The sequence below is a fragment of the Lytechinus variegatus genome, chromosome 12 (genome assembly GCF_018143015.1).
Source record: "Lytechinus variegatus isolate NC3 chromosome 12, Lvar_3.0, whole genome shotgun sequence".
NCBI lineage: Eukaryota > Metazoa > Echinodermata > Echinoidea > Temnopleuroida > Toxopneustidae > Lytechinus > Lytechinus variegatus.
This window is the reverse complement of record NC_054751.1, coordinates 35,199,621-35,271,709: the sequence shown is the minus strand read 5'-3', so window position 1 is coordinate 35,271,709 and position 72,089 is coordinate 35,199,621. Positions and strand designations below refer to the sequence as shown.

Here is a 72,089-nt window from a genome sequence, read left to right as displayed (position 1 = left end):
AACGGGCGCCCGCTGACTGTGGTGTCTGCAGATCGGAGGGATCCTGAACCTCTGACGCCTAATCACCTTTTGATTAGGCCGAATGCTGAGCTACCTCCAGGGGTATTCGACCAGAGTGATCTCTACTCACGCAGAAGGTGGAGACAGGTGCAGTACCTCGCTGATGTATTTTGGAGGAGATGGACGAAGGAGTATCTGCCAACATTACAACACCGCCAGAAGTGGGTCAAAGAAAGAAGAAATCTCGACGTGGATGACGTCGTTCTCGTCGTTGATGACATGCCTCGTAACAAATGGTTGCTGGGCAGAGTGGTTGAAATCTACCCCGGCAAGGATAAGCTTGTGCGGTCAGCAAAGGTGAAAGTGGTCACAGGAGAATTGACAAGACCGATTCACAAATTGTGCTTGTTGGAATCCGTGGAAAGTGATGAAAAGTAATGCCATTTGTTTGAATAATCTATTTGAAATTTCCTGAATTTGAGAGAAGAATATTCAACATATCTTGGGAGCGTTGGAGAATGTGATTTATGCATACAAAATATGTGAAATAATGTTTTGTGATGGAAGAAAATTCATATTGCAAATACATGTAATTCAAATATGAAAGTTTGATCATATGCAAAATTTGTGTTCTAACGATTTGGAGCAAATTGGATGTAGATTCGCGAATTTGAATTTTGGATCATGGAGATATGCATAATTTTGAGCTTGGATCCGCACATTCAGCATATCCGACCCCGGATTGATTCGCGAAATCAGCGAAGGATTCATGAACATTGTTTATATCGCGATTCGCGAAGCTTATGGATGAGACTTCAGCCAAGAGATGAAATCAGAGCGGTTTCAATATATGAAAGAAAGGAAGAACAATGCAGCAAGATTATTTAATGATGAGATGAAAATGATATTCAGACTCTAAAGAAACTTGCAGACTCTAAATAAATCTTGCAAAACTTTAAAATCACAGAAACATTACATTTTCTGAGACTGTGGACATTGACTCTGAACTCAGAACTTTGAAAACAACTTTCAGACACTCAGATGGTTGAAACAACTGAACTTTTGAACTTTCACGATTTAAGGAATGTCTGATATTCTTGAGTTGAATTTATGCCTGTATGCATTTTATGCCTTTATTCATGTGTGAAAATGCATTCAATAAGACAGTTAAAGAAATTTGAAGTGAAATACATAATTTTTCTTTGATTTTCTTAGTAAGTTAGTGTCATACAAAAAAAAAACAAAAAACAAAAAAGCAAAAAAAAATACATGACGCCACTTTTGATATTTTGAACATTGAATATATGCAAGAGGAACAAATTGAATGCCTTTTCACTATTTGACATAATATAGACATGATTTTTGCATGAAATGTCATTTGTGTCATTTTTTATTTGATGAGTATGAATTTTCTGCAATTTTTTTTTTTTTAACCTGAATATTTGTGATACAGAAATCTGTGCAGTTTGACAAATATTTTTTGTTTGATTTATTCTTACAACTCCAGAATGATATGTGGAGTACAGATAAATTTCTTTCAATTGAGGAAATTTGTATTTCAAGTCCAGATAATTTTAGGTTTATTTCTGCAGAATTGAAGATGTCATATTAACAGAGGTTATATATTTTCTTCATTAGTTTGTACACTTCTTTTGAATGACGTGCAATTATTGTCAGGTAGTAGCAAAATGTGTTTCTCTTCAAATTTAAAGGAGTGAATCAAGCAGATTCTCATTCTAGAAATACATTTGTAGCTTAAGAAACTATGTGCAATATTTATATAATGCTTATAATCAAAGGCAATGTAGGTTACACAAGTTGAGGCTCATTTAAGACTAGAGTGATGTTTAAAGGCACTCATGAATATTTATCAAAGGGGATACTATTTTTGATGAGTTTATTTTGGTCTGTCAATTTACTTAAAGAAAATGTGGTAAATGTTCAGTGATTTGAACTTCTCATTTAAGGGGCCGGGATGTAAATTGTCAGAGTATTCATTTATTCAGATTAACTAATTATATGCCAAATCCAGTGCTATGATTTGCTCAGACGTCCAATGACGTCAGAAGCGAGAAATCTTCAGTGACAATTTTGGCCTTGTCGCTTGGAGGCGCTGTGTAATCTGGGCAGCAAGAATTGACACGTGTGTTGATAAACATAATCACGATAATTCCATAGATTCACCGCTATTTTGTCGTATTTTGATGAGCCAATGTTGTTGAACCTTGCTACTTGCATCTTTATATTGGACGCATGGTCTCACAACTCTGGTTTATTGTTGTCACGGTGATCTGTGGGGAAATTGGTTAACGTCACCTACACCCCCCCCCCCCCCTAAAAAGGCACATGAAGAAAAGACAGAAGGGAGAAGTGGGAAGGGAATTCATAAGCAAGGGTCGTAGATATATATAATGTGCCTATTTTTCTTTCATTCAAACATTACACAGTTCCCTTAAAGGACAAGTCCACCCCAACAAAAAGTTGATTTGAATAAATAGACAAAAATTGAACAAGCACAACACTGTAAGTTTCATCAAAGTCGGATGTAAAATAATAAAGTTATGACATATTTAAGTTTCGCTTTATTTCACAAAATAGTTACATGCACATTCCGGTCGGTATGCAGATAATAATAATAATAATAATAAGGCATTTAGGAACGCTATACATAGTACACTATATCATAGCGTTTACATTGTAGATCAAGTTACAAATACTTAAAAAGCTACATCTATCCTGCAGATGAGGAATTGATGACATAACTCACACACTATTTCTTTTGTATAATATGTGAAATATGAAATATTTTAATTTTCTCCCCATTGTCCCCTTTTCGCCCTGAACATGTGGAATTATCATTGTATAACATTTTTTGGTTCAGTCAAGTTAGTTCTTATTGTCAAATTTGTAAAAATTGAAATATTGCATAATTCAAACAATATCAAAGGAAATAGTGAGTGACGAACATCATCGATTATCTGATTTGCATGTGACTAAATTGTGCATATAACTATTTTGTGAAAATTAAGCGAAAAATTAAAATGCCATAACTTTCTTATTTTACATCCGATTTGATGAAATTGTCATTGTTATGCCTGTTTGATTTTTCTCTATACAGTGCGTCCCAGAAAAAACGAAACCGAGATTTAGCGATCATTTATCATAACTTAATCATAAATAAAATAGACAAATGACCTACCAATTTAAAGCTTAGAATCCCCTCTTTCATCTGATATTACTTAGATTATTTCTTATTCACGCATGAGTGAGCAAAAACAATTTGAAGAAAGGATACCAAAAACTCATTTGGCGGGGGTATCTGGGTTTCAAAAAGAAAACCACATTTCTGAAAAGTTCAATATCTGCTCTTTAATTTGGTACCAAAATTACAGAAAATGGTCAAGAAATAACAAAATTCTGGTCATTTGAAATAAGGCTTTAATTTCAATAATTTCATAAAATGAAGAGGTTCTCCAGGCTGGCTTTCTAACTCACTCGACACTCCGTTTTGTTGACGATCAGCCATGCATTAAATCTTTTGTTCACCATGCGAAAGCTGATGTGGGAAACCGGTGAAAACACGTTTATCTCATGAAATTATGGAAATACAAGCCTTATTTCAAATGACCAGAACTTTTTTATTTCTTGACCAAATTCAGTAATTGAGGTACCAAATTAAAGAGCAGATATTGAACTTTTGAGAAATGAGGTTTTCCTTTTGAAACCCAGATACCCCCCACAAAATGAGTTTTTGGTATCCTTTCTTCAAATTGTTTTTGCTCACTCATGCGTGAATAAGAAATAACCTAAGTAATATTAGATGAAAGAGGAGATTCTAAGCTTTAAATTGGTAGGTCATTTGTATATTCTATTTATGATTAAGTTATGATAAATGATCGCTAAATCTCGGTTTCGTTTATTCTGGGACGCACTGTATATTGAAATCAACATTTTTCTGGGGTAGACTTGACCTTTGATTACTACCCCATCTTCTCTACCCTCTACCCTGGTGCTGCTGCTGCTTCGTGGGAAAACAAAAGGCAATTGAATAAAAACAAAAATCGGTAGTCAACATATGTATGTTATGTGAGGCGAGCATTGGCATGTAATTGATAGCGTGGCGTGAAGCTGGGCAGTCCTTGGACCAAATTAAGGATACAAATAAGAAAATAATCGATTTAATTATTGCTGTGGAAAGGGGGGAAAGGTCATAACAAGCGGTTTTAATCGCTCAAATTACTGAATAGGCCTATGCACAGAAAACAAATTTGAGCGGATTATCGAAAGCCGGATCGATCCCATACCCAATATGGGAAGAGCCAATTATTTTTCAAGAGCATTCAATATTGGCATAATTTGTTTGTGAGGAGAATCACGTGAACCTAGCCACAATACAACGTTATACCGTGCTTTATGTGATGCCTCATTTCATCGCTTCAAGATTCTAGTTTACATCAACAGTTTGTCACTTAGCTCATCTTGGAATATCTTGGTTATAATTTGTAAATTCGCTTTGATATCATTCAAAGCATTATCATGGAACTAATCTTGGATATATCATACCGACAAAAAGCGCATTCTCTAATAGAGCTACATGATAATCATATCATATAATAATTGTCTCTTGAATGGTATTTGATCGTTATTTACCTTAGCCTTTTGTGATCAGTCTGGATATGGAGAGGAATTATTGTTCAGAATATCTAAGTTTCAAGAAACTGGCCGTGTGAAAGAAAATGGACAATGCCAAAAACTGTATACTGAGCAGCAGCTGGATAATACTCTGAAAGCAAAGTAGTTTTTTTCCTCTAAGCAGAGAAATACATGAAACCCCACATTAATTTAATTTTTTAAAAATAGATGTCTTGAATTAGGTTTATCAGGAGGGAATTGAAGGATTTGATATGCTCAAGATGACTGGATCTATGAGGGCTTATTTCTTTCTCATTTTATTGTCTTTACTTGATTTGAGCTATGGAATAATGAAAAGATCCTATCGCTTTGCGAGTAGAGAATCAGACAGCATCCTAACGGGTCATGTCGTCGAGGAAAAACTAAGCATTTCTTTGTTAAAATGCGCTTTGATTTGCACAGACAATAGCGAATGTCTGTCAATGAATTATCATAAATTAGAGCGAAAATGTGAAATCAACTCGGCTACATCTGACCAGTATCCACAAGAGCTGGTTAAAAAGGAGAACGTGGTTTATTTGACTCGAATAGGTGGACAGGTAAAAAAAACTATTGATTTCATCTAGTTACTACGTAAAATTAACATCTTTTAAATATAGAATCCACACAGCCTAAAGTACTTCGTCAATCTTTGTTCTTGCGTGTTTGTATTTTGTGCTTGATTGGTCCTTTTTATTTTAAAGTGCACAAACCAAAACATTCACAATAAGTAATGCATCATTAAGAAAATAACAAATTACTTATATATTATACTTGTATGAAAATAAACGTTGGCCTAACATGCAAACTAAATATTCCATGTGTAAATTAACAGAACTTAAGGAGCCTCAAGTGATATTTTTTGTTCCATATATTGCATAGTTTTTATTTAATACATTACTTGCATGTCTGTATATGCAGGATTATTTTTCGTAGGATATTAGGGTGCAAGAATAACCGAAGTAATATATGTATGTATTAATAGAAATGGGAGAGCGAAGCGACTGAGTTAATAACGAGGAAGTTTCTCCATTAAAAAAATCCACACTTCCAGTGTATTTTTTGTGATAATTGAAAAAATTAAACAGTATCTGAAAAAACAAATCGGGCTGGGTCTATCATGTCTGCAATGATGAAGAATTCTCCTTTATAATTGCATGGTAGAAAGCTAACCTTGAAATCATTTTTATAGGCCTAGAACCAATCTTTTAAACATTTAAGCATGTTATATCGAGTCTCTATAGTTACCAACGCAATGGTGTTTTTTTTCTTTCTGAAGTCTGATGACCTAAGATGCTTTAACTAATATTATCAATGGATAAAAATGCTATTCAACCAATTGCAATCAGCGCATTGGTCTTCTTATACGGATATGAATCTATGATAAGTCGTATTATCATTATTATTATTACTATTATTATTATCATTATCATTTTTATCATTATTTTTTTGTTATTATTATTATCATTATTTTTATTATTATTTCATCATGACCATTGTACAGACTTCCACAACAACACAACCTACCACAACAGTTGCTGCGACAACTAAGCCGTCAACAACCACAGTCATTTTAACTACACTAGCTACAACTACGGCCGCTACCACATTACCCACAACGACAACTGCTGCCACAACTACACAGGCACCTACTACAGTCACGACAAAACAGCCTACAACTACTACATTACCCACAACGACAACTGCTGCCACAACTACACAGGCAACAACTACAGTCACTACAACACAACCTACAACTACTACATTACCCACAACGACAACTGCTGCCACAACTACACAGGCAACAACTACAGTCACTACAACACAACCTACAACTACTACATTACCCTCAACGACAACTGCTGCAACAACTACACAGGCAACAACTACAGTCACTACAACACAACCTACAACTACTACATTACCCACAACGACAACTGCTGCCACAACTACACAGGCTCCTACTACAGTCACTACAACCACCCAACCAACGACTACAGCCTCAACAACACAGCCAACAACAACTGCGGTCGAATATCCTACTGATGTGGTATGTTCATAGTCTGCAATTTCTATTTTCCAATTCATGATCATTGTATTAGACCAATAATGGATTTTTATTATCTTGTCATTTATCTCTATATGAATATGATGAGAATGTCCTTGCTAGGCCTTCATTTGTCATTTTATCATTTGGACATCCACAACTGAGAGAGCGGTGTTGGCTCAGTCGGTAACGCGTCTGCCCGTCGAACCAAAGATCGTGGGTTCGAGTCCACCCTGGGCGGATGACTAAAGCCATTGCGTTGTGTGTAAACGTCTCTCCCATGTTTCATAGATGCAGGCTATGTTACAATGGAAAACACTCCGTCCCTCGGATAGGACGTTAAATGGAGGCCCCGTGTAGAGGAGAGCCACCGTTGCACGTTAAGAACCCACTGCACTATTCGTATAAGAGTAGGGGGTAACCCCGGTGTAGTGGTCCACCTGCATTCCCCCCAATCAGTTATATCGGGAGGAGAGACCTGCGGGTCATAGTGATTCAGTTCGCTTTTCGCCTCCCAGGCACAGGTGACGCCAAACAAATAATAATAATAATAACTACATATCATTTGTCATTAAGGGGAGAGAAATGGCAACATGGCAGACTTTTTTTAAGTTGACCTTTATTGAATTGCTTGCAAATTGTGACTTCATTTCATATCTCTGTTGAAGATCTAAATTTATATATAGTGATTTTAATGAAATAAAATGACTATTAGAAAGAATCGTGTTAACCACGATCGATTGGGCAAAATGAATTTGCCCAAAGATTTCTGTTTTGAACAATGAACTATATATTTTTTTTAATCGCATTTCAACCATTCATCCTGTAATGAATCATGGCGAGAGGTTGATAAATAAATTCGTTATTTACAGGTAATGCAATCTCGTAGTAGCGGAAGTCTAGACTTTTCACGATCATGGAAGGAATACGTGGCAGGTTTCTCAGATGAAACAGAATCGTGGATTGGACTAGAGTATGTCCATCAGATGACGTCATCAATCAAATGCGGTCTTCTGATAGAATTAGTTCATCCGAGCGGTTCTTATTATGCTACATTCACTACATTCCAAGTGGGTGGCGATGAAACCAACTATCAGATTGAAATCGGTGGTTATGCTGGAACAGCAGGTGAGAACAAATAACGATAATGTTTAAAATGGTTTATATAGTATTTAAAATAGAAATGAAAATTTTGATTTTGATGATGTAGACCATGTTGATGATGACAATGAGGATAGTGATGAAGAAAATGATGATTATGATCGTGACAATGAAAATGATGATAATGATGATGATAATGATGATGATGAGGAGGAGGAGGAGGAAGAAGATGTCGATGATCAGTGGCGTAACTACGGGGGGCATGGGGCACGTGACCGCCCTCCCCCCATCGGCTGACAAAAAAACGTGAAAAAGGAAAAAGTATAGTCCTTAAAATCTCCCTGTTTTGGGTCAATATATACAACAATTTCAGCTCGCTCTTCGCGCTCGCATTGTTTAGCGAGACAGTTACGTATCATGATTACAAAAAAATGATTATGATGTTGATTATGATGTCTATTGTTAGGTCGGATTGTCACAAATTTTAAGCTCGCGCTTCGCGCTTGCATTATTTGATCAGTGAGGTACATTTCTTTTTAATATTTGGCACTGTCCTTAAAATGTTTTTATTAGTTATACCTGGCGAGCGCGCTCACTAAGTGACTCATTTTTTTTGCTGGTGCCCCCACCCCATGCCGTGACCCAAGGTACGCCACTGTTGATGATAATGATGACGACAACGATCCAACTTTAAAATAACGAAAACTGTATTTCCTTAGATAATATGTCACCCAAATATCTCCAAGACCTTATTTCCCTTCGTTCTTCCTCTTCTGTCAGATCCTTACGTTCCAATAATTTAATTCATGGCCCTCGCACTAAGACCCGATATGGTGATCGTGCATTTTCTGTAATTGCTCCCACCCTCTGGAATAAACTCCCAATTCATATCCAAAATGCTCCCTCAGTAGAAATTTTCAAATCGTCACTCAAAGCTCACCTTTTCTCATAACTTTTTTTTTTACCGATTGGCTGTATATTATTATAATCTGCCAACCTGTGCGCTTTGGAACACCAGTATAAAGCGCCCTACAAATGTTATTATTATTATTATTATTTAGATGTGTATAAATAATGGCTGCGCTGACTGTTAGCTCGAGTCGCCATCAGACTCAGACACAGGAGCTTGGCATGTTGTTACTGTATGGGCGGGTTTGGGTGTGTGTGTGTGTGTGTTGTGTGTGAGGGTAGGGTGTGTGTGTGAGTAAGAGATTTTATTTGGGGTGTGTGCGCGATAGTGCGCGATTCTAGATAGATAGTGCTATATAAATGCCTATTATTACTATTATAACACTTTATTCCACGATTAAAGGCCCACAAACATAATTCATCATAACCAAATGTAACTTTTCTTATCAGGTGACCCAACTATCACGCTCAATGGCCTTCCCTTCTCAACTGAAGACAATGACCTTTCATCGACTAATAATCTAATGGCAACTATGAAAGGTGGTTGGTGGGTCAACGATCAGGGATACACCAATCTCAATGGTGTCTACCAATCTTCGCTGGAATCCCCTGGTATAGGACAGGGTATCTATTGGATATTCAGTCCGGCCGGAACGAAAATTTCCTATGAGAAGAGTAGAATGACCATCAAGCAACTCAGCTCATACCCTACCAATACCGACCTGGCCCCTGCCAGAGAACCAGCAGGAGATTCAGATGCTTTAGCTGTCGATTCAGATGCTTTTGCGAGCTTGACTGGTAGATAATCGCTTCCATATTAATAGGTTGACAGAGTTGTTGATATGCACGCTGGTTTTAAAAACACCCTGTTTTCCTGGCCAACCATTTGTCAAATTTATACCGTATGCATAATCAGGTTCAGGTAGTTTTTTATTTCTAACTCTCACCGTCCAAAGTAGAGTAATCCGTGAAAGGCATATACCCATTTCAAGCATTGGCATAATTACTATTTGGGGGGCCATGCATAGGCCCTAAAAAGTACGAAGGACACCTCTGTTAACTTGATCTTAATAAGCACATAAAACCAAACAAGCATGTATGGAATTTAACAATATCTCATATAAAACTATTGCATATAACTGTCTACTATGGGAGGTATGCTAATGAGCAAGTCGACGATGTCCAAGCACTGTATTACTGTATTTTCTGTACTTGATTCAATTACGTTTTTTTAAAAACAACAATATAGTGCCCTATGTACTTTTAATATAAAAATAACATGTTTAGTCAGTACTGGCTTCCAACTTGGAACTTGTAGCGTTGTGGCCGAGTGGATTAGTCTCCGGACTTTGAAACAGAGGGTCGTGGGTTCGAATCCCAGCCATGGCGTAATTTCCTTCAGCAAGAAACTGATCCACAATGTGCTGCACTCAACCCAGGTGAGGTAAATGGGTACCGGTGGGAAGTAATTCCTGAAGAAGCTGTGTGCGCTCTGGACGCCTTGCTTAGCCGGGTAATATACTAGTAGGAGCGCCTTGAGCACCTAACAAGGTGGATATGTGCGCAATATAAATACCTCATATCATTATTATTATTAAACAATGTACAGAATGGATGAAGAGAGAATGTAAGTGTAAACCTCAAACAAATTACGACAAAAACGATTTTTTTTTTCAGCAGTGAATTATTATTGTAGCCATAATAACAATTAAATGTAGGCTACTAGGTCCAAGGACTGAGAGAGAGATCTGTGTTTAGAACCAAATGTCAATATAAGTCTTAATACTCTTCGAGAGCTCTTATCTTAATATGCCACCAAACGAACAGGCATTTTTAAATATTCTAGTTTCGTCTTTCTTGAGCGATCGAACAGAATGGAAAACAAATCCGTGATCTGCTTTTTCCTCCTCCTCTACCTTTTCGCTTTTTTCTCTCTCTCACTCTCTTTCCATTTAAACTCCCTTTATCTCTCCTCTTGCTTCGCTCTTACCCTTTCTCCTTTCTTACTTCTGTCCGGCTTTACTTTCCCCTCTCTCTTTCTTTCATTTTTTCCATTCCTTTTTTCTTTTGTTTTCTTTCTTCCTTTCTTTTCTTTCTCTTTTTTTTCTTCATTCATTCCCTTCTCTGTCTTTCTTAATTTTTTCTTTCTTTCTCTTTACTCCTTTTTATAAACCTGTAAGCCTGAATTATGTTTTTAAATGTCTTTGTTATTTGTTACTTTTTCATAATGTTTGAACTGTATTTTGATCTTAACGTTCTTTTTATCACCAGCTAATGAGGACTCTATTGAGGAGTGTCTTTTAACAGAAACTTGATTTATTTCAATAATCTCCAGACATAAGCCGGCGTTCTTTCCTTTTTTGTGTGTAGATTATCATTCTCATATTGTATTTTGAATATTGTATGATGATTATTTTTAGTGTACTGATAAACCAAGGAGCAATGTTTAAAGTGAAAATGTAAAAGTTGGCAGAATGGACATGAACTAACATCATGCATACGAGAAAGGCTTTTTCTGCATTTAAAATGATTCGGACAATTTTGTTGGATTACAATTGCCCCCACCCCCCCCCCACAAAAACAACGTAAACGTAAAATGAAATATGATGTCATGAAATTGTCCTCTAAATAGTAATATTAATGATGAATAATGAATTGATTCTTTTCATCTTATTCAGATACATTAAGATTCTTTTGGTTTGATTTTATTGGCATGGATGTCCCATTGCTTAATCAATAACCCCTATAAACAATAAGAAAATATAACATTTTGTACCTGACTTAATGTTAATTGAACTTTGTTTATTTCATAGTAACTAGGTTTTATTAACAACATTATTACAAACTATCATTATATTGTAAAATTAAGATTAAAATTTGGTTATAAATCATCGTCAATTTGTATATTATTTAATTCTATTTAATTCTATTTCAATTACCAATGTAATGCATATGAAATGATATATCAATTGAAATAATAAGCATGCGTTACGTGTACGCCTAACATCTGATTTTTTGCAAAATGACCACTCTAATCAATTGATGTAGGTTACTGCACTGCACAGTTCAGGCCCGGAGATCAGGGTAGACTTGTCTATCAGTCATGTCAGTTGGTATGGCGAGTGAAGTTTACTGGAGACTCATTTTCTAGAATATTTATTGACAGTAGAGTGATGAAGTCAATATAATTATATGTAGGTTGACTGTATTATCGATGTAATTAGAGCACAAAATCTATTCTGGAACGTGTATTTGAGAAATAAAACAATTTCCCCATAGGTTTCATTTGTCCGTGACAATATCCATACTGTTAATCAATATAAGCATGGACCCTAGAAGCATGATAAAGGCATTTTGCACAAGGGCGTCAAAGAACATTGTATTGTGGGTGTGGGAGGGGTACTACCTACAAACTCTCTATCAGCACATATTGTACAAGGTCAAGTGTATACAAATTTCCACTACCCACTGCAAAGTGTTGAATTGAATAAACAGAAAATCAAAATGTATAATCAAAAACTTTCAAACATTTCATGGTTTCGCGAATTTTAGCAAAATAGAACGGTATCACAACGGAGGTGATATGACAATGAAAATCAATGACAAAACGTTTATGTTATTGTATTATATGAATTATACACTATTTCAATTCTGTCATTAGAATTTGCCACCAAACACTTAGGTTTCAAGAAAAATAGAAAAGTTGAAGGGATGAGGAAAAGAAAAGACAAATACATGAGAAAGAAGAAAAGAAATAAAATGCATTCTATCTTTATTCTTCTATTTTCTTTCATCCCAACCTCTCAATTTTTCTCCTGTTCTTGTTTCTTTTTATTTTCAACATGTTCAAGGGCGATAGGTAGTTTGGTACATCAAAATTTCTCTTCCCAAGGAATGCCCCTGATTACGGCCTTGAGTGATCGCTTGATTACATATTTTTCTACGCAATGCAATATTTTTATCAAGATCGTCAAGGACTGGAACCTGTATCTTGCACGTAATACATGTAAAGTTTTCTAACAAAATGTATTTGTCATTGTCGGTTTCCTATTTTCTCCCCATGCCTCTGAAATTGGTTTATATTTCAGAAATGAGACCCATTTCTCTTAAGAAAACTATAAAGAACGACAACGCTATGAAACTGCAAAGACAATAAACATATATCATATCATAGGTTTATTGAACACTCTTAGAAACAGAATTGTAATAATGACGTAACAGAAATATATCCTACAAGAAATGGTGGGTTCAAAAATTAAGAAGATTATTGACATAGCTATACATAACATGCATAAGATACGCATTGTGAATTTAAAAGGGGCGGCACCATTCCAACGAACGTGTGTTGCTGCCTTCTACGTTCGTTGGTATTTTTGATGGGGTGTAAAGACAATCTAGTGGCGACATTTTTTCTTCTCTAAACTATTAAAAGGGAATTTGATAGGGATACATGATTCTCTTTTACATACGCTTCTCCCAATATTATCTTCCTTTTCTTATCTTTGTTTTTTTCTCCATCCTTGAAAATTACATGTATATACAGACAGTCGCCCTTACCCCCCTCCGTGGTGCCGCCTCTGGGACTATATGAAATGGTTTTATTATAACTTCCATTTTTTTAAATCATATTCTTACTAACATGTTGCAGTCTCATCAGCAAAATATTGATAGAATGCACTTTCTCCTGTTACCATTGTGACCATAGCATGCGTAAATTGATCAGCGCGAAAGCACATTATTTAAGTATATTTACAGCGTTTATAACAGATATAGAGCATAATTTTATATACATAATACAGTCATAATAATAGAAGCCTCTGAAGTGTTAGCATTGCTTTTAAGCATTCAATAACACGGTTTTAAAGTATTTTACAAAATCCTTCTCACACAATTCCAAATTCCAGTGTAATACTCTTTTTATGGTATCCCCCCTAGCTTGTGAACTGTTGTAACGACCCAGCTTAGTTTTAAATTGATACTGACACACTCATTTCAATGCATATTTTACATTATAAACATTCAATAGATTAACGAAAGAAAGCACCATGAACAGCGCATTGATGTATGAAATTTCACTTAGTCCTAACTTCTATTTATCGTATTAAATACTAAGTGTAAAATAAACATCATTTAAACATGTGTACACGGTGGATACATATAGACTTTTTGAAATGGTTATCATACTTCGTTTAAACTTTACGCAGTAAATATATAAAAAGATACGCAATAATATATCACAAGTATGATTACAATTATTGGCAATGATGCTTGAACATGTTGAATCTTGTTTTTCTATTCAAGGCTGTTTGGTTTCAAATTTTAATTCATTGTCGGGGGGGGGGGGAATAAAGAGTATATCATAAAAAAAATATGTTATCAAAAATTTATTGTTATTTTTTCATGTCACAAGACAATAATAGTACTATACAATTCACTTTTTTAACCTTTACCAACCCTTCGGCTGGCTTTGTATGCGAAACAGCGGTCAATTTGAGCTACAGAGAATATTTAATCAACAAATCAATTATTTCCATAAATTCACATTTCCAAGAGTAAAACACGAAAGACAATTGGCAGGAAGGGACAACAGTGGTAAAACTGCATTATACAGTTATAGGGGTGCATGGATTGTATCATTTCCTTTACTATAAGTAGGAGTAAAATAAACTAAACATACAAATCACTTATTCAAGACATTAAAATTTCCTTTACAATGATGAAATTGTTCAAAGAGCTAGAAATATTCCATATCAGTGTGATTGATAAAGTAAACAGTAAACAAGTTTTTGTAAAAAGAAACAAGGTGAATGACTCAAGCAAAAAAAAATCTGATATTAAGTATCCTTTATCATCCGCGCTGTTGTTCCTTGATTTCATTGTTCATTCCTCTCTTCAGAATCTTTAAATTACTCTCCAGAACAAACTTTGAAACTATTGATTTAGAACAACCGACATGGTACAGATTTCTGACTATACAATCAAGTAAAAAATGTTTTTTATTATCAGTTTCTCAACCTGTCATGATAATGAACATGCTTTATTATTTCGTCACTATGACAACATGAATAATATTTCATTAAACCACAACAACAATTCAAGGCATCAAGCTTTCATTTCGATAGGTTTTACTTTACAAGATACATTTGTATGATACGTTGAATTTATCAAAATTTTCAAAGATGTAATAATTGTAAGAATCAAACCAAGATATACTAAAACTTCAGTCTTTAGTTAGGACTACCCCCCCCCCCCCTTACTGGCGAAAGCTGGATCCACCCTCGGTGAATCATACATTGGCCTGGAAAGAGCGCTGTTACTTTTCAGCGGTAGATTTGTCACAGTTTGGTGGGGCTGGGCTTACACGGACCTTACGAATCGTCACAGATGAATGTGTCTTCTTACTATTGTCCTACATATAAGAATGATAAAGAAAGAGAAACATAAATAGAAAATGAGTGGTACATAGTTCCGACCTGATAATAAATACTGATAAAATTTATTTTTGACATATCTGATTTTGCATGAATGAAACAATCAAAGATGATGATATGTTTTTTATAATTTATATTACGCCAATTTGCTACAGTACAGAAGATTCTCTTTTCTATTTCATGAAAAAAAACGAATTTCTTGTAAAAACAAGTGGAATGCCTCTGGCCGTCTCACCTGCATCACGCGATTCAACATAGCAGCAGTGCTGACTTTGAAAACTACTATAACTCGCACAAGATGTTCAGTGATACTTGGTTACTCTTATTTCCACCTTTTATGAACTAGACCAATACACTTTACAGAGTTATGATGGTAATTAAACAAATACCCCCAATTCGGCCAAAGTTCATTGACCCTAAATGACCTTTGACCTTGATCATGTGACCTGAAACTTGCACAGGGTGTTCAGTGATACTTGATTACTATGTCCAAGTTTCATGAATAAGATCCAAAAACTTTTAAAGTTTTGATTGTAATTCAACAGATACCCCCAAATCGGCCAAAGTTCATTGACCCTAAATGACCTTTGACCTTGGTCATGTGACGTGAAACTCATGCAGGATGTTTGGTGATACTTGATTAAACTTATGTATGTTCAAGTTTAATCCATATATTTTCTAAGTTATGATGACATTTCAAAAACTTAACCTCAGGTTAAGATTTTGATGTTGATTCCCCAACATGGTCTAAGTTCATTGACCCTAAATGACCTTTGACCTTGGTCATGTGACATGAAACTCTACTAGGATGTTTAGTAATACTTGATTAACTTTATGGCCAAGTTTCATGAACTAGGTCTATTATACTTTCTAAGTTATGATGTCATTTCAAAAACTTAACCTCAGGTTAAGATTTGATGTTGACGCCGCCGCCGTCGGAAAAGCGGCGCCTATAGTCTCACTCTGCTATGCAGGTGAGACAAAAATCATATTTTTTATGAAGAAGTATTATGCCTTCCGGAGTTATTTTATTAATAAGCTAACTTCTTACGTTCCATGTGAAAACAGAATTTAATAAAGAATTAATCTTTCGTCTCAGTTGTATAATCATGATGATACATTTTAGGTACTTTATGAATCCATGTCTACAAACGATATATTAACCCATTCAATACTACATAAAAATTATGATAATTCACCGATCAAATTAGTGAACACTATTGCCAAAACCACAATAACTGGAAAATAGCACAATGTTAGCTAAATATAAATTATGTGTAAAATGGCGGTAGCTTCAATGCGAGCCATCATATATAATTCACAAACCTATTATTAAAAGGCAATTGTTATTTTCCGTTAACCATACAAATCAATATAAATATTGAAGCCTGGTTGCTTGATGTCGCCTTGTCGTCGGTGAAGTGATCTTTCAAAGCCGGGTCTTCATTTTGACCTCATGCAGAATGAATTCAATTCGTCGATATATTTTGTGTTTACTGTAAAATAATATGGATGTTGGTAATGTTTGCTTTTTTAATTGATTTTGGAATTATTAATGGCTCATATCCACTACGCACTGGGTATAATAATAATCATCATCACTGAAAAAAAATATTGACATTTTATAACAAAAATCCAATTTTGTAAAAGATTTTGAAAAAATATTTTAAAAAGTAATATATTTCATCCTTCTCTCTTAACTTTTCTTTCCTTTTTCTTTTTTCTTGGTCGTTAAATTTTGTTTTGGGGTGCAAGACCCCCAAGCCTCCCCCCTCCCCTCCCTCCTGTATGCCACTGTTACTGTACTTCCACTCACAATTTTTTTCCTTCACAAGTAGTAACACATAAAAACGAAAATATTGTTTTCTTGTTTCAAAGGGGCACATAAAAACGAAAATATTGTTTTCTTGTTTCAAAGGGGCACTCGTCGCCATAAAACGGGTCCTTCTCAGGTAAAAGGGGCACATAACACGTTCGTGAGGGGCACACTCCGGGGTGAAATGGGCACTGATACGAGAAAGGGCACAAAATAAGAAGGCAAGGAGGAACTTGCTCGCACATAGAACGGGTGCTTCTAAGGTGAAAGGAGCATAGAAGACGTTTGTAAGGGGGAATGTTTATGTTTTTAAAAAAGATACTTATACGAGAAAGGACACTTGGTAACATCTAAAGCATGTCATCCTCAGGTGAGGGGGCACAATACACGTTTGTGAGGGGACATTTTTTAAAGGGCACTTTTCAGTGCTTCAAAAAGTGGAGGCACTGTGCCCCGGCCCCCAGGATCGGCCCCTGCTATTGTTACTATTATCATTAATTCTTTTTCCCTTTTCATCTATTTATGAGAGATCACTAAGTGCATAGATTACAATGTCCTGTTTAAGATCTAAAGAAACAAAATTTAATAAAAAACATGTATATTGAGATGCATAACTTCTTCTATACGTGCTTTGAATGTCCACTTATGTCAGGTCGGAATATCGAAATTTACAGCTCGTGTTTTGAGCTCTCATCAATTGATTGGTGAGATATCAAAAGTAACTGCATTTCTAAGATTAATCACCAAGAGCCCCCCCCCCCCTCCCTACGCTCACACTTTATAAAATTGTTACACCGCCGCTGATAGGACATGAAACTTACAGAAGAATGGGTAAATGAAGCGTTCTGACTGTCACGTGTTTTGCGCATGCTCGATTGGATTGTTCGTCGAACCTGTCAAGAATAATAGCATATCATTTTTCAGGGATATCAATATTGAGTCTTAGAAAAAAAAGATCGACGATATTATGACTTAAACAGAGATATTCATCACCGATACATTATAAAGAATGCAGCCGTCAAAATATAGAATCTCCTCCTTCGTGTGACAATGTTTGATGTATATTTCAAATACAACACAATTATCTTAACCATGAGTGAGCATTATAATTTCACAAAGGAATGTCATCAATTTATTTATTTGGCATCTTTAATTTCAAAAAGAAAATCACAAGACCATAAAATTGGAATTCTGCCCTTTTATGGACACTGCAATAAAAAATTGATGTACAGAGAAAACCCCTCAATATTTGTTAAAAGTATAGATACTGGTGTTTTCATACATTCAAAAATGAAGACTTTATTAAACCTAAACTGCTTGGCAGAACCAGTCATTTGTATACTACAATAGTACTTGAATTTACCATTGACTGCTGACTAAACGATACAGATACACTCTAAAAAATGAAGTGCTAATTCAGCTCTTAAAGAGCGTGTATAGTAACTGCACTTCGCAGTGCTGATTTTTCTCGTTCAAATTTGAACTAGACAAATCAGCACTCCGAAGTGCAGTCACTATACACGCTCTTTAAGAGCTGAATTAGCACTTCATTTTTTAGAGTGTATCTGTATCGTTCAGTCAGCAGTCAATGGTAAATTCAAGTACTATTTCGAACCAAAGATGACCTGATATTCTGGTAATTTTTCTTGAATGACAAAATTACGACCCATCAATGTCTGAGAAATAGTTTGATTGAAAAAGAAAAATATATATATTTTTTTTTTTTGCTTACCTCTGAATTCAGGAAACAGTAAAATAGAGATATGAAGAATCCCTAGAAATAAAAAAAAAATGATGAAGCGTTAGACTCGTTAAAAACTTTACAATATTTAAAAACATCTTATTAATTATCAAAATTGCAGAACTAAATCTACTCAAACATACTTTTATACAATTTATAGGCCTGGATATTACAAGATAAGTAACATTGGGTTTGGCACTACCTTATGAAATATATAAAGCATGTGCCCTTTACATGCAGCCTTTGCATATCGATATCATTGAATGATTAACTCTTTTAAGGGTGCCTCCTATCAGACTATTGGTCAAAAGTACTAAGCACATGATGTTAAGCTTTTATTGACTGGTTTAAAAATTGGTTGGTTGGTTGATTGATTGATTGATTGATTGATTGATAAGAATAATAGAATAAAAATGATAATGAACAGAGAAAGGATCAAATAGATCAAACATTCAACAGAGGTGAGAGAGGCTTGGGTGGAATGGGAAACAAGGGGCAAGTTATCGTTTTGTTCTATATTTACCTGTAGAGTATTAAGAAAGTCAAATATGTAGGTCAAAGCATAGTTGAAATGAACAAATGGACCAAGGAGCCATGGAATGCCAAGCAGAGGGAGAAGAAGAAAAGAACTACGGACTCCAGCCCTGCATGGAGAAAGAAAAGATGTTATAACACCTTCCATAATGACAGGTCATCCTCATATCACTTTTTTAAATCAAAGTGAATGAAATTGTCACTATCAACCTAATCGTCATTATCACCATCGTCATAATTTTCATAATCATAAACTTTATCATCAACATCAATATTATCACCACAACAAAAAATATCACCATAGTCCATCCGCACAGTCAATAACCCTTTTCCTTTTCACCAATTTCTTCATCCTTTTCTTTCCTTTTCCTTTCTATCTCCCCCCCCCCCCCCTCTCTCCCTCTCTATCTTTCTCAATCTCTCTCTGTCTTTCTTTCTCTTTACCCCTTCCCCACTATCTTCCCCTTCCACATCTCTCTCCTCGTGTACACGATACCCACTAACGTATGAAGGGGGAGGAGGCTTTGGGGCAGTGGTCCCTCCCTCATTTCCACCTTCTTAGAAATGTTGCCCCATACGCCACTCCTGGCTACCCCTCAACACCCATTACACCACTTGGGATACCTACTTTATCAGATCTATTTGTCCGACTTCATTTTGTTTCTTTGAAGCTGTGATGACCGTCTTTACAACCAGAATGAGAATTACAAGATTTATCTGAAAGATATCATCACAAATAGGCTTTCGTTATAACTTCATAGTCATACTATTACTAGTACACAAGTACACTTTCAAATTCGAAACTCCATTAGTGTATAAATTATACGAATGACAAGAATCTCATTGCTTGGTAGGCACGGGTACCCCACACAAAAAATTTATGTGAAAAAATATAAATTACAGAAACATTGCAATATCATATTACATTTGCAATATGAAATTAATTATAATATAGGATTTATATAGCGCATCTATCCACCTTTTTAGGTGCCCAAAGCATATTCCGGTGCGTGGCACAATTACTTCTTGCCGATACCCATTTACCTCACCTGGGTTGCGTGCAGCACAATGTGGGTAAATAGAAGAAAATAGGGGAAGATTTGTTTTTGAATGGGCTTATTATGAATATCCTAACTCAATGCTTACTCGTTCTTCACAAAATCAATGTGGCTTGTATTACACTTAACTTGAAACCATAATTGAAACCATCAAACTAATCGATGGTCTACCATTGGTTTCTGTGTGGAGTCGGTTTCTCTTGTGTAACTCTGACGTTATTACTCACCATCATGATAGGAATAGCAGGTCCAATAAAAAACCAGATTGTGTTATCCATCGTAGACAACCAGCAACTGAGGATGAAAGATATTAGATTTTGGGAATGAGAAGTCAAGTTCACGTATCTGTTCATTAAACCATCTCTTTCTGAATGTACACTCAAGAGAGACAAAATTAATGATGGTGGTGGCAAAATCTTTTAAATTAAAATTTAAAATTTATCTTGTTCGCAATGGTGTGAGACACGTTGTACTGAGATGAAGAAACGAATCGATTCTTTGGGTCAGAATCTTATGAATGGCCTTTTTTAAATATCAAGTATGATTGAATTATGAACTGAAAACAAGTGTAACAACAAGTACATCTGTAATATTAAGGCTCAAAACACGAAAATCAATATTTGTGTTAAACATGTATTTTCTACTTACGCTTTTCCGACGCCATAGCTTGCATGCTTTAGGCCACCAGCTATACCCACGATGACTGCCGGTATTCCTGAAATACGGTAACAGTCAAAATCTTACTCTTGGTTGATTGATTATAGTGTACGATCAAAGGTTTCTACACTGAGATAATGTCTGCATGATATTAGTGCCGAATTACAAACTAATTTTTCTGTGGAATACTGCCCGATATATTTTACCTGTATTTTTGCGACTTACTATTGAGTAAAAGAATGAATAAAGCCGTCATATTTGTCATTAATGATTCACATTATCATAGCTGCCAATGCTAGTGAAGGTTGAATTTTTTTGTTTGTTTCTTTTCATTGCTCAAAATAAAATCATTCCATTGAAATTATGGATAAGAATTTTTCCCATCATTAAACTAATATCATGGTATCATGTCGACTGGTTCCCAAGCACTTTCTGACAGTAAAACCAAAATAAATTGATATTTTATAACAAGAGTTATCCATGATGAGACTTACCCCACCCGACTAAAAAGTAGATCCATGTTCGAGGTCTCTCCGACTCAAACACTCTGATAATCTGACGATAGAGATGTACGCCCTCTACGAGCATCCAACAGATCACTGCTTCATAGAAGAAATGAAGAAGGAACGCCACAGCTTTACAGATGGGCTGATGGATTGATTGATTTAAAAATAGATAAAGAGGAAAGAATATAACGAAAGGAAAAAAGCGATGATCAGTTGCATAACGTTCTTACACTTAAAAGAAGGTATGTTCGTGAAATCACTCTTAGAAATAATGACTTATTTGGTATTTTATAGTTATGTAGAAGTTTTGAAATAAAACAATACTGAAAAAGAAAATAATGCAAACTGCAATTATCTTTTCTGTGACTTTGTAAATGCATCGATAACATACCGGTTTGCTAGTTCTGTCTATTCCTGCTAGGAATGTGACGTCAGCAAGTAAAATGGCGATCATCAGGTTAACATGTACAACCACGCGATCAGCGGTCATAGAGTGTCTAGGAAAGAAAAAAACGTAGGTCTAGAAGTTACATTCATAAGGTGTCAATGACTAACAATTATGTTGAAAATTCACTTTGGATATATACGTACATAAACTGCGCAAGGGTAAAACAATTCGAGGTAAAAGGGGACTTAATGTTAAAGTTATTCGATTTCAATCCGATCCTTTCCTCTCTATTCAATTTGGTTCATTCTTTTCTTTTTTATCTTCTCCTTCTTTCATATCTAATACCTTGAAAATTATAGAGACGGATCTCCATACACCAAGAGTAACTCCCTCCCCCTTTCCCGTAGGCACAGTATTGATGCTTTTTATATGAAACAAAAATCAAGACGATAAAAGCAAAGGGAAGGAGAGGAGAGAAAGAAAGAAAAGGCTGCCTCGATCATAAACAGTGCCAAATCATTATGTTTATTTATTATTTTTATTATTATTATTAAAACACAGAATTTATTCACCTGAGAACAAAGAATATGATGAGACTGATAACAAGAGATGCCACAGAAAGTCCTAAACCAGCGTAGGTCAAGATATCAGAGGCAATGTCGTATTTCTGTTGGTTTTAACAAAAAATAAATAAGTTACTTCAGACAGGATATTATTGCCATTTGCAAAGATACTTGGTTTACTACGAACAATTAAAATGTTTAGCGTCGGACAGTGTATAGTAATTGGCTTCGAAAAAAAAATGGTTCGGTCCATACGCCTACACTTCATAAAAACCAGAGTGACTGTACGAAAGTTAGGCTGGAGCCGTGCGATATCTCAAAACTCGACCTTTCTTGAAAACAGTCCCTTTAAGATAGCTGAGCCAGATCATTCATGCACAATTTGTGGGGGGTCATAAAACACCGGGTTATGAATGTGATTACGCAATAATCATTTCTTTTTTTTTTTTATTAAACCGTATTACTTCTATCAATATCGTGATATGATAACTCAATCCCTGCAGCAAAACTTTCAGTCCCACTTTAGTCCCAAGTCACTTGTTCAGTGTTTTGCTTTTTTTTGTATTCTAAACAGGTTTCTCCGGTTTCTTTCTACATGCGCTTTAAAAAAATATTTCAACATAGATCATAAAGGTCAGATCTGTAGGAAATAGACACGTCATTGTTTATTGCTTAACGTTGAACGAAGAAATTAGTTTTGATATGCAGTGCATTAATATATACAATGAAAAAAAAGTAATAAATAAATTAATTATTGAAAAGCACAATTTATACCATATATAAATTCCACTGTATTAATATGGCGTTTCTATCATTTTACTACATGTGTATGCATACCTGAGGTTCTTTGGATAGGCTCATCAAGATTGAGAAACTAGTGGTGTGATTACAGAAACATGAGATACCAGTCAGAGAACTGTTCTCAATGTTACAACCATAAGAACTCCATCGTCTACAATGAAAGGAGAAAAAGGAAAATCATGTGGCGTTTATTTGAATACTACAAAGGTTAACCAGAGATGCAGTCTCTAGGATCGCAAACGACTAGCTCTCAATCATAAAAATGAAAAATGAAATGAAGATGTCAGGACGGAGAATATAGGCAGTTGAAAAAGTCAGTCTATCGACTGTCATTTTTTTATACGCAGTACTATGTTTATTTGTTTATTTTTATCTGCATTCTCTACAGTGAATTAAAAAAAACATTATATTGAAATGTGTTTTTTATAACACAGAACGGAGAAAAATTGATGTTTTTGATAAAAGACGATAAACCAGATAACAATGGTACGTGATGAGTTGAATTAACATACAGCCAGGTACTTGGTAATAGTACGAAAATCGAATTGCAGTTTTAAGGGAAATTTCATTCTTATAGGTGTAATCCCATTGATAATGAATAAATGAATATACTTACTTTGTTTCTACATCCCAAAATTTGCAGGTCGGAAATCTGTATTCATCAATATCATCCTAGGCGAATGATAAAGAAAGTTAAAATACAGTGACATTCTTGATCTATCCCTACACTATCATGACTATCTCCACTACAAACTACTGAATACTTGAGTCTGTAATTCCAACATCATATCTATTGTAAAGTGATCATGTGATTCCAGTCGTTAGGTGTGTAGTATACATGCGTGTAGCAACACTTTTTCTACAATAGAAAAACAAAACATCACATTTACCTTTTGCCCCTGTCTTACCTAACGCTCCCCTTTTAAACTATCGATTTTATGGTATTGGGATATAAACAACGGATAACAGAAAACAATCACAAATTCTTAAACAGGACTTGTTTTCACAATGATATGACCAGTCATGTTGACTATGTGGTAGAGCACTCACCTAAAAAAAAGATAGTGGATTCAATTCCCAGCCAAGTCATTCGAAAGACATAAAAATGGGATCTTCTGACTTCTTGTCTGATAGTGGAGAACGGTAATGGTATGCAAGCCCTGTTGGAAGAGCAATTCCTAATTGTTCTTAGTTGGATACTCTGATTATCTTATTATTATACTCACTTTGGTATAGCTTAAGGTGAATCGAAAAGGCACAGATTCTTGCGAAGAGTCAAAGTATACCACAGCTGATATGATATCAGCTACGATTACATCCTCCTCGAAGACAACGACGTCGTCTTCTGATGATCCTATCTGAAATTGGTTAAAGATGTCGCCCAAGGTTGAGTAGGTCGTCAATCCGATGATTATGTTTTGATCAGCATCTGTTCGTTCAAAATGATAATCGATTTTCTTGTTTTCGTTATTATTCTACTTATCATTACCACCTTTTTCATTATCATTACATGATCGTTATCAATAAATTTCATGAAAATCATAATTATCAATATTATCATTTATATTTTAAATGTGTAGTACTACTGCTTTTACAACCACTATTACTACTATACTACTACTACTACTTATAATAATGACAATAATAATAATGATAATAATAATAATAATAATAATGATAATGATAATTATAGTAATAATGACCATTATTCTAATAATAATATTATTAGAATTAATATTAGTCATCCTTAATCATCATCATAAAACTCTGTTTATAAATATTACAATCAACGTCTTTTCATTATCATTAGATATTAACTTTATGACTATGATTATCTTTAGTAGATATGAATGTCTTAATGCGTAGTGCTACTGCTTTTACTATTACTATTATTTCTACTACTACTAATAATAATAATATTTTATAATGATAATAATAATAGTAATAATGAAGAAGGAAGTTAATATTAATAATCATGACAATAAAGCTATGCTTATAAATATTGTAATCATCGATACATTGTTATTATCATCATCGTCTTGTTGTCATTATAATTAGATATTAACTTTATGAATAGGATTATCTTTAGTAGATATGAATGTCCTAATGCATGTTGGGTAACAAGTGCATTTGGGATTACTGCTGTTTTTTTTTCTTCTATTCTCATTAGCAAATGAAGTTAAATGAGAGACTGTGTTGATTTTATCGCATGGTGGCGCATTTTCACAATCATAATTTGAGACATCAATTTATGAATAAAAGAGGAAAAATGAAACAAGATGACATAGATGCGCTTGAAAAATTATACCAACGTTGAAAATACTCCTAACCGTTTTTGTTCATTATAAAAACCACCTAAGATCAAACCAATAAGGAATATCAATTTCGTATCATTTCTCATTTATCAAAGAAGTTCTATAACGCTACCGTGTTACTCCTCTATTTACTTCGTCGATGTGGGTCTCTATGAAAGATCAAATGATTGATAACATTTTGTTGTTTTTTGCACGTTAGAGTTATTTCCGCTAAACAGCATTATTATTTCAATGATAAAGATAATAATATATTTTTTTATATTGCGCACAAATCCACATTATTAGGTACTCAAGGGGCCGTTCCACATTATATTACCCGGCTAAAATAGTCTATCGATTCTGGTTTTCGCAGCCTTTTTAGGAATCTCTTCCTCCCGCCAAACATTTATCTCGCGTGGATTGAATGCAGCGCAATGTGTGTCCATTTCTTGCTGAATGAAATTGCGCTTATTTTTTTTGGAAAATTTCCTTGCAAAAAACAAGTTGCAGATAATATTAATTCACTAAAACTATAGAGTTATTACACAGCAAAAAATGTGGTGTTAACCGGTGTACATAGAGGACCACACCAGTTTTTTTACACCGGTGTTAAATTGGTGGTGTCAGTTTTACACCTATAGGTGTTATTACAACACCTTTTGTTGCTACATTTACACTCTTTGGTGTTATGTTTAATCTCTAGGGTTTAATTTTAACACCTCAGGGTGTGGTCCTCTATTAGCACCAATTGGTGTCAGTTTTAACACCGCAGTTTTTACAGTGAACATGGTGTGTTTACCTGAGTTGGAACTGTGCTGTTTACAAAAGAACTTCTTCGGAAAAGAATACTTGTTTCTTTCTGTACCTACAGAGAGGTCATTCATGCACAGTTCTCTAGTTGTAGATCGCTGAATCTCAAGAACTATTGAGAAATGAAAACGAGATTTGCCCGGTCAATCAATATTGAGCTAGATTCGAAATTCGAGACTTTGGAGCGAGGACTTCTATATGACAACCTGTTTCAGCATTTAATCTCGTTTCCTGATAATACCTCGATAACAAATCATAAGTTTTGAAAGTTAGCGTTTTATAACATTATTTGAAATAACCATGTTGCATAATGAAATAACACAGATTTTTTTATATCAAAATAACAATTCGTTATATTTTCAATACACACACGTCTTACAAGCTCTCGTCCCTATCGTCAGACGGCCCAAGATATTCTTAAATATCATTACACTCTTTGTGCTAATCATGCTATGTGTGGAAACTGAATATAATATAAAAAGATCAAATTTGATTTGATTTATAACAAATTATATTGATCATAAATTACTGTTACCATGGTAATTATTCTGTACTTGACACTCACCGAAGGTATCACGAATAATACTAATATTCTCTCCTGGGTTAAGATCATCACCAAGATCCAATACACGTTCATCAATGAGAGTAGGGATGTCAAGAGGTTGAAAATCGTTCTAATTAATTGTAAGATAGGATAATAAAATATGATACATTCACCGTAAGAAACTTGAGGTATTAAAACTAACACTAGTTTGAGTCCCTACAACAGGGGCGGCGATCCACCTTTTGAAGCACTGAAAAAGTGCCCCTTTTTACGCAAGAAAAATGCCCCCTCATCCATGTCATCACGAACCTGTACTGTGCCCCTTTCATCGGAAGAGGACCCGTTTGAGTGTTTTCAAATGCCCTTTCTCGTATATAAGTGCCATTTTTCCAAAAAAAAACGCCTCCTCACGGACGTGTTTTATTTTCACCTGAGAAGGACACGTTTTAGGTGCACTTAGTGATTTCCCACAAATAGTTGAAAAGGGAAAACAGAATTACTTATAATAGTACTAATGATAATAATAATAATAGCAGGGGGGCCATCCTGGGGGCCGGGGGCACGTTGCTCCCCCACTTTTTGAAACACTGAAAAAGTGCCCTTTTTACGCCAGACAACTGCCCCCTCAAGAGAGTCACGAACGCGTACTGTGCCCCTTTCACCGGAGGAGGACATGTTTTAGATGTTACCAAGTGCCCTTTCTCCTATAAGTACCTATTTTTTTTTTTTACAAAACATGCCCCCTTACAATCTTGTTCTCTGCCCATTTCACCTGAGGACCCGTTTTTATGTCAAAAGCAAGATCTCCCTTGCCTTCTTGTAATAGTGCCCTTTCTCGAATCAGTGCCACTTTTTACCAAAGAAGAGTGCCCCTCACGAACATTTCATGTGCCCCTTTTACCTAAAAAGCATCCGTTTTATGCCGTTATCTAGTGCCCCTTTGCCTTCTTATAGGTGCCTTTTCTCGTATCAGTGCAATTTTTTACGTAAGAAAAGTGCCCCCCACGAACGTGTTCTGTGCCCTTTTCACCTGAGAAGGACACGTTTATGTGTTAACGAGTGTCCCTTTGCCTTCTCATAGGTGCCTGTTCTTCATATCAGAACGTCGTTCCTGAAAACACTCTTTTTGTGCCTGATTAGCGCCTGGTTTCTTTATTTAGCGCCATTCTGCTTCCTTCTGCAAGTGCATAATGAATGAAAAAACTTGTAAAAAAAATCCTATGTACGTGCCTTAAGTTTCCTGAGTCATGTGGGGTAGATAATTCATTTTTTTCTTTGTTTTAAGATCATGACCGTACGCAGCGGGGAGAGGGGGCAGGAGGGTAGCCCCACCCCTCCCTGAAATATTGAAAAATCACATTATTACTGCAGATTTTCACACAAACTTCACCAAAAATATGCACAAAATCCAACAATTTTACTTTACAAAATGCAATAGCACGTCAATGATAAGCTCGGTCGCTTCAATCTCTCGCTTTCGATTTTTTTCCCAAATATTTAAGCGTGCGGCCCCCAGCCCGCGAAAAATGTCTGCTTATACGGCCATGTTTAAGATAGTGCTCTTTTCAAATAAATGGTGCCCTTTTTTCCCTGAAACCCCCCCCCCCTAACTTTTAACTTTGCTCCGCCGCCCCTGCCCTACAGGACCACACCCTAAGGTGTTAAAATTACACCCTAGAGATTGAACAAAACACCAAAGAATAACGAACAAAGGTAACAACCCAACGTGCTGTAAGAACACCGATAGGTGTTGAACTAATACTTGAATTGTACACTGGTTTAAAATGATTGGTGTCCCCTTTGCAAACCGATTAACACAACAGTTTACATGTAAAGGCCTATTGATATTATTGGCATGTAAATTCTGTAATCAATTTCGATTAAGTTGAGTTCAGTTGAGATATGAATGGAACAGAGAGATTATTTCATCTTCTTTTTAATCTTATTAAATTATAACTTTGAATTATAGTTGATTGTAGTTTCCTTGAAATCTATTTTTGATAATAATCTCGTATACCTGAAAAATCGCTATTAAAACGGCCACTAATCAAGAAGTTCGCACCTTATATCCTCAATGCCATATGTTCATGTTACATGGATCAGGGTGCTGATTAGAGCCTTTCTTTGTACTTATTAGGAAACTTTTAAGTCAAAGAAGGGGTTCTAAATAGATCTCTTTAACCGTTCTTGGTTCAATAAGGAACCATTTAAAGTTCGTTTTACAACCCGAAGAACACAGTAATTTGTATAGGGTTCTTTACGTCACCAAGATGTCATAGTAAAAAGAACGTATCCTTGAAGAACAAAAACAAATAAACGGTTTAGAAACCTTATTTGCGTTTCTTTGAAGAATCTTAGAAGAATGCAAATACAGGACTAAGAAGGGCTCTGATAGTTATCATACCTGTGAGGATAGTTCCCAGTCATTAGACTTGTTCGGAGATGAAGGTGAAAGAAGTTCATTGGCGGCAAAAGACCAGGTAGGCTGGAGACAAAATAATAAAGAAAAGAAATGGTCAATTGAATGCCATTATAGCAATAAAGCATTTTATTAGATCAAACTGAATTTAATGCCATCGTTAGGTTAAGTAAAAAGACACATCTTTTCGTACGTTAACGTGCAGCCTTTGCATCACATCTCTCCTCTCTCTCTCTCTCTTTCTCTCCCCCTCTCTCTCTCTCTCTCTCTCTCTCTCTCTCTCTCTCTTACTCTACAAACGGGATATTGTCCGAGCACAAACATTATAGACCTGATTGATATTTCATCAACATTTATCTCCTGTCAATAGTTCAGATCAGACAATATTATTTGGTTGTTGAGAGGTACTGTTATCTGACTGGTAATTGTCAGGTTGTCAGTATACTGAATGCTTTAATTAAATGGTTCGCTGTGAGTTTAGAGCTTACTGAATCTGATTGGAGAGTCTTCCAAATATCACTATTCCTCGCAGCAGAATCCGCTGCTTCAATGGCGGAGAATCTTCCACCAATCAAATACAAGCTTTCAGGTTCTGTTACAAGTAGTTTTACGACGGTCGTTACGACTGGTTCAAACAAAGAAACAGTCTCGCTGTAGAACCGGACGCTTGAATTAAAAGTCTGTTGTGTACAAAAAGAGAAGTGGATCGGAAATAACTGAATTAATTTGAATACACAGTAAATGAAATGGTACGTAAATGAACGGATGAATCAATAAATAAAAATAGATGGAAAAGAAAAATAAAAAAAGCAAGAAAGAAAGTAAAAAGAAAAAAGCATAGGAAAGAAATGAAAAATAAATAGATGAATCAGTCAATACGTTAGTAAATCTATAAATAATATATACGTATTTATAGAAGAATTGCTCAAATGTTAACTTCGTGATTTACAAAATTATGATAAACTACAACTAACGTGTTGATCATGGATTCACATCAATTCAAATCCATACAAAATAATGAGCCTACTAATTTGAAAACAAAAAAATCTTTAAATTTGTTTTATCCGTGAGAACGATGTGACTGTCATTGGAAAACTACAATTCCTCTTCTCATTTTCAAACAAAACATTTTGTCTGCAAAATGCGAAATTGTTATATGTCGTCATAATCTATCCATTTTCAAAACTAACTCCATATTGCCATCATTTCAAAGCATAAATATATCTCTGTGACCGAGATCATCCATGGAAAGCCATCGACATCATAACAGTCCATCCAAAAAACATATTTCTTTGCATAATCTCGTCCGAAATATGTTTTCAATCTCACTATCATGTATATCCGTCAGGATAATAGAAATAGGACTTGGAAATCCTCTGGAGTGGAGAAGGTGCATACCTATATAGTTTGTAAGGGCACGCCAGGGTGCTAAGATGCGTCGTTCTGGGCCCCGTCTTACAAAGAGTTACGATTGATCAACCTCAACTGTATGAAAATGCTTCTGTGTCATTGTTTTTTCTACAGGAAATTTGGACAAAGTCCTTTGTAAACACAAAAGAATCACACTGAATTGTCAAGGCATTGATGAATGTACGAGCGAACATCTTAATTACTTGGAAAATATTTTTTAACAAACATGCATTTTACTTGTTGGCCTTGTTAGCTTTCCATAGTTTTGGTTGATCGGATCAATCCATAGAGATATATACTTAATAACAACTCTTTGTAAGACGGGCCCTGATGTATTAAGCGCTAATATAGAAGAGGAGACGTTGAGAATTTGCCAAGAGACGAATTATGAGGTTCGTAGCTATTCATAGTTTTACCCACAACAATAAACCGTATCCAATTATCAACATAAAATATGATCACATATAATATTTACCTTCCTCTTGTCACCCATCATAATAAAGAATTCTTCATCTCCACTCATGTAGGCAATATGAAATGCATCAATCCTGCGATTGAAATTAGCAGCCATTCCTTGAGTTACAACGCCAATAATCGTCCGAAATTCACCGAATTGTATCTATCAAAGCAAAGTAATAATAGATATCACTGATGTTATAAAAATGGAATGGCAAAATTGATAATCACCGAGTGAGCACGTTTCACTACTTACAGCACATAACCATCATTCCCCATCTGCAAATGGCAATGATTTCTTGATCTTTTGTTGAATTCTTTCCTCCTTCGCTTTTGTTTGTTGTTGTTTTTTTTAAGTTTTCCCTTCTTAAAAGATAAGGGGAAGGGGGCACTTGTCCAATTTTAAAGTATTTGTTTTACTTGTCAAATATTTTTGACGGATCCCCCTCCCCCCTCCTTCACCGAATAGTGCTCATCATTTTTTACTAACCCCCTTTTTTTAAATCATCGATCCACCCAATTCATCTAACCATGGTAACCAAGCACTCAGTGAGTCTTGTCTATTAGTAGATGAGTTCATTTATTATTTAAGATGCAAATAACAATACAACACTTGTCAAGATCACATCTACAAATGGTTTCTCTTTATAATAGATAACCTTGAATGTTACAAAGGTGGTGTGAGAGAGATTGAGTGGCTGACAGTTTGGGTGTAAGAGAGAAAGAGAGAGAGAGGGGGGTTACACAGATAATAGAGGAACACATCGAGGCATACAGTGGAATAGATTGTTATTGGGTATCATGCGAACTTCATCAATTTTTTTTAATGTGTGAAATTATCGACTATTCGTAGAATCATGCAGTTTCTCTTAGTGAAGAGCATTTCCCGTAATCACATGAAACATAATTATTTCTCATCATCTCGTCACTTTAAACATACTACGTATAATAGTAGGCCGACTAAAGAGAAAATACGAATATATGTTTATATAGTAAAGAAAGTAAAAGATAGTGAGAAAGCGCCGATACAGGCTATCCCGCCACAAGCCTCAGCTTTTAGGGTAAACGCCTTCTTCCTTAAATCCAATATGTACATATTTATATTTTTGTATATAACAAATTGATTTATGTATGAATTTATGTTTACGAAAAATTTAATGACATGGAAGAAAATAAATGTTTTATTTGAATTGAATTGAGCTTTACCTGAATGAAGGGTTGTGTATCGTAGAGGTCAGGAGCCCAGCCCCCGTCTAGAGCGGGTTCAAACAGACGGAATTTACCAAACTCTGCGGCATAACTTTCTGTTAGATTAGAAGATGATGAAATCTCACATCCTAGCCATGACGTGTCACCACACCAGTCATAATGATCTGAAAACGGGAGAAATTAGAATTAAATAAATATTTTCGCAAATAATAAAGCCGTTCCATTATGTGCAATATCCGCTCCAATTAATAAGATAATAAGTGCATTGGCTTAATAATTTATCTCAAACAGTCTTATTAATATTCAGTTACCAACGCCAAACATGTTTTGCCAAAAATGCCTTAATATTATCACGGCACCCGTTTTCAGAATAACCTCCAAGAAAATGTCGGAAATTAAATGAGTGAAATAATTGTTTAATAAAAAAAACACAAATAATTCAAAATGAATCTACATGTTGGGCTTTTCATTTGTTTCATTTCCACGTTTTAAACATAATTATCCAAGCTCGTTATTATCTTTCGTAGATATTGTTTAGTTGATAATAAAATTATGTTCGTTGATATCATTGTTTTTAATGTAATGTTAATTTGCTAATCTCTCTTAAATGTTTATTTGTATTCATATTGTTATGTTTTTATTCATTTTACTTATGTAAAATAAAATGATTGGGAAAGGACTTGCTAATAAACAATCTAACGGCTGATTGCGAGTGTATTTATCTTTGAATAAAAACGACATTATAAACAAACATTTATACTTTTTGGGCAAGGGGCATCAAGTAGAATATTATTTACCCATCTTGCATTTCAATAATTTCTTATTACTATCTTGAACCCAAAAGACAATCTATTTTTTATTTTAATGAATCCCTATAAATTCTACTAAAGCATGTCTTTACCTAAGTTGTTAAGGGGCCAATAATGTGAACTGTACTTTGATCTGCATTTGTTAAACCGCCAATTCTTGTTAAAAAATACAAATATTTAATTCAAACATAAATATCTATATCGCCCCAGTGTCGACGTTTGGTATATCCTTTATTAGGGCTCTTCGAGCATTTATCTTACAAATGTGGAGATTTGATATAAAGAAGCTATAGAAAAGGATTATTATTCTTGAAATTTCTGCCCAGTACTTCATTTGCGATAGGTTTCAAATTAAGTAGAAAAAACCTTCCTGGTACTTTATTTAGATCGGGCACCTGATGAAAATCGCAAAATTCATCGTGTGGAACACATTTTAATTTCATTTCCTCAACATCATAACTGTTGCAAGGCATACATGATCATTATAATCTAGTAGTGAATTGTAATATTCATTGCCACATTTTTTTTTGGGGGGTGGTGTATTTACCAAAGCAATAAAGACAGGCTTTTAACAAAATGATGAAGTCTCCTAGCACGTATCTTGCCATTTAAACGAATTGGATCTATTCATCTTTTAATATTTTTTTTTAGAAATGCTATTAATATACCCTTTTGACATGTTTGATAGATTAGATTTAGATTTAGATTTTATTCATTTTCCGTTCACAAAGCACAACAAAATCTATACATAGTCAAATTTAAAGTACAACATCAATCGAAATAAGGTATAAACAATGAGAATTAATGCAAACTAAAGTAACTTTGACTATAATAACTATATAAAACAGAACGGAGGGGCTTGCCAAGAAAAGCGAAGCTTGTATGGGAGGCAAGCCCCCGTAACTAAAATTTATGTTTAAATCATCTTTTGGAGTATAGCTTTTCAAACAGTGATTTTTATTGACAAAAAATTGTAGCATCTGAATTCAAATGCAGTCAACTATAGGCCTAATCTTGATTACGTCGTAAGAAATTGGTACTTGGTACTTAATTGAGCAATTTGTTTTTATCGATAATTGAACAAGATAATGCAATCATTGTTAGTTCGTAGCGGGCGATTAGGTCTCCTTAGCACTAGCTGACCTTTTAAAACAAATATCTTTTCAGAAAACTATAGTTTCTACATATGAATTCTTTTATAAATCTTTTTGCCAATGATTGTTAAAAATGGGACGTGGTTCGAATTGCTTATTGCCACTTCATTTGATAACTTGATCTTTGCGTGTAGGCTATTATCCGAACTAATGAAATTAATCTGTTCAAGATCAGTGCTACAGGGGAAAGGGCGACTCTTTCTCTGGATTTGTTTTCTTTTTAAGGGAATATCGAATAAAGGAAAAGAGGAAGAAAAGTAAATAAGAGTATTCAAAGAGAGAGATATGGGGTCCTATTTATAAAGAGTTACAATAATTACTTTTGTAACTTTGACGTTCTATGGAAACCTTGATTTTTATTGGCTGCTGGGCCTTATTACCATAATACTGTTATAAAAATAAAAATACCATAATTGTCAGTCTTTACGAAACGGGCCCATCTGACATGACTGAAACCATGGTAACCCACTGACTGAACAAAATAATGTCGCCATTACCGTCTTACCCCCACCTCTATCTAACTATCCTCATTATCCTATAGCACCGCATCTTTGTCTAATATTTCATCAATAATTGATCAAGGTAATATATTGGAATTACCTGATGGATTGTATCGGGTGATTGGATCTTCTGATGATGTGTAAGCACAAAGCCCATCGGTGCAGCTCCAGGTTGTATCACCATAGCAACTAGAATCTGTAATCGCTGGTGTGGACAATTGACAAATGAAATTTGGAGGGTTATGGTTTCATAACAGGTGGATGATGGGGAGGAGATGATCGGGTTCATCAAAGTTCTTCTGATTCTGATACCTGATGCATTTTGAAAGCATCCCATACCTGATCACATTCGATGCTATCAAAATTACTTACAAACGCGCAAGTAGCAGTGAGTGATCTGGTGATCAAAAGCTTTATGACTCTCGAAAATTGATGAAAAGAATAATCTCAGTAAATAAATTTTGGGCAAGTAGAATTGATCGTCGCTGTTACAACGAGCATTTATTAGCATCTGCAATCAAAGGTATAATTACATATAAGTTTTGGGAACTATTTTCAAACACCGGCATGGCCAAGGCGGCGGTGTCTTCGCCAAAACGAAATCGATCTAATGCACACAAGAAAAGGGTCTTCAATGGAAAAAAAAGGGAAACACCACGCTGGCATCAAATTCATTCGATTAAAAAAGTAAATCAAATAAATTTTCAAAATCGGAAAAAGAGAAAAATTTGAAATTTACTATGTTTTATGAAAGAAAGCTTTATGCTTTGTATCAAAATAAACCCTGTTCATGTAGTTAACGCTTTGCATCGTCTTAATCAATATTTATTTTTGACTGCAAGGAATGCAAGACATGGAACAAGACAGCAAACTTGGAAATAGCATAACTGTAATTACTTCATTATAATGATTATTTATCTAAAAATTGTGAATAGAAGAGATATGATCATTATATAGGTTCTACCTGTAATAGACCGGTAACAAGCATGTTTTCAAAATAAACAAACCGTTTCAAACAATATTATTCATTTACTGTCAAATTGATATAATATTTAAAATCCGCAATTAATCATTTCGATTAAATGTCTACATTGTTTTTAAATATCTAATGTTACACCAAATTTAGATATTTGCTATGGTTTGTGAAATTATTGTTCAGAATTATAGTTTTATCCAAGATTCATTTCTAATGAAAGAACCCTATCTTAAGCACCTCCAAGATACATCTTTAGGTAGAATAGGTACAATATATCCCGTCCTGACCAGCTAATGATTATGCCCCCCCCCCTTTCACCACCTGTCATCACATCTACTACCATGACTACTCCCACTACTTACAAAGTTCTTCTGGGTAGATACTATTATGAGTTGTACCATCCAGTTCCCAATCGCTGTATGTTGGCCATTGTGAACTGGTAATATTCTCCTGGCATGCTTCATCTGATTGAATAATTTGAATTGCTTGGAATCCTCCAACAGCCTGACAGTCCTCTACTGCAAGAATCACTGTAGAAACTCGAACCTGGATCAAGAAAAGAAATCAATGTCAAAGTTAGGACACATCGCAGATGAACATGATGAAGCGTGTATACTGAATGATACTGATGGTCGATCAATACGAATTAAATCCCATACATGCGCTATATGATATCTCTATGGAATGGAATTCATGTAATTTTTATAGTTAGAGACAAAAATCGCCCCATCTTGCTAACTGAATAGAAACTAGTCAGACATCTTAGAGTAAGAAAAAGAATGAATATTTTAAGGATTAAAGAGTTGATACTCATTCTGTTAAGAGTGAAAGAGTGAACATTTTACGCTTTTACAGAACATAAGCTGTCAAACGATGCTCAATTCAAATAGCGATCGCTGGCGCCACTTCAAAAGTTTACCTAAACATTGTGATGTTAAGAAATAAAACTTACATATCTGGTGTCTTTTAGCAAGAATACCTCAGCCTTGGTTTGTTGGTAACCATTGACGTCATCAATCGCAATACTGCGAATAAGAAGCTGTGGTTCTGCCTATTTTATCAACATAGATCATGAAGAGAGTCACATATAAATATGAAATGTTATGTCTCAACTAAAATGAAAAAACTGAACTCCTCCTAAGACCCTTTGCAAATGCCTTACAATGTTGAGTTTGACGTTTGCTATAATTGTATCATATAGTATTAGGATTCATTTTTTCCTGCATCACCGGAAAACCCCCAACGCTTATGATGCATTTCTTTAAAGTGCAATGATTATACCAGGACCAATCTACATGCTCATCTTGGAGCCTATAACGTTCTGTTTAAAGGACAAGTCCACCCAAACAAAAAGTTAATTTGAATCAAAAGAGAAAAATCCAACAAACATAACACTGAAAATTTCATTTAAAAAATCGGATATAAAAAAAAAAACATTTTAACAGTTTTATGCACATCCTGGTCGGTATGCAAATGAGGAGACTGATGGCGTTTTCCACTCACTATTTCTTAGGTATTTCATTTTATGAAATTTGAAATATTTGAATTTTCTCCTTATTTTGAAGTAAAAAAAAAACTCCTTGAAAATGTGGAATTTGCATTGATTTAATAGTATATGGTTCGGTCAGGTTGATCCTTATGGTCAAATCTGTAAAAAATGAAATATTGTATGATTCAAACAATAAAATACACAATAAATAGTGAGTAAGCAGGCGCGTATCCAGGATTTTGTACCCTGGGGGGCCGACCTAATTTTGGCGCCCCTGTGAACTTTTCGTAAAATACCCCCCCCCCCCGCCCGCCAGACAAATATAGGTGCCTTAAATGCATGCTGAATTATCTTCATTTACAATCACGTGAAAAGGGCTAACGAAGATCACTATTGTGATCAAGGTAATGAGTTCATGAAACAAAAGTATCAATGAATATTTTGTAATACAAATGTGACCAGAAACTATTTAAGCACTCTGGGGGTTTCAATTTAGTTCAATTTCTCGTCAGATTAGGCCTTACTAAATTTATGTGAGCGGGAGCTGCAATTGGCTGCTATGCTTCAGGCATATATTTGCTTATATAGTTTGCCTCTGCATTTTACTTATTATTTTTTTAATATATACTGTATTGTATTTATGTCTTTCTCCAGTCACTACATATAAGATTGACACTTGGTTATGTACTTTATGCTATATTATGATTATGTCTCAAGCATTGTAAATTTGTTTTGTATATTATTCCAATAAATGCAGAAAATCCTGCCAAAAAAAATTCTTTACCAGGGACGGATCCGGCTTTCGGTAATAGGGGGGGTGGGTCGGAATATATTTCAAACTATATGTATCCCGATCGAGGGCGAAACGCGAGCTGGAAATTTTTGTAATTCAGACCTGAATTGGGACATTCTAAGCACATTTTGTAACCATAAACAGGATGGGCATCTATCTAAATAATTGATTCGAGCACGAACCGCGAGCTAAATATTATTGATATTCTGAACTTAAATTCGGAAAGTTTTAAGCACTTTTGGTAATCATGAACAGTATGGGCACCCCTTCAATTTGGCGCCCCCTATGTCGAACATCATTCGGCGTCCCTAAGTAAAACATAAATTTGCCCCCTCCCCCATGTCGAACATCGATTTGGCGCCCCTAGGTCGACATCAATTCGGCGCCTCCCTCGGTCAAACATAAATTCGGCGACGCACCCCCCCCCCCCCTCTAGGATGAAGATCAATTCGGCGCCCCAAAGTAATACATCAGTTCGGCACCCCCTAAGTCGAACGTCCATTCGGCGCCCCTTTACTCTTCCCATTTTTTCTTCTCTTATTCTTCTTCTTTCCATCCTTTGTTCTCCCCCTTTTCTTTTCCTCTCTTTTCGCCTACCCGGGGGCCCGGGCCCCAACCCCTCCTCCCCCAGAATACGCGCATGAGTGAGGGACATCATCGACTGTCTCATTTGCATGTCACAGAGTTGTGTATATTAACCGTTTTGTGAAAAATAAGCGAATCGTAACTTTTTTATTTTACATCCAATTTTGATGAAATTGTTATCGTTATACTAGTTTGATTTTTCTCTATTTATTCAAATCAATATTTTTCTGGGGTGGACTTGACCTTTAAATGTACGACTTCTTGTGCAATTTTTCAAGCTCAGAACAGAAATAATGAAATTTAACAAAATAATTCTAATCATTTTTATGTGTTTCATATATAACAGATTTATTGACAAGATTATTAACAACTAAATCTCCGACAGCAACTAGTCAGATAGTTCACCTCTAACAGTAGTTCACACACAAAAAAAATCTGCGGGAGAGGTTAAGGACGATGAGGAAATCAGGAAAGATAGGAGAGTGATAGAGAATGAGAGATGGAGGGGGTGCTTCCATCTAATAATGAAGAGACGATGAGATTGATGGCTGAGTGATCGAACAGTGATACGATAATGAATAATATGACAGAGAGATCCGAATGCTCATAAGAGAGACGGATTGGGTGACAATGAATACATAAATGACATGATATTATACATGAAATGATTGATGCCAGTATGAACTTTTTGATGGCATAATGTTGAAGGACTCGTTGCTTAAAATATTGATAATTACATAATTACAATAATGTTAATCATGTAGTTAGGGACTAAGCTCTTTTGTCATGGAAGTAATTTGATGATTGCCAATATCACAGTCACATTACCACCTAATCATTGCGTCGCCCAATCAATTCTAACGTTGTGATTCTACCCTTTTCTATAATCATCATCATAGTCACCAACATCACGATCATTATCACTATCATTTTCACCACAATCATCACCATCATCAGTATTATCATCATCATCATCACCAACAACGTCATCACCATTTTCACCAAAATCGCCACCACCACCAACAACAACAACAACGACAACAGCAACAACATCATCATCACCAACACCACCAACAACAACAACATCATCACCACCACCAACAACGTCATCATCATCATCACCACCAACAACATCATCATCATCACCACCAACAACAACATCATCATCATCATCATCACCACCATCAGCAACAACATCATCACCACCACCAACAACGTCATCATCATCATCACCGTCAACAACATCATCATCATCATCACCACCAACAACAACTTCATCATCATCATCATCACCACCATCAGCAACAACATCATCACCATCATCAATATTCCTATTAGTGGATATGGTGGAGGTACCGTGGCCGAGTGGTCTCAGGTGCCGGACTAGACACAATAAAGGCTAGGATTCGAATCCCAGCCACGACATCTATGCTTTTAGTCAATAGTGCTGTTTTATCAATGCATTCAAATAAATTGAAATGTTGTACGCAGTCTTAGTAACTATATGTGTGTTCTTGATTAAAACAAAAAAAAGTGATTACTGTACAACAACCCTATGAATATGAGTGTAATCTATAGTTTTGATATTCCCTCTCAGTCTATTATCACGCACGAATTTACTCGTCTCAATGTACTTTTGAAATATCATTTTTATATATTATGTATAGTAGTGGAAGTAGTAGTAAAAGTAGCAGTAGAAACATTGTAAAAGCATGCATCAACAGTCGCTTAAGAAATCCGAGTCATATCTGATCTTTTTGCCAGGAATAGAGTCTTGGGGCCGATTGCACGAAAGGTTCTTTGCAAAAACTGTCTTCCGTGTCACCCGTGTATTATGATGCGCCAAGTGAAATGCAGTTTAGATAAATTACCTGCAAACATATTTTATTCGTACGTGAGAGTAAACAAAATTTGTGTTATAAAATGATGTGATATCTCATGAAATTGTTTGAAATTGATTTAAAAGCTAGCTAACGAACTTTATTTATTCATCATAAATTTCAGAAATATCTCGCATACAGCGCATCATAAAAGATGGGCGACACGAAAGACGGTCATGGATTTTGTAAGAATGTGTGCACAGTATAAGTAATAGTGTGTTTGTTGTTTTATTGCTGTTGTTTTGTAGCATCATTACTTAAATACAAAATTAGATAATGATATTGTCACTCACACGTTGTTTCATGATACAGTAAGGCATAAAATCACAGCAGCATGGCTCACTCATAAGAGACGTCATATTACATTCTGTGTGATAATCAAACAAAAAAAATACATGTATATATCAAATAGAATTAAACACTAACTATAATATCAACCGTCAAGTTGGATCGCATATTCATCAAAAGATTTTTCTTTCAGACTGTTTAAACGGATATTCCAGGTTGGTTGATAATATTTGTACCTACCAACTGCTGATTAGCAGAAATCCCCGTTCGTTTTACACAAAAAGAATCCTCACTCCTGCTTTAAAAAAAGGCATTACAAAAAGTGGGTGCAATATTACACCCTATTCATTTCGGTTGAATTGTACGTTTTCTAGGGGAAAAATTGTGACAGCTGAATCTTAACCAAAAAAAAAACAGTATCAATATTGGATGTTAAGGAGAGCATCATTAAAAAACGAATGTTAAAAGGTAAATATTGGCCTCCTCATATCTCAATAAATATCAAATATAATAGAATAATGAATTTAGTATGATAAACATAATGAATTATTCCGATAAACCACTCATTTTTCTTCCTCTTCTCTAGCTGAAGTCAATTATACCGAGGCTAATGACAGCTGAGTAAATTTATCTTTCTCTGTTTGCAATTCTAAATGCAATCAAAGGCTTCCTGCTGGCTGCTGACTGATCTCTTTCAAGATAAAAAGTTACTTAATTAAATGCTACTGTGTCTTCAGATTGACATGAGAGTCGATATCTTTCAAGCGGTTTAATACAACAGATACACCGAGAGTACTGAAACAAGACTATGAACCCCGTTCAAAGAACACTTTCTAATAAGTTTGTTTATAGAGTGTAGTAAACACTTTTTGTGTTCATATCACTCTTTTATAAAATATTGGTGAAGAGAAATTATTGGTGAAACGGAAGTATTGAAATCGGATTTTTTTTTTAATTATCGGGAAAGATTGACCCTGATTGAGACCATGCAGACTGTTTGGGCCACACCCCACTCCCCGTAAAAAATTACATGGAATAAGGTCGGATTAACCCTTTTCATAATTATGATAACGGCCACTTATTCGGGGTGATTGGGGGTCTGGCACCAAACTAACGAAAATACTTTTTTTTCGAATCTGACCCGAATTTCATACTTATTATAACAAATTTTAGCAAGTTGTAGAACCTATTTGGAACGCTCATTGGTTCAAACAGGTCGCCTTTTCTTCTTTTACTGACATATTTATCAAAGAGTTATTCAAATATGGTCAAATCATGCTCAATAATTTTATGAATGCATCTGTTTGATTGCGCCTTTATTGGCCGATTCTTCCGTTTGGTAGAACGTAAGTATCAAAATCGTATGAAAAAAGGTAGAAATTAAACAATTCAAACACATAGGTCTAATCTGCTAATGCTACTTTCATGGCGTTTATCAGTCAGCATTAAGGAAAAAAAAACTTTCACCTTCAACCAAAGATATTCTTCACGTAATCTGATCTCATTTTATAAGCTTAACTTTGACCCCCGCCCCCCCCCCCCCCCACGCGCACACAAGGAATAATAATGAAAAGAGCAATAACAAAAATAGGAATAATAAAATGAAAAATAAAGTTTAGATATACAATAAAAAAGCAAAAAGATAATGTAAATATAATTTTTTGAATACACCTTCCGGAGCATCGTGTGTTATTTTAAACATGTTGAGGTACACACTCGTTCAATTAAGAAGAATGTGGATTCACCAATATTTCTGCATCTTTTATGTCGCATTATTGCCCTAAAAGGCGGGTGAATGATTCCAGATTCCAAAAGTGCATTTTTGCACCTTTCTTGTGCAGGGTGGAAAGAATTATGTTGCCATGGTTGATGCTTTTGGAATGTAATTCGAATCGCATCAGTTTCATCTGTAAGTTGAATCTAGGGGTGTTTTTCATGAATTATCTTGTCAGGGATTTGCACCGACAAATTGCTTCAAATCCAATCAGATCCCAGGGTTTCAGAGGCTTATAACATCAATGTTTTACTATTTTTGTTTCATGAAATGCTGACATACCTGAGCAGGTGGCGTTCATATTGAGAGTCGCTTCATCACAGTTACATGTTCTCTGTTGACAGGCCACATCAGGAATACATTCAACAGATTCCGAGCAAGATTCTAAGCATTGGATGAAAAAAAAGATTGATTTTAAAACATGGCCTACTATAAGCTAGAAGATACATTAATCTCGCCCATTAAGGAATACGATATTTCGAGGAAAGGAAATCACTACAATCATAACAATGCTTGTTAAATCACGAAGCTAGTTTAAAGAGAGATGTTTTTGATAATTTTTAATCTTCAACCAAACTTAATGATTATTTGAGGCTAGCTTACGTCCACTCCTGTGGACGTTCTTAAGCCAGCAGCCTGTGGTGGTCTATCGTAATTTGAACGATTCCAGTAAGATAATAAGGCTAATTACTATTAATGACACCAAACTTGATTCACGAATGCTAATCACAATCAAGAATTCAAATTCTACTCCAAATGTAAAATCCAGTTAAGTTTCACTCAAATTATACGGTACGACTTTTCCGTGTGAAAGGTCCGATGATTCTAAAGATACTAATTGCGATCATCATTACAATGATTATTCAAGATTCACGTGTGAGAAGCCCCTTGTTTCTTAATCACTGCATGCAAGGACTGAAAATTCGACACAATGTATATCTAGAGTCTCTATTCAGCATTGGATTAATTTTCTTTATCCACAGTGATTCTTTCAACTTTTCCTTCCAGAAGTTACTTTCAAATTCATTTACTTGCCGCCCTTTAACACGGTAAAAAGAATCGTAAATTGAATGATGATTCCAGTGAAAAATAAGGCTAACGACGAATTTTTAGCACGTGTGAAACCAAACTAGAACATGATTATAATCGCAATGGCTAATCACGAATTCAAATTCTACTCCGGAGGTGAATTCCAGTTACACTCGAACATTTGAAAGGTTGGAGGGGTGACGACATTTTCTAAATGTTGCATTTACCACTTTAAATGGTTCTTCCCAACACTTAAAATGTTGGATTCAGCTTTATACAAGGTTGGATGTAACATTTGAGAAGGTTGTCACTTCTCCAACCTTTCAAATGTTGATTTAACATTCCAATTTCGTTAGAGTGTAAATTCCACAGAAGTTACGGTATGAATTTTGCGTGTGAAAAGCTTGACTCTCTAAACATCTTTTGGGGGCATAGCTTACGCGATCTTTTAAGCACTTATGTAGATAATAGTCATGCACTCATCGTAGTCTGTATTTGCGATGCAGTTCTTTAATTGGCAAGTCAAAAAGGACACATGCCGCCTTCGCTCGGGAATTCGAATTCAAGTCAGAGCTTTCGAGTGAGCGTGTGAAAGGTCCGATGATTCTAAAGACGAATTGCAATCAATATTACAATGACAATTCAAGATTCTCGTATGAATAGGCCCTTAGAATGCTTGTTGTAAACGGTTACACTTTGTAATTCCGAAACACGTAAATTGCCTATACCTGGAAGTTCGTTAATCAGAAAACGTAAAAGGGTTCGTTAATCCGAACATTTGTGGCGTTATTCCGAAGGTTCGATAATCCAAAAACGAAATAAGGTTCGATGTTCCAAAGGGTCGTTAGTCCGAAAACGAAATAAGGTTCGTTGTTACAAAGGTTCGTTTATCCGAAAACGAAATAAGGTTCGTTGTTACAAAGGTTCGTTTATCCGAAAACGAAATAAGGTTCGTTAATCATTTCGTTTTCAGACTAACGAACCTTCGGAATTACGAACCTCATTTTGTTTTCGGATTAACGAACCTTCGGAATTACGAACCTCACTTTGTTTTCGGACTAACGAACCTTCGGAATTACGAACCTTCGGAATAAAGAACCTTCGGAATAGCGAAGCTTCGGAATTACGAATGTATGCGGTTGTAAACGAGAGGATATGCTATTGACAAAAGTAAGGAATACCATATGGACTTCTTTTCTTTCCTTTGGGAGTCTAGGCTTTATCCTGGTTTTGTATTTTGCTCTACTCCATAACGATGCTGGGTAAACCACATGTTGACATTAGCACCTCATGACTCTGGAGTGCATCATTGTCTGTGGTGATGTTATTTGAGCTCTTAGCTGGCAACTCCAACCTTTTTGTTGAGGGGATGATCTGATTCAAAATTCAAATATGAATGGGTATGAGTTGGTTCCTGTACACACTGATAGATAATGAAATGTCATTGTTTACACGGACCTTCGTGTCCAAGAAGTTTAGTGACCTCTGAACTTCTTCCTCATCAGTGAAGATAACGTAATAATCATTATTATTTATATAAAGGGTGAAATCGTTGATCACAGTCAATTATTAGGAATGTGTCGTCCACATGTCTTCATTAAATGCGAGTGGGTGATGTGCATTATAGAAAACCTCCTCCTCCGACGATTGTTCTTGATATAACTTGCACACATCTGGGGAGACGGGTGAATCCATGGGTGTACAATGCGTTTGTTGGTATAAGCCGCCATTGTAAGTGAAATAAGTGTTTCTAAAGAAAAATACGCAATAGATGCACCTTTTTCTTCAGGACTTAAAGGACAATGAAATCTTTGGAACAAATAGGCTTGTGTCGAAAGAGAAAAATCAAAGAAAAAGAACAAAGAAAGTTTGAGAGAAATCGGACAAATAATGAGAAAGTTATGAGCATTTGAATATTGCAATCACTAATGCTGTGGAGATCCTCCGATTGGCAATGCGACAAGGATGTGTGATGTCATATGTGAACAACTCTCCCCATTACTTTAGTATATATTTTACTTAAATTGCCTCTTTTATCACATCTATCAGTAGATCATGTATTCCCTTTGATGGACTATAAAATACCCCCAAAATGTCTCTTTTTGCTTTTTCTTATGGTGATACAAACTCTTTATCCATGGTGTATTCTTAAAATATCTGTATTACATGCCCTCCTATAGAAAGAACATGATCTACTGATAGATGTGATAAACAGATAAAAGAGGCAGTTTAAGTGAAATATATACTAAAGTAATGGGGAGAGCTGTTCACAAGTGACATCACACATCTTTGTCGCATTAGTGACAGCATTAGTGATCGCAATATTTAAATGCTCATAACTTTCTCATTATTTGTCCGATTTTTCTCAAACTTTCTTTCATCTGTTTTTTTTATTTGTCTGTTTTCACACAAGCTATCTTATTCCAAAGGTTTCATTCTCCTTTAAACCATTTCTCTCGTCAAGTGTTGGATCATCTTGTACAGAGCAATAGTATACAGGAAAATGTTTCCCGGCTTTTGCCGGAACCCCACTTTTATAGCAGGGAACATTCCTTTACCAGAAGGGCAAGATTTGTCGAAGCTCAATTCATTATCCCCAACTGATGAGAGTTTACTGTATTAGTTCTGTTTAGACCTTTTCCTATTCCTTTCCACCTTTATTTGTGTTTTGCTATTCATTACCTACATGTACAGTACTATTACCTATTACCGGATGTACTGGAAAAATGCAGAAAGCTGCAGCCAAGTTTTCAGGTCTAGCTTTCGTCCTAGCTCAATCTTATTCCACAAGTATGATAAGTATGACAGTGTCAGTTTACAGTGTACATGGTGCATTTGCAATAAATTTGGCAAATCAAATCAAATCATTTCCAAGGTTGACTGTACCATTCTTTATTCCAGAACTTATCGATCCTGGCTTTAAAGGAGTTTACAGATATAGCAGAGACAACTTCATTTCCGGTTACAATCGTCATGCATTATTCTGGCTCCGAAGGCATTTGCTCTTACATATCCAGTTTGTTTCTTTTCTTGAATTTGCGGAATATGGGGGGGGCAAATGAACATACATTGAAATAAAGTTCATTATCTTGTTTACTTGAAATGAACATTTAATTTTTTAAATAGCTCTCAGTATAAAACTTTTTTTAGATAAAGACCAATCGCCCTTTATTCTACCGCGTGATCGTACAGAGGAAAGCTGTAATATTATTTTATACATGTTCATGAACAAAATTAATATCACCATCATCAATGATTCATTCATAATAGCTCATTAGATGAATTGGCGTTAAAAAAAGAATGCATCTTATTTCCTTCAATTATGAAAGAAGTTGCAATTCAATTTCACCGCTCATGATTGTGATATTAATGATAATTACATCCTTTGCAGTTCAATTTGCCATTAGACTTTAAAATACTTTGGAGCAATCAATTAACTATATTTGCGCATGATCTACCACTTAAATAAATAAAATTACTATATCTTGTTTACTTGAAATGAACATTTAATATTTTTAATAGCTCTCAGTATAAAACTTTTTTTAGATAAAGGCCAATCGCCCTTTATTCTACCGCGTGATCGTACAGAGGAAAGCTGTAATATTATTTTATACATGTTCATGAACAAAATTAATATCACCATCATCAATCATTCATTCATAATAGCTCATTAGATGAATTGGCGTTAAAAAAGAATGCATCTTATTTCCTCCAATTATGAAAGAAGTTGCAATTTAATATTACCGCTCATGATTGTGATATTAATGATAATTACATCCTTTGCAGTTCAATTTGCCATTAGACTTTAAAATACTTTGGAGCAATCAATTAACTATATTTGCGCATGATCTACCACTTAAATAAATAAAATTACTATATCTTGTTTACTTGAAATGAACATTTAATTTTTTTGATAGCTCTCAGTATAAAACTTTTTTTTAGATAAAGGCCAATCGCCCTTTATTCTACCGCGTGATCGTACAGAGGAAAGCTGTAATATTATTTTATACATGTTCATGAACAAAATTATTATCACCATCATCAATAATTCATTCATAATAGCTCATTAGATGAAATGACGTAAAAAAAAGAATGCATCTTATTTCCTTCAATTATGAAAGAAGTTCCAATTCAATTTCACCGCTCATGATTGTGATATTAATGATAATTACATCCTTTGCAGTTCAATTTGACATTAGACTTTAAAATACTTTGGAGCAATCAATTAACTATATTTGCGCATGATCTACCACTTATATAAATGAAATTACTATGTAAACTCCTCGTTGCATCCATGATTAGGGCATCTAGGTTATCCGTGGTTATTGGTGATACATTTCATTTTGGAGTTGTTTGTCATGCGCAACTTCATTTTTAACCAATCAACAGTGCGCATTTGGGACTTGCGATTGATTTTTGGGCTTGCGTTTAAACGCAACTCTTTCTGCAACGGGCCCCTGATGTCAAAAGTACTTTCAACTTTCTGGAGTATGTATCTCCCGTGAATTTGGAAACTATTATTACCCTATCGTCATGATCATGCATTGCAGAGATGATTTTTTAAAACATTCTTGGAAATGAAGGTGATTTCAATTTTAGCACTGCGAGAAATAACGCATGAAAAACGAATAAAAACCCATTGATGCTTGGTTACTTAGCCTGATAGTACATCACACGCTAGAAAAAGGGGGCTTGAAAATAAAAACACCAATAATGATTTAATAGTTTTCATCTTAAACTATACAGTATTGTTCAGAAACTGAGGAAGCTAATGTATCCATCGTACTGATAGAAACAATGTTCTCTGTATAAACAAAGGGGAAAAGAAGGGAAAATGAGAGCGAAAGAGATGTTGAACCTTTCATTTTCATTTCATTGTTTTGTTGTTTCTATGTTTATCGTCTACTCCGTCCCTATCTATCTTACAACGATATTCACCGAAAGTAACATGACTATTAGGTTGACTTATTCCGAATCAATATCTCTATACATGCTTTGCTCAAACTTTAACATGGAAATGTTTTATAAACCTGTTCGTCAAGGTTATATACGACTCTTAGTTAAAAAATGAAAAAATAATCAAAAGGGTTGCAGAAATTTGTGTTGACATATTTTTTGTCAATGATTTGATGTTCAAAATTATGGGAAGTTCTAGCATGTTGCATTTTAACTCTTTCTATCCTTTAACACATATTTTGCTGCTATTTTTCGGAAAGAGACCCATAAAAAAAATAACGTGATGTTACCGTGATATCATTATTGTGCAGATATTGATTTGTTTGAAATATTAGGTGAACGGATATGAATAACGAGAGGAAGAAATGTTATCATTCCAATTTGATCTACTGTACCAGTTAATAAATAATTACACTATAATTTTGATCGATAGTTTTTCCCCTAGAACTCTATTTTACTCTATTTATTGCTACATTTATCTATTTCCTTCCGTAATTGTTTTCTTTTGTCTCTTTTCTTCTCCATTTCTTTTTTTCTAATTATATTTTTTAACCTATGTAGCTCTCAATTTGCAACATCTTGATTAGCAATATTCAAGTTCATTTTTGTATATTGCTTTGGATTTTTTTTATCGATAAGAATAACTACAAACCCAACCAAATAACGTTTTCTTCCATAAATTTCAACGATATCTGTTATTCAACTTTTTTTTTCAATTTTCATTATTTTTCGGTAAAATTAAGCTGAGCGGTGAGTGATCAAATTGATTACAATATACCCTACTCCTATAAAAGTACAGACGAGAAACGAGAATCCATACGAAATTCAAGCTTAGTAAAACTTAAGTAACAAATGCGGGTGGGCGAATAAAATCCACAACACAGGAAAGGGGGAAGTATGTAGTGTAGATTAAGATGAAAGTCCCTGGATATTAAATTATGCCCCTATTTTCAAGGAGAAAAACGTTGCATTTAAATTGAGGTTACTTCTCGTACTGATATGACTCAGTATAACCCCTGATTATGGGACTAGGGATGTAGCACTACAGAGTTGTAGCACTTTTGGCTACTCAGAGATCACGATAATGATAATAACGATAATAATAATAATAAGATAATAATAATGATAATAATAATAATAACGATGATGATGATGATCATGATGATCATGATAATGATGATGATGGTGATGATCATGATGATGATGATGATCATGATCATGATAAACATCTTGGGTAGGGGTATAAATGTCTTTGATGATTTGTTTGTGGAGATTTATTTTGGTATTGAAGGATGGATGGTGAAGGCGAAAGCTTTGTGTACTTAATTACAGCCACTGCTTATGTAAATATGTACATAACCTACAAACAAACATTATCACTGATTGATGAGATTTGCTTTATAGCTTACAGGGGAAAAGTGCCGAGTATACGATAGAAATGTTTTGTATTTAATTTAACCATCGTTATGACCTGCCCTTTGAATAACGAAAATAATTTCAAACGAAAAGCATTTCGTATGTAAATAAAATATTCAATGTGCTTGGCAGATTCATATAATCATATAAATTTTGTTTCTCTGTGAAAGCTTCGGCACTCCCAAATTAGGATACACACAATATAAACCACAAATACAATAGATATCTAAGGTAGATAGTAAGTTACAAAATAAATTGCTAAATGATAATATCAAAAAAGTAGATGTTAAAGTAGTTATTATAAGCTATTTAAGTGATTTATGTGATTCCTTAGGCTATAATTGGGTAATCATACAAAGTTTATAGGTGCGGAGTTTTAAGCCATGTATAAACGCTCAATTCCCAAATCGGATTAGAAAAGTATGGAGTTATAAATATAGCGACCGCTCGTCATAACGTGTATACCAGAACGAAGGTCCGCTCGTCATAAAATTTGAAACGGACCAGTATTCATAAAATAAGATCATTAGGCTTATTCATAAAGTCTGCTTTCAATATTTTAACTGATAAAATGGTTGATAGTCTGATTATGTAGCATGAATAGTGACCCTTTGAGTCTTTGACTGGCAACCCTATCATATCAATAATGATTGATGCGCTGCAAAAACTCTGCAGTTAATTTAACATAAGCTCGGAATCTATTTGTGTCCATGCACACCAGAGAAGTGTTGAACAACACCAGTTTTGTTTAGGTTTAACATCAAATGGGTGTTTATACAACACCAATAAGTATTAAAACAGCATCTGTTTGATTCCAAACTTCTCTGGTGTGGACATAATTTTATATAGATTCCGGGCTGGTGTCAAATCAACACCGGAGATTTTGCAGTGTGACCCTCATACTCATGTATGAAAACACACCTTACTTATTGCTTCCATGTATCATAAGTAGAGAAGACGAATCTATTATACTATCATTCTATCAGTTTTGTTTTTCCAAGAGGTCCCCTGACTCGCCACGGTGTAAATTGATTTGAACTCTTTGTTCTATTGATGTGCATGAATGGACGTCAATTATGTATAGCTACGTTCATATTCAGAAAATAATTAAAAATCAATGAAGCAGTGTATTCACCTGAGGCAGTGGCATCAGTAGGGGTCCAGAGATTAACCATCACCGTAAAAACCTTTCAAAGCGGAAAAAAGAATAGGTGACCATGATTTATTAACACATTCAACAATTATAATTTTAAACAAGGTATTCAGACGATATATAATTACATTGCAGTTTACGGTAATCAATAATATTCTCGTCTTAGATGCGTTTGATATTACACAAATAAGTCATATCCCAACGCTGAAAAACAAAACAAAAATAATAGAATAATAATATGATAAATATCCTGCCACAAAGAGATATTCGTAATGTCAGCCCTCATTTCGCAATCATGTTCTTTGGCTATGTAAATTTCAGTGTGTCTTTTATTTACTTGTAAAAAATGTCAGCCTAGAATATCAAGTGATGAATTAAGATGAATATCTAAAGTTGAAAATTCAGTGATTAACAAACTGAGAAGACAACAGCTAAATATAACGATAATAACAGTAATGTTCAGATCTATAAAACCCTTAAGCCACTTCGTTCAAACCACCATATTTACACAAAGCGATCAATAGAAAAATATGAATGAATAGAAATTAATATATCTTATAATAATATCAACATACTTTGCAAATCAATATGAAACAAAACGAAAAAAGAATTGTATACATGCAATTACAAACAGGTCCATTATCGTTGCTGAAGTTGAAAAAATATCATCAAAAAACATCAATGATGATGATGACAATGATGATGATGATGATGATGATGATGATGGTGATGATGATGGTGATGATGATGTTGATGATGATTGTGATGATGATGATGCTGATGATAACGATGGTGATGATAATGATGATGATGATGGTGATGGTGATGATGATGATGATGGTGATGGTGATGATGATGTTAATGATGATGGTGATGATGATGATGGTGATGGTGATGATGATGTTAATGATGATGGTGATGATGATGATGATGGTGATGGTGGTGGTGAAAATGAACAACCGAACAGAGGAGTAGGTGTCCAAGTGGCCCCAATCCCCCATACTCAACATGCTCAAATGGGTTTTTAATGTTACAATATATATCTAGATTTTTTACATTAATTATTGAGAAATCGTAAAGATATTGGGTTGTAATTTCCTTTGGGAAGGGCAATACAAAGTATATATTCGACATATTCCAGGAAATTATGCAGACGAATCGAAGGATCTAGTGCACACATTAGTTGCATTGGCAAATGTTAATTCGATTATAAGAAAGAAGGTTTAAACATTGCAATCACCCCTCCCCGATCATCCGCGACGTGTTGACATTTCGCACCCATTTTGCCTTCCCATAAATTCCCCCTTCCTCCACCTACCAATTACATTTCTATTTTCTCCTCTTTACAAATTTTACGCAGAAAAGAGGAAATGGCAATATTGTGCTGCGACTATATCACACTGGCTAGGGATAGATATATCTGCCAGTCTGCCTCCTACATCATCGTAATTGAAATCGCTAATAAGTTTGATCAGCATCGAGTGATCCCTTCAATTTCGGTTTCATTCAAATGAATTATGGCTCGGGCGTCGTAAATTTTCAAACAATCCGAGTCAACAATGATGAAAAATTACAAATCAATTAGAGAGACTTGCAATTCAACCGCGCTCTAGTTTTACTGATAAAAATAGATAAATGATAATTTTCGATTAGATATTTGATTGGTTGCTTATGTAAAAGAAGATATATCTACTACAAATCCCTCTTCATTAAAATTCAATAATCAGATCAACTGTGGGAGAACTCATGCATATATCATTATATTCCTTCAAATTAATTTACATTTTTATATTGGAAATGAATTTCAACTGGGCGCTTCTTAAGAATAAGCAGAAAATAGTGATCCCTATCAATTTCTATTTTACTTTGATTTATGTTGTCACCATTGTCGATGCAACGTCATCCCATCATGATCTTTATTTCTATCATTAAGATTATTATGTTTGTCGTCGTCATCACTATCGAGATCATGAGTTCGAGATCATCAGTATCGTCATCATTATCAGTTTATGATCACCGTTATCACCACCATAATCTTCACATAACTTGTGTTCATCTTGCTTTTTGTAACATCATCAGAAGTAGAAGCAACTTCTGAAGGTTTCCATGGCGAAGAAGAATAGTGCAGTAGGTTTCACGGTATATGCCATGTATCTTTCTTGGGCAAGTGTTGGTCCTGAAAAGGACAACTCAATTGGGTGGTCCTTGTCAGTACCAACACTTGCCCAAGAAAGATATATATGGTGTACCGTGAAACCTACTACACTAGAAGTAGAAGCATTTTGCATCGCCATTTTACCATCATCATCATCATCACCTACAACTACCACAACCATCATTATCATCATCACCATCATCATTATCATCATCATCGTCATCACCACCACCATCACCTCCACCACCACCTTTCCCTTTTTACCAAATATTGGGTAAAATTTTACTCACTGTTTTAAGAGTGTAAAAAGGGTTCATAATTACATTACTTTCTGTAGCTTTCATATCAAATCTGTATTCTCAACTCTTTTATTTTGTAAATATATTGTGTATAACACTAATTGTAAGTCAATGTATTTCAAGCTTTTTCCATTCTATTCCTATATTTAATACTTTTGCAAGAATGAAATTTTAAATCAACATTTAAAAAGTTGGAAGAATGACAACCTTTTCTAAATCTTGCCCTTACCACTTTAAATGGTTCGACCCAAATGTTGGATTCAGCATAGTTTGGGCAAGGTTGGATTTGCAGAACGTTGCCCCTCGTCCAACCTTTGATCTAACATTTCATTTTGTAGAAAGTGATATGCTAAATACAGAGAACGACAGCCTCTCCGTCTTTTTCGATTATTTTTGTTAGTAATTATAAATATAATTATAATATAACTACTGATTTTTTAAGAAGCTTCATAAATTCATGACATTCGTCATCGCTACCACCACCATCATTATTACCATCATCTTAACCACTGACGTCACCGTTTATCGTCATGAATAATATCAAATCATTTATTTCCACAATAAAAAAAACATTACAAATATATATATGTACAAAATAGAAAACCAACATAATTGAAAAGGAAAGTGAACCTAGTAGGGTATTCAAAAGTAATACAAAGAAATGTACATTTTGTGGGGGAGTCAAAGAAGACAAAAATAAGTCTTAAAATCAGACACCCAACATAAAATAGACAGATTAGTGCTATCGAATTAGACATTTCTTAACAATATATAGTATGTAAATATGACTCTCATTCATAACTTTCAAAATAAAAGTTAAGAAAATCAACAAAATCATTAAAAAAATCAGATAGCGTTACATATAAAAAAAAAATCAGAATAATAACACAAGTGATGACATAACTAATACAAAAAAAAGAAAAGATAAGTTTCATTTTAAGTTCTAATGTTATTTGTTAAATTTGTATCAATCAAGTACTTTTTTGAAATTACGTTTGAAGGAATGGAGTAATAACGAGTCTTTAATTTGTTTTGGTAAGGAACTCCACAGTTTAGGGCCAGTGAATATAAGAGTGGATTTAGCATATAATGTTCGAAACTCAAGTTGGAAAATGAAAGTCATTGTCAGATCGGGTTTCATAAGAATGTCAGTATCATCCGTCACCATCATCATCATCGCCAGCGCCATCATCATTAGTACCAATATCATCATCATAATCATCATCACCAGCATTCTCATCATTATCATTATAATTACCACCACCACCATCATCTTTACTATCGATATTGCTATTATCATCATTCTACCTCATCATCTTTATCGTCACCACTGTCTATGATTCATATCCCCGATGTCAGTATACACTCGTATAATGATTGTACTCATGTCTGCACTGTTATAACGTATAGTGGCCTGGGGTCAAGTCCATCCCTATAAAAGTTTATTTGAACATAGCTAAAAAAAAACTCAAACAAGCGTAGGCCTAATGGTGAAAAGTTATCAAAATTGGTTGTAAGATAAGACAGTTATTGGCAATTCCATGAAATACGTACGTCCGACCCCCTATATGTGGGACCTTTATGAAATGTTCTGTCTCTGATTTCTTATTCTTTTGGGAGTCTTTAATCATTATCAATTAGGACCATGAGAAGGTCAGTTTTAAGAATCGAGAAAAATTGGAGTCGGACGAGCAAAAAGGTTGATCATTTTATGGGAATGCCCTTATGACATTTTAAAAGTTTGTTTATTTTCACAAAACAGATATGCACAAAAGAGAGCTGATGTCATACATTTACTATTTTTGGTACTCATTGCACGGATTTGGATAATTTAAATTTTGCAGAATATTAATTGTATCACAATTCTAGTTGCAACAATTTCAATTCCACATATTCATGAGGAATTCAGACCTTTATAACACTACAAGGACATTTTATTTTATTTTTCAATTGAATCATAAATTGTATGCTAGTATATATTTAGCTGAAGATTTATTGTAAAAATATGTTGGAAATTAAAATGACTTCAACCAAACTATGGAAATATTGCCATACTTACAGAAAATGCCATAATTCTGTGTCCCTTCATCTTGAGTCTCTTGCATTTAGATTGTTCTTCTCCAAGTCATAAAATGATTCCAAGATGAGAATGTTTCTGATGTTACTATGGTAACAATAATTGTACAATCGAAAATGACAAACAATCTCAATCTAGTCTTGACGTGCGCCCAGCCAATTTGCTGTATATCTCGTTTATGTTGTTCAAACAATCTTGCTGACTCCTTGGCTTATATTGGCAATACATCTTCATAAAAACCGAATGAAAAGAATGAACAGTACTCGACTATAACAACAATCTCATCATAGTCTTTCGCTCGATGTTTTTTTTTAATTAAAATATTAGTTTGCGATATACTGAAGATGATGATGAAGAAGAAGATGATGATGATGATAATTATGATGACGATGATGATGATGACGATGATGATGTTGATGATGATTATGATGATGATGATGACGACGACGATATAATGTCTCTGGGTGATATACTTTAAACGATCGGAATTTCCATCAATGCGGATTAATTCTTCAAATCCAATGCAAAGAAGTCATGCGTCCTTTAAAAGTTTTTTTTAGCTTTCCACATAAGATTTATTTAAATTGATGAGTCCTGTACTAATGGATAACAGCAAACATCAAAGTTACTATTAAAAATCATCTCAAAATCCGTGTTTGTCATCTGCCGGAGAAATCGGTACATTATTTCAACATTTACCGCCCTCTAAATTAGCGAGTCAAAACTATCCGAGTATGACACAGGCGATGGAGAAAATGAAACCTCTTCCAACATCATTTAAGAAAGTAACCGAAACGATTTCTAATCGATTGCCAACATCCCTCAATTATCAGTCCAACTGAAAACCATATCTATATGTCAATCAATTCATACACTCTAGTCACACCCAAGGAGTGTGGATGCAGGTGAGATACAGTTAGCACCATCCCATTAGATTGGCAAACCATCCAATCATAGCTCGCGTTACCATAGATACAGAACGCCATCCTGGCACGCTCTATTGTCTCTTAATATTTGTCCTCGGCGAGCCATCTCATCGTAGATTCGGGCATATGAAATTATCACTTCTCTCGCCTTGATTAGCCGTCACCTATTACTTTGTTTAATTGTACTATGATGATCGTCATGATGAGGAAAGTAATTTTGCTCTAGATTAATTAAATAAGTTTGATTGTATCAAACGGGCTTAAGTTGATTTACATGCCAAATTATGACAGAATGATTAAAAAACTATTTGCTTAATCCTTGAATTTCATTATTAACCGCTTTATCCCAAATTTGTTCCTCCCTGAATAAAATAAGTTACAGATTTAACACCACTACATAAAAACACGTTTAGACGTAGTGTCCTTTCATTACATGTTGTTAAAAGGAAATAAGGTAGAATTTATACTAGACTTCTAGCGAATGCAAGGCTTGATTATCTTTCAAGTTCCTGCCGCAATGGGGTCCTCAAAAAGACCTTGTACTTTGACAAATTTGTTATTATTTCAGACAGAAATACATAATGATACTATTGATCGGACGCGTTCTTACTCACCGAAGCACCCCCCCCCCCCCCCCCCTTAATAAATACCCACACTAACATCAATTTGATAAGTACAATTCAAGGTTATTATAGAGATTGCGACGTGAAAATATGATTACATGGATTGAAATATCTACACCTATGTTTCTTTTATCTTCTCATGTTTTCAATATTTGGTTTATCAATTCCCCTATAATTTATGTACGATCCTGTATATTTTAGTAGCCACTTGCGTAGCCCGGGTTGCGTAGAAGGTTTAGAAGCTATAGACCCAAAAAATTCCATGACCGATTGAAAAAATGAAAGGGGTGAAAGGTAAAATATGAAATTACTTTAAATATAATGACAATGTCTGTCACATTATCATATTATCATTTAAGCATGCATAATTGTCAGTTATTTTTTTCGCGGTTACCATTTTTTTTACTCCGTACGCCATGTTCCGACCCTCAGATTTAATTTAATTGTATTATTCTTTTTGAATTTCATTAATCATTATAGTCATCTGGTTTGGAAAGTGATGGCTGGTTGATGAGATGTTATGCTATATACAGTACAGTCGACAAGAGGCCAGCAGGTGTTTTTATAAACCTGTTTGTAAGTTGCCGTGGCAACTCACGACTTTACCAAGTTTTACCATGACTGGCAACCTGACATTGCACGCCCTTGTGTTAAATTGAAAGATAAACCAAAAGTTCTCTCTGCCTGGAAACGCTGGGGTTTTTATAATGTGTGCCGCTGAAATCACTTCATCCCTCTGTTACGATCGATATACAGATGCTTGTTAGTAACAAGATCAAAGACAGAATTTCAACTGTAGCAGACGAAAATCTGATTTAATAATAATAATAATAATGTAGGATATTTATATTGCGCACATTTCCACCTTGTTAGGTGCTCAAGGCGCTCCTATATTACCCGGCTAAGCTAGGCGTTCATAGCGCACACAGCTTCTTAAGGAATTACTTCCTACCGGTACCCATTTACCTCACCTGGGTCGAGTGCAGCACATCGTGGATCAGTTTCTTGCTAAAGGAAATTACGCCATGGCTGGGACAGTGTTGTAGTGCCTTGATGCTCGGCCTTGGCCTTAAGGCGCCTTAAGGCCTATTTTTTCAAAGCCTTGGCCTTGAACATTCAAGCCTTGGCCTTGAGAGGGCCTTGGCCTTGGCCTTGAGGATTTTGAGCCTTGAAATTCCAAGGCATTTTCAAGGCATTTTCAAGGCTTTTTCAAGGCATTTTGTATTTTGTACTTTCATTTGTTTTATATAAGTAATTATAAATGTTTCAATTGTTCTGTATATTTAATGACACTAATAATCAAAACTACCAGTCACCAGTAACTTGCAGTAAGAGTAGCAACAGCAGTATTGCTTACTAGCTGTGTCATCAATTGTAATTGTTAAATCATCATTATTAAGAATTATCATCACATTGTAACAAAGAAAACAGCAGTGATGAAAAATAACTATTAATTGGTAATGTGTTGTAATCATGACTTATGATGATGACAATATTAATAATAATGATAATAATGACAGTAATAATGATTATGATCAAGATTATAGTGCTTTGATGAAAGGAATAATTCTGACAGATCTGACTGCAATTTTGACAACAACTTTCACACTTTAAACATAGCTAAATCTAAGGAATGATTTATAACAAGGTTGATTTCTATTCCATTAGGATTTTCCTTGTATTATTTTCTTTAGCCAACAAGAATGATTTAAGTCTTAATTATATTCTGAAAAGATTTGGAAAACTTGAACACAGACTTTAATTTTGTTATATCCAAATTGGCTATGTCAATGGCATGATGAGCCAAAAATTTAGAGGGGCCAAGCATGGCATAAAGAACAAAATTTCTGCCAAAAAAGTTGAAAGCGATTGAAGCGAGCGAGCGAACAAAATTTGTCACCCTCTTGCTATAAAAAAGCTTTTTTTGAAAGATTGTGACAGTATGTTTTGAAAATAATAACAAATTTACTCCACATTTTCCTTTATCCCCCTATTTTAAGTTTATTCTTGGTGGTGGAACTTCTTCCTCTCTCTCTCATTTTTTTGGGGGGCCGGGTCTGACATATTTTTATACAGACGAGAAAGAGGAATTGGAAGAGAGAGAGAGGATAAGGGAGAGAAATATGTAAGGGGGTAAGAAAGATGGGCGTGGCTGGTTAGGCAGAAAATACTGCAAAATTAGTTAATGATAGGCAGTATATCTTTTCTAAATTGTAAGGAGAAACATGTAAGGGCGTAAGAAAGATGGGGGTGGCTGGTTAGGCAGATAATACTGCAGAATTAGTTAATAATGATAGGCAGTACATCTTTTCTAAATTGTATACATTTTGTTTTGGGTCTATTGTTTCAGATTGACAAAACAAAGGGAAAAATTCAATGAAATAACGTATTTGTTTTTGTGTCAATGTGGGTTCAAAAAATAATGATTAATTAAAATAATGATATATAATTAATAATTATTAATATTATTAATAATTATCAATAATTAAATGTTTCAGGAAATAATGAAGATTTACCCCCCCCCCCACTAAGGGTATGGGGTACACCCCATTTATTTTGTATCCTTTTGAATATAACTTTATTTTGTAAGTATTCTTTATTCTGTTTTTTTTTTAGGTAAAATAGGTGTAGAAGATACAAGAAATGTGAATTGAAATTTGAAAGTGGTTGTATGCAGAAAAACATGAAAACTGGCAAGAATCCTAAAAATGACACATTTTCAAGTCAGCATTTGAAAATTTCAGCTTGCACTCTGTGCTCTCTTGTCCCCCCCCCCAAAAAAAAAAAATCCTGTAGGAAAAAATGCCTCTTTTTCCAAAGTCAAAAATGCCTTCTTTTTTCAGAATGATTTTGCCCTTTTTAAAAAAGAAATACCTTCTTTAATAGTAAAAATAATACATTTTATTTTAAGTTTGAAAATCACAAATTTTGAATCATGCTTACATCAGTTATTGTATAGTACAGTACTACATGTAATCCTGTTCATGGTAACAAAAATGTATAGAATGGTGTTTTCTGGTTGGAATATCACAAATTTTTGGCTCGCTTTCTGCACTCGCATCAATTATTGTACTCATTCTATTCCTGTTTGCTCACAAAAAATGCTTAGAATGTCCAGTTTTCAGGTTGGAATATCACAATTTTTTTTAGCTCGCACTTTGCGCTTGCATTACTTTGATTGGTGAGTTATGTATCCTATCAAAAATGCAGTCCTTAAATGCTTCCTTTTCTGATCTGTACATTATCTAGCGTTATTTCTTTAATTAGATACACATCTTTTTCATTATTACAAAACAGCTCAGAATATTTAATTTTCATATCTTATTTCACATGTCCAGAAGTTTGAGATCGTGGTTCGTACCGGCAACATCACGCAACAGTGATTTAGTGATTTAACACTCACTAAACCCATAATTGACCAAAAATCGAGTTTTACAACTTCAGAATTGATTTTCTTTTCAAAACTGCTTGCTCGCTACACTTTCTCGCTGAGAAGTAAAACCTAAATCAAAATATCTATCTTATCAATAAGAAATAAATTTAAAAAGGCTTTGCTCAACTTAATTTCTACAAAACAAACAACTACTTCACGCAGTTGATAATCTCATTTTGAAAATACATGTATCTGTTAGCACCAAAAATTCCAATTTTGGTATATAAGTGCCTTTTTGGCTCTGAACCACCCCCCAAAAAAAATTATATATAATATATTATGTCTAAATCTAACATGAAATTATTATTGTTTTAAATGTACAAGGGTGAAATTCTTTATTCGCTCAGTCCGCTCGCTCGCATACATTTTTGCCATGTGTGATATCTAGCGGCCTAAGCATTGTTAGCTCATTGTTCTGTATATCGTAAGTTTGAAATGCCTTGGCCTTGGCCTTGAGGTTTCAGGCCTTGGCCTTGGCCTTGGGTTTCCATGCCTTGGCCTCAGCCTTGGGTATTGAAGCCTTGGCCTTGGGTATTAAAGCCTTGGCCTTAGCCTTGGCCTTGGAGGTTTGAGCCTTGACTACAACACTGGGCTGGGATTCGAACCCACGACCCTCTGTTTCAAAGTCCGAAGCCCGGAGGGGCCACTTACATTGACGAGTGGATACCATGCGCGACCAAAAAACACGTAAAAAGGATGTCTTTTTCACGATAGGGCACGTTACGTACGTAACGTGATAAGGGGGTCAAAAACACAAAAATAATGAAAAAAGGGTATCTATTTCGCTAGGAAAATTACGTGTTTAGGGTCGAATTTGCGGGATGATAAAACAAAATTAAAATGTTTTATAAAGGATGTCCTTTTTGCCCCAACACTTCGTGTTTAGAGTCCGATTTGCGCGAGGTGTAGAAGGTGGGGTCGTACTAAACCAAATAAGGTTAAGCCGACGACCGAAAGACCCGTAACAATAAAACATTCCTGTACTTGTTTAGGGGTTCATTTCAGGGAATATTTGCCAATAGTATCGTTTTGTTTCCAATTCTTGTTAAGGGTAGGGTTTCACTCGCCAATACTTGTTAAGGGGTGCATTTTCAGAATATGGAAATTACGTGTTTAGGGTGCTTTTCGAGACCCCATGGTCGCGCATGGTATCCACTCGTGAATGGAAGTCCCCCCCCCCCCCCCCCGGGGTCCGAAGACTAATCCACTGGGCCACAACGCTCCACATTTACATCATCAAACAAACGTAAGTGTGTGGATAAAGCCATTTTATACTTACGAATATAGCTCATGAAACATTCTCAGGAAATAAATAGCGATTATAGTCATAAAGACAATGATATAGGAACAAAATTGAAATGTCAGAAAACATAAACCAAAAAGCTTCGATATCAGAATACACATTTTTAAGACCCATTCTTGAGTTACCATGGTTACAGTGGTTTTAAAAAAGGAATGGAAGCTAAAACAAATTAAGGCTTCTGCGCTTGGCGAGAGGAGGATATTTAAAAAAAAGTCAGCCCCTTAGATGCACCAACAGCTCAACACCTTTCAATCTTGAGATGCTCATGGCCGTGCTATCGACATTTCTCACTTTTATCTTACTTTAAAGTGCGATGTATACACAAGAATCTATCACAATAAAATATAAAATCGAATAGAATTTGATTAATTTTCTAGTATTGCTTTGCGTATAAAAAAAATATTCCTTAGGAAGAGGACAAGAAAAACGACCTTCCCCTGAACCCAACATCCGAACGATGAGAGTTATTTTGCCCCTTATAAATGTTGTTAAAATGTCACTTACCTAATTGACACATAGTTGGTAAAGCCACGCCTCCCGTTTATTTTTTTGTCTGTTGTATTCCCCAGTCATCCCCTTCCTTAAATGATCTGATTTTCTTTCCTAGCCAACAAAATTTAGCTTTGAATGTCAAAACTATTACAGAATTAATTAATATAAAAAAGGCAACTCGAACAGCTTGTATGTTTTTTTTTGGGGGGTGGGGTATTTTTTGCCTACTCTCAATAGCCTTTTCCAATCCAGTGCACCCCGGGGGTCTGCTTAATCTCACTATATAGACATCATGGCGTATCTTCAGGGCACAGTTATCACGACCGTTTCTTTCCTGTGGTCTTCTTTTTCTGTAATCTATTGCAACATTTTGTTTTTCGTTTATTTCAAATTTCCAACGATTACAATATAAATTTGGTTTATATCGGGGTATTTTGGGTGATATATATATATATATATATATATACATATATATATTCAATTCAATTCAATTCAATTCAATTTATTCACATCCATTAAAAGAAAAATATACAGCATACAATATTATATGAACAATAAAAAACAATACATAAACAAATCAATATAATTACAAAATAGAAAAAGTAAGACCAACATGCGGTGGATGTGGGGGATTGGCAAAGGCCAAAGACCTATCGAGGCCAATCCCCCTTGGTTCCGCGCGTTGGTTAAAATAAAACAAATTAATAGCGATTAAATAGTTATAACATCAACATAAACAGACAAAAGAGAAAAAAAACATTAAAAACAAACAAACAAAGAAAAAAAAACACAAGGCTCCCTTTTATATAAAAACTGACGGTGAATTGGCAAGATATGATTTATATTTCCGTTTAAAAGTCAATAATGAGGGGCAAGTTTTAATTTCAGATGGCAAATCATTCCAAATGACAGGTCCTTTGTATCCAATAACAGTTCTAGAAAAATTCTATGTATAATTTGGCAGATAAAAGTCATTGATATTTCTTGTTGAATACATATTTATACTACTATTAAGGGTGAAAAAATTATTAAAAATATCAGGTAAAGTTCTTTTAGAATAAGAATACATAAAACAAGCAACAAAATAGCGATGTAAATCATATATGTTCAAAATTGTAAGCTTTCGAAACAATGGGTCTGTATGGGCAAGAAATGTTGAATTGGTGATTATTCTTATTGCACGTTTTTGTATTAAAAATATTTTTTGTAATAAATAAGATGCGGTGCTTCCCCATATTATATTGCAATAGGTTATATAAGGCAAGATCATTGTATTATATAAATTAGTGAGAATAAAAGGTGGCAATGTGAACTTTAGTCTACTCATAACACCAACAGCACATGACATTTTATATGATATATCATTAATATGATCTTTCCATGTAAGGTTATTATCAATCTTAACACCAAGAAATTTTAATGAAGTTACCTTATTTATTTCTTTGTTATTAATATGCAATTTAATCAAGTCTTCGTTAATTTTCCTGTTTTTTGTTTTAAAAATTATATAGTTAGTTTTTTCAAGATTTATCAATAATCTATTGGCAAGAAACCAGGAATGTACTTTTCTTAGTTCAGAATTGATTAAAAAACCTACGTTTGAAGGGTCATTACTGGCAAGAAAAAGGCTTGTATCGTCAGCAAATAAGATGAATGATAAAATATTGCTAACATTTGGCAAGTCATTTACATATAAAAGAAACAATAAGGGTCCTAGTACTGATCCTTGAGGAACACCAAGTAAAATGTCTAAGGAAGAAGAATTAAAATTATCAATATTTACAAACTGTTTTCGATTATTTAGGTAATCTGTAATTAATTCTAAAGTAATACCCCTTATACCGTAAAAATACAATTTTTTAATTAAAATACCGTGATCAATACAATCAAAAGCCTTAGAAAGGTCTAAAAATATACCAGTTAAAAATTTCTTCCTTTCAAAAGATTGAGCAATTTTTTCAGTAAAATCAATAAGTGCATGGAAAGTACTATAACCTTGCCTAAAACCATATTGTCGACGATATAAAATGTCATTTTGATCAATAAAAGATATCAAATTATTGTAAATTATTTTTTCAAATATTTTGCTAAAAACTGATAAAACTGATATTGGACGATAATTAGTTAAAAGTAATCTGTTTCCTTTTTTAAAAATAGGTATCACCTTGGCAATCTTTAACGAGTCAGGAAAGACGCCCTTCTCAATGGCAAGATTGATAATATTGCACAAAGGTTTAACAATTGTATAGCCTGATTTTTTAATAACTTTTGGATGAATATTGTCGTATCCTGGACTCTTATTTGGATCTAATTTATCTATGATTGATATAACATCATTAGTAGCAACAGGTTGGATAAATACAGAGGATCTATAATTTCCTTTTAACCACTGTGAAATATTAATATGCGTATCATTTTCAGTTTCTGTACACGTAGTACTGAGTTTATCTTGGACAGTTTGTCCAATACGTACAAAAAAATTGTTAAAGGCATTAGCTATGTCGAGTCTGTCTGAAATATTATCCCCATTAACTTCAACTTCTCGTATACTGTTCTGTTTTGTTTCTCTTTTGTTTAAGACATCGTTGACTATTTTCCAAGTTGCTTTCATATCACGCTTAGCGGTGGCGAATTTATTACAATAATAAGTGCGCTTTTCACTTCTTATTTTGCTGTTCACGCAATTTCTACAACTTTTGTATTTTTCATGCAGGTCTGGGGAAGGGTTTTTTACAAACTTCTTAAATATCCTATTTTTACGCTTTATCAATAATTTAGTCTCTTTTGATATCCATGGCTTAAATTTCTTACAGTGCTTCAATCTATTGCGAACTGTAATAACAGGAAAACATTCTTCATACAATTGCTTATATATGAGTATAAAGGTATCGTACATACTGTTTACATCTTGTATAGAGTTCAAGAATTCCCAGTTAATTGAATCCAGTTTGGTACAAAATAAAGCAATATTTGTTTCACTTAGATCAAGCTTAGTGTAACTATGGGTGTCATTGGTTGGTACATTATCAAATTCAGTGACCATGAAGGGTGTTAAATGATCGCTGAAGTCAGTTGTGATAATTCCAGATTTCACAGCAATATCAGAATTATTATAAAAAAATATTATCCAGAGTTGTAGATGTATTTGTAATGCGAGTTGGTTTGCATATCTGTGGAACAAAGGAGTAAGAAATAAATGTATTAAGAAAGTCAAACATAAATGGGTTGTTACTGTTATTTATATCTACGTTAAAATCTCCCATAATAATGCATTCCCTTTTTTCGTTTGAAATTGTATCAAGGTTTTGAACAACTTTCTCTAGAAAATCTTGAAAGTTACTATTTGGTGGACGGTACATAACACCAACTACACATCTTTTATGTTTAGCATATAGTTCAATAAAAATGCTTTCCAGACTCTCACAAAGAACATCAAGATCTTGTCTCCTTTTAAATTTGATATTCTCGTGGATATACAATCCAACTCCACCACCTCGTTTGACCTGGCGACAGTTTGCAACAAATTCAAAATTGGGTATGCCATAGTATAACGTCTCGTTGTCCCTTAGCCAAATTTCTGTCACTCCTACTATGGTCATTGGGTCTTGTATGACATCAACCGTACTTACAAATTCATCGAAGTTAGATTTTAGGCTACGACAATTGAAGTGATATGCCTTAAAAAAGGATCGGTTGTAATGTTTTAAAACATCACTTTTAAATTCGTCTTGTGTATAGTATTCATTCTCAATATGTATCTGAGGACGATAATTATCATAAGGAGTATAGTCATAACAATGATCATTGTCATCATTCAAGAAATCATCTTGAAATGTACTCTTACACAATATACAATTTTCACAAGTAGAAGTTGGATGCCTGCGACATAAAAAACATTTACATTCACGTGACATATATATATATATATATATAGTCAAGATTATCATTTTATACAAGCTTTGCTTTTCTTGGCAAGTCCTTCCGTTCATTTCTACATTCTTTTCATAGATAAAATTATTGCAACACACTGTAGTTTTGTTTAATTTATATTCAATATTTGTTAAGATTTTTTTTTAACAGAAATAAATCTAAATCTAAAATTTTACCAGTATCGATTTTTGTCCACTCTGCCTTAGCTTATTCATACAGTTCGGGCATGACTTTAGATCACTCGTTATGTTCATATTGTATTCGATTACAAATATTTAGCTCCTTTTAATTTGTTCAAATTCGTTTTCCATTCTTCCATGGATTTGCCTAGTATAACCTGATAATCTGAATATAATTTTGAATAAACATCAATTTTTTTCGTTTAGAAATTAATTTTTAATAATTATAAATTCTCTTTTTTTATATAATATATAAATATATGGAATGCTAACGGGGAAATATATTTAATATTAGGTGTATTAATTTTTCATTTTCTACATTTGTGACCGATGTTGACGACGCTGCTGTCGTCTTAGCAGTGTTGACTTTGTTAATACTCTTTGGCGTGGGTTGATGTCGGCTAGCTACCGTCTTCAATCGCTGAAATTAACATAAAAGCCATCTTTACTTGCAATCATGCTTGCAATGGAACCAAACTCCTTATACAGGCACAACATGGTGTATTCATACTGATAAGAAAAAATACAAAACAAGCAATAAACACATAAATCCATTCGCACCAAATGAATGTTGCATAAAAAATTAACAGACAAGTGAAGTTAAAAAGAAAGGTTGTTCAGACATGGCTTGAAAAATAAGAAGGTGACATCATCTGCCCACTCCGCAAATCGGCAGCGGATGACCCCCCCCCCCCCCTCCCCCATTCGATTGTTGGAAGTTGCAGTACGAAACAAAAATATCAATCCCTAAAACACTACAAAACTACCATGTGAGTAAGAAAACAAATCCTCCACCCTCCTTCAGCTCATAATTTAAAACGAAAATATATAGAGGGCATTTGCCTTTTCTTAGAATTGAAGTAAATTTAGCTTTTCAGTTAGAACAAAAACGTCTTGCCTGTAAATGCAGTGTCATTAAATACTTGTTGCCCTGCATGATTATACGATACAAACCCGTTAAGCAAATCTTTGGGGCTGTGGGGTTCCCTTGAGAGGCGCCGGAACTGAAGGGGTAGACAGGGAGGGGCAGTCGCCCCAGCCCCCCCCCCCGCAGTAAAAAAAAGCAACTGCTGATTAACTCTCCCTCCAAATTCACACCTGCCAAAAATGATAATGATATGTTCCATTTGCATAGCGCAGCTACTATAATTGCATATACTGCGCTCGATGCTTACTATCATAATAATTACACTGACTGATGTAGCTGAGCCGCCGTAGGCGCTGAAGCATTCGAGGAATAAGTCATAACAGGTACCCATTCAACTCACCTGGGTCGAGTGCAGGACAATGTGGGTAAATTTCTTGCTGAAGCAAAACACGCCATGCATGGCTGGGATTCGAACCCACGTTCCTCTGATTGAACGGTTGAAAGACGAGAGACGTAACCACTAGACCATGACGCCCCGCGACAGACAAAAAGGAACAAAGAAGAGCATGGTCATACTCAGAATTTTTTTACTGGGGGAAGGATGCGTACAATTGTTCTTTAAAAATCTAAAACGAGGGAGCGAAGCGACTTAGCTTGTCATTATAAACCACTTTTGCATTTGGTAAAATGGTATTACAGGATTTCGTACGTACTTTTGGTGAATTTTGTGAACATTTTCAAAAAAAATTTAAGTTTTCAAATTTACCCCCCTCCACTCTCTCTCTCTCTCTCTGGAATAGATTTCTTAAATTGGGATTCCACATGCGACATTGTTGTAGCTTTCCCCATAGACGGTCTCGGTCCTACTGAAAATAGCCCTACATTTCTTTAATGGTTATATGCACGTCGTCATGACTATTCTTGAGGTGGCTGATGATGTCACCTCCCCACTTTTCTTTTTCTTGTTTTTATGTTGACAATCCAGTTTATAAACCAAATTTCGTATAATAAAATACAACTGAACAAGTGGGGATATTACATCATCAATTAAGCTCATTGAATATTCACGAAGACTTGCCCAGAACTGTTTCATCGACCGGAATAACTTGAATAATGATAATCTTTAAAATGCCATAATTGTTCCTTTTCCGATTTTGATCAAGTTTTCAGTATTTTTGTCTCATTTTTCTCTATCTATTTTAATCATATTATTTTCAGCCCTGAGCATCCCTTTCATTATCAGGATTTGTGGTTGTTTCCTGAGTACCCATTCCCTTGGGGCAGTAATCCAAATATTACCCAGGTAGTATATTGCTTTGTATAAAAGAAAAATATCATCTGAAGTTCAACTTTTGAAGAAAAAAAACATATTAGCCATTTGCATGTAATAGTAGTCCTTACCTGACATCACGATTACATCACATAGGCCTATATGCCCAAGTAAAGTCTCCATGGGTTTTGCTTATTCAGTGGCGGACCGTGACCCGGAGGAGACAATTGATTGGAGGGGCACTCATTGTTTTTTTAACAATGCTGTGCCCCTCCAATATGCTTTGTTTCATCCAGATCACGGTCCGCCACTGGGCCTATTACAAATATTTACAACCTTGTTTAGAAGTCCATAACTTTCTTATTTTTTTATACGTTCAAAATTTCACCCTCTGATTTTTCTTTTTCCTCTGAAAACAAGTTTTTTTTTCTTGGTTGGATTCCCCTATCAAATGACAAGTCCACCCCAACAAAAACTTGATTTGAATAAAAAGAGAAAAATTCAACAAGCATAACATTGAAAATTTCATCAAAATCGGATGTAAAATAAGAAAGTTATGACATTTCAAATTTTCGCTTCATCTCACAAAAACAGTTATATGAACGAGCCAGCTACATCCAAATGAGAGAGTCGATGATGTCATTCACTCACTATTTCTTTTGTTTTTTATTGTTTGAAATATGAAATATTTTGATTTTCTCGTCATTGTCATGTGAAATGAAGTTTCATTCCTCCTGAACACGTGGAATTTCATTATTTTAACATTTTGTGCTTCAGGCAAGGTCCTAATCGTCAAATTCGTAAAAACTGAAATATTGTATAATTCAAACAATAAAAAAAAAAGAAATAGTGAGTGAGTGACATCATCAACTCTCTCATTTGGATGAAACTGGCTCGTTCATGTAACTATTTTGTTAAAAATAAGCGAAAGTTTGAAATGTCATAACTTTCTTTACATCCGATTTTGATGGAATCTTCAGCATTGTGCTTGTCTGATTTTTCTCTATTGATTCAAATCAACATTTTTCTGAGGTGGACTTGACCTTTAAAGATGACTCTTTGCTCAAAATCTTATAGAAAGTCATCAAATTTTTGCATCAACCAACATTTTCATTGAGTCGCTTATTTCTTTTAAAAATATATTTATAGCCAGTAACGTAACACCCCCCCCCCCATCCCTCGATCCACTCGAGTAGCTAGGTCCACTTAACTGAGAAAATGTGTAATGAGTATGGGGTAGAAAAAACGAAATATATAGGAAATGAGGCAGTGGAAGGAATGGGCCAGTGGCCGGCGGATGTGGTTTTACTATAGGGAAGGAGGGGGGGGGGGGTTGACTAGTTGGTTTGACCAATATCCCGGGGGGGCCACTTCCATTCACGAGTGGATACCATGCGCGACCATGGGGTCTCGAAAAGCACCCTAAACACGTAATTTCCATATTCTGAAAATGCACCCCTTAACAAGTAATGGCGTGTGAAACCCTACCCTTAACAAATATTGGAAACAAAACGATACTCTTGGAAAATATTCCTTGAAATGAACCCCTAAACAAGTACAGGAATGTGTTATTGTTGGTCCTTTCGGTCGTCGGCTTTACCCTTTTTTGGTACGACCCCCCCCCCACCTTCTACACCTCGCGCAAATCGGACTCGAAACACGAAGTGTTGGGGCAAAAAGGACATCCTTTATAAAACATTTTAATTTTGTTTTATCGTCCCCGCAAATTAGACCCTAAACACGTAATTTTCTTAGCGAAATAGATACCCTTTTTTCATTATTTTTGTGTTTTTGACACCCTTATCACGTTACGTACGTAACGTGCCCTATCGTGAAAAAGACATCCTTTTTACGTGTTTTTTTGGTCGCGCATGGTATCCACTCGTCAATGTAAGTGGCCCCCCCGGGACCAATATCGATGAACTGAGTAGGCCAGGCCTCATATCCGTGCCGCGCCCAAGCTGTTCCGCTTTTAGGCCTACGTACGACTCTCTCGTTGGAGTGTGATCACAACCCCACGGGTCACACACTTTCTTTTCTATGGAGCGAGCCCAGTTTGGGAGGTTTGTTTAACCCAAGCTGCCGGGCCCTGCCTCCCCTCCCAGATCCGCCATTCCCCGCCACTGAAATGTAGGTGCATTTTCCCCTTGACACGTTAGTCATTATTTGGTACCTCACCATAGAGGTGGATAGATTAACCCAGGAGAACCTCCACATTTTATTTATTTACCGGTATCTTTTTTTTTTCATTTAAAATTTGTCTCGTTATCGATCTTCTCCACTAGCTGCTGAGCTGAGACGTGGACCAGCAATCGAGCTAGCACTGGCGATCAACACCGCGCCGCCCGCGCCCCGTTGGCCCTTCCACATCAGACAGACCGACATACTCGGTGATCGCCGATCTCCGAACAGCGGAGCTGAGGAACTGAAACGAGAGAGAAATGAGAAATTGGCTCAATTGAGATGAGGTTAGTCGGCGAAATATCTGTAAAACTATATAAAGATTCATAGGTGTCATTCCACTCTTTAGGAATTCGGGAAATTTCGGAAAATTTTGACTTTTTCAAGGAAAGGTTCGGGAAATGAAAAAATTCCAGGAAATTCTGGGAAATCCGAAAATTATGATGGGGGACTTAAAGGCAAAGCTACGCACTTTGTTTTCAAACGATAAAACTTAACCCAGGACCTTACGTGTAATTCCATAGATACTCGCCCGTCTAGGCGTGAAGTATGGTCAAAATAATTCTCCGAATAAATAGTTAAAACAGAAATCAAGCACTTACCACGATTATATGGATGAAGCCACTTGTTCACTGCTACCACCTAGTCTTGAGGACGCAATGATGATGATTTTTTTAGATATGTCTTACATTTCTTCATCATTGACGTCTTGACACTCTCTCCATAATGCCTTCAGCGAACGACCAAAACAAAGATGGATTTCCCCCCAAAATCCATCTTTTTAAACCGAAATGACTAGAATTTTGTTAATTTTATTAATTCTTACACCTTCCTACGCCTAATGCGTAGGAAGGTTTTAAATATTACTTTAAAAAAATGTAAAAAAATGAAGATTTCTTACCTAACTGATGCCGCGTAGACCTCTCGTTCCACATGTAAACAACGGAAATACAATAGCGTCGACCCTTGAACCGCTTATGTATGACGTACTTCCGGAAAGCAATGCCGTCTTAACGAACAATTTAGAGATAAATATCTTATGTAACAAATATTAAAATTTATTTCGTGATCATAAATAATTCATATCAATATATATAAATTATTTATGATCACGAAATAATTTTAATATTTGTTAAATAAGATTTTTTATCTCTAAATTGTTCGTTAAGACGGAATTGCTTTCCGG

The 72,089-nt window shown here is 34.9% G+C and overlaps 4 protein-coding genes across 6 annotated transcripts in view; 3 read left to right on the top strand and 1 right to left on the bottom strand.

Annotated features, from left to right (window-relative positions):
• The window catches only part of LOC121424713, a 5,556-nt gene extending 5,118 nt beyond the window's left edge, over positions 1–438 (top strand). Inside the window, exon 1 of the mRNA XM_041620462.1 lies at positions 1–438. This exon is cut by the window's left edge and continues 5,118 nt beyond it. Within this exon, the coding sequence (XP_041476396.1) occupies positions 1–438 (438 nt within the window).
• Positions 439–4,893: 4,455 nt separating this feature from the next.
• Positions 4,894–10,117, top strand: LOC121425541 (mucin-22-like). Its single transcript, XM_041621620.1, has 4 exons — positions 4,894–5,231; positions 6,176–6,721; positions 7,591–7,846; positions 9,179–10,117. Exons 1-4 carry the CDS (start codon positions 4,905–4,907, stop codon positions 9,532–9,534), a joined length of 1,485 nt encoding a protein of 494 aa, XP_041477554.1. The 5' UTR covers positions 4,894–4,904; the 3' UTR covers positions 9,535–10,117.
• Positions 10,118–14,132: 4,015 nt separating this feature from the next.
• On the bottom strand, positions 14,133–55,987 carry LOC121424712 (adhesion G protein-coupled receptor L3-like). The gene is made up of 26 exons (XM_041620461.1): positions 55,681–55,987; positions 51,150–51,201; positions 42,896–42,997; positions 40,845–40,918; positions 36,757–36,855; positions 36,167–36,350; positions 34,929–35,033; positions 32,363–32,529; positions 31,176–31,319; positions 29,779–29,970; positions 29,276–29,356; positions 26,893–27,001; positions 26,317–26,439; positions 24,450–24,652; positions 23,840–23,895; positions 23,260–23,374; positions 22,432–22,526; positions 21,863–21,968; positions 21,460–21,613; positions 20,957–21,023; positions 20,536–20,602; positions 19,879–19,967; positions 19,240–19,360; positions 18,708–18,749; positions 17,797–17,868; positions 14,133–15,137 (listed from the first exon to the last, which is right to left on the bottom strand). The coding sequence occupies exons 1-26, from the start codon at positions 55,708–55,710 to the stop codon at positions 15,042–15,044; spliced, it is 2,745 nt and encodes a 914-aa protein (XP_041476395.1). The 5' UTR covers positions 55,711–55,987; the 3' UTR covers positions 14,133–15,041.
• A 14,736-nt stretch (positions 55,988–70,723) lies between these two features.
• The window catches only part of LOC121425435 (ADP-ribose glycohydrolase ARH3-like), a 24,063-nt gene continuing 22,697 nt past the window's right edge, over positions 70,724–72,089 (top strand). Inside the window, exons 1-2 of one of the 3 annotated variants that reach the window (XM_041621483.1) lie at positions 70,724–70,852; positions 71,008–71,190. The gene's annotated coding sequence lies outside the window, so the exon portion shown is untranslated. Of the gene's footprint in view, positions 71,191–72,089 lie in introns of all 3 variants that reach the window. The other 2 variants (XM_041621485.1, XM_041621484.1) reach the window with 2 other exon arrangements.

Coding starts and splice junctions, on each gene's coding strand:
- LOC121424712 (XM_041620461.1), bottom strand. CDS start 55,710: ATGAAGGGACACAGAATTATGGCATTTTCT. Junction 24,653..26,316: donor ACAGCACAGTTCCAACTCAG/GTAAACACACCA, acceptor TTGAACGAACAG/ATGCTGATCAAAACATAATC. Junction 19,968..20,535: donor CTGCTATTCCTATCATGATG/GTGAGTAATAAC, acceptor GATATCTTTCAG/ATAAATCTTGTAATTCTCAT.
- LOC121425541 (XM_041621620.1), top strand. CDS start 4,905: ATGCTCAAGATGACTGGATCTATGAGGGCTTATTTCTTTCTCATTTTA. Junction 5,232..6,175: donor TGACTCGAATAGGTGGACAG/GTAAAAAAAACT, acceptor ACCATTGTACAG/ACTTCCACAACAACACAACC. Junction 7,847..9,178: donor TGGTTATGCTGGAACAGCAG/GTGAGAACAAAT, acceptor TTTTCTTATCAG/GTGACCCAACTATCACGCTC.